We start from the raw sequence: 72089 nt of genomic DNA on the forward strand, positions 1-72089 counted from the left end.
AATAGTGGCCAATTCTAGTACCAATATTTAGGGGCGAATTAATATCACTCCATTGCAAGTTATACCACCGTACGTGACATCAATAATATGCTCCATCGACGTCATTGAACCAAGTACCTTCCGTACCAATAGGACAATCAGGATCATTTTCTAATCCTACATAGAACAAGTTTAGTAGGTATATACTGGTGGAGACACCCAATATGCCTGATGGGGGGTACAAGAAGACCACTTCATTGTTTCCGTTGCAAATAAATTGATCATTATGCTAGTTAATGTTCCAATCCTAGATCCAGTGATGATTGTACATGAATGTGTGGAAATTGCAAGCAGTCAGGGCATACTTATCAACAATGTAATACTCCATTCAATTTCAATAATCGGGATCAGCAGATCTAAAGCCAAGAAAAAAATTGAGGAGATAAATCAAGGTCCTCAAGATTCTCCAGTAAATTAGGTGGAATGTATCAAAGTCGTTCTTACCAAGAGTCGACAAAAGGGGAAAGGACCAATTCAACATTTGGGTGAACCTAATGAGAAGGACTAATTTGATCCAATTACGGAGACATCTAATCTAGGTCCTGTTATGGGCCTCTTACCTAGTATGAGACCTAACTCAGTTGGACAATCCAATGAGGTCTTGATTATGGAGGCTTTGGTTCTATTTCAAGCTGTTCTGTTCTCTATGCCATTTTGGAGAAATGTCTTTTCTATGGAAAGATCTTCTTAGAGGCGGGAATTCTATAGAAGCACAGTCTACTACTCCAATTTCAAGTCCAAGGGTGGAAGAATAGGGGACCTCACAGAGTTAAAATAAAATCAAATCAAATAAAATAAAATAAAATAAAGAGGGCTTTCAAAAAATCGGAATTTTTTGGAATTGGAGAGCTAGCTTCAAGCTCGTTTGAAAGAAATAAGACTGAGTTCATAGGATTTGGAAGGACTTGGCAATCATTGCTCAAAGTCAGTGTTTGTATTGTAATTTGGATTTTTCTTGCAATAAAATTAAGGCTAGTACTCTTGAGTGTTTTGTGAAATTGAAAAGACATCTGCAGTTGAAATTTTAGAGGTGTCTAGATGGATGAGTAGGCCCAATGCATGCAAAAATTTGTGTTAATCTAATAGTACGGTGTGGTGTTGTAACACGAGTATACCGTGAAAATATAAAGAAAGGGGACTTTTATTAATGTTCAGTTACCTCAAATATTAGGAGCAACGACCAACTCCAGTGCAAATACTGAGTGGCCAGGTTTAGTCACCGCGTTATAGTTAACCAGGGCATACTGAAATGCTCCATTCGATTCCAATAACGGGAGTCAGCAGGAAGAGAAAGGACCAATTCACATGACGGGTGAGCCTGGTTCGAAGAGCCAATTGGATCTAATTTCAAGAATCCAATCCGAGTCCTCTTACCCAATATGAGACCTGAATTGGTCGGGCGACTCAATGTGGTCCCGATTACGGAGTTTTGATTCTGTTTCAAGCTGTCCTATTCTCTATGCCGTTTCAAGGAATATTGTTTTCGATAAAAGGATCTCTTAAAGGTAAAAACACGGGAGAAAGCTCTTACAGTGGGAGCCAATTCCGGATCTAAGACGGAAGATTGAAGAAATTCAGAGAATAAGGTTAGGAGAGAAAATAAGTTTTCGGGGGGGGGGATTTTTTGAAGGATGGGGGAGTTTTTTTTGAAGAATAAGAGAGCTAGCTTCATGCTTCGGGCGATATAAAAGACAGAGAATTGGATTTTTTTTCTTCATAGGGTTTTGGGAAGACTGAGGCAATCGTTGCTGAAATCAGTGTTGTAATGGTAAACCAGGATTTTTAATGAAGTGGGTTTGATTACTCTTGACTGTTTTGTAAAATCGAGTTACGTCTGTGATTGAAGGATTAAAGGGGTGTCTATAGGATTGAGTATGCGGAGTGAATGAAATTTATTGGGTTAATCTAACAAGACAGTCAGTGGATACAAGATGGTGAGTATAAAGTCGTATCGAAGATTAGCAATTTAGGTTGTTCCAGGTTCTCTGTAATGTCTAAAGACCTACCGATTGGGGCAAGAAGGACTTCGACAAGCAGTCGAAGCGCACCCTGGTAGATTTATGGTGTAATCTTGCAGTTGTTTATATTCCAACAGTCAAAAACCGATAAACTGCTTGAATATTGGCGAATCTCCATACTACCTTCTACAGCCAGACGTCCGGCGCGTTCTCGAGCAGGAAAGCACGTAATATGAAAAAAGTGGTGAACCCGACGTGAAAGCTTGAGGTGGAAGGTATTGGATTTCACTTGATTTTATCTTTATTTTATGGAAAACAAAAATAAAAACTTTGAAGGATTTTTGGGAGGAGTTTCTGGTGGGGATTCTTCTAAAGGACAAGGTATGCACATGGATCCGTCTATTGCTAGTATGTTTAAAGCATTCTCATTATCAATGTAGCAACAGTAAAGCAATGATCAAAAGGAAGATTTGGCAACAAAAGCATTGCAAGCAGTGGTCAATAAAATTGATCAATTTGATGGAAGGAATATTTCAAGGTATTTAAGATGTTATGTTCATGAAATGGAATTAAATCGGATTTCTGAGAAGAAAATGGTTGAATTATTTGGACTTGCCACGATACCGGAGATAAGAGACCACATTACATCGATTACGGATCGTTATGGAAATTCATGGAAGGTTTTTTCACATGCATTGAAAGACAAATATTTCTTAGAAGATGTTGATTGCGTTACTAAGAAGCTGTTTTTGGAATGGATTGAACGGCCCAATAAGAATTTACAAGCAACAAAGCTACAAAGAGAACTTGAGAGGCAGTACTCTCAATTATCGAAGGTAGAAAATTTGACATTGGAGTCGAACAAAGTTGATCTATTTCTTCAAGCTGCTGATGGAGAATTGCAAGGGAAATTAGAACTCTTTCTTGAAGACAAAGAAGAAGATGAAGGATTGACAACAAAGTGGAAGAACGTTGAAGATGCGGTGGGGTTGCTTACAAAAAAAGAAAGGAGGAAGGATAGGAGCAATATTTCGAAAACAGTACAAGCATCCAAAGCTCCAGTACGTACAACACCACCGACAATGCCTACAGTTCAACCTTCGACATCCTTATCAAAGAAAGCAGATATGGGAATGGAAGAAATTATACGAGGAATGCGAGATCTTCAAATCAAATTAATAAGACTTGAAGAAAATACTTCTACAAACAATTTGAAAATGTTTCAAAACAAGGATATGTACAAAGATGCATTTGGTGTGATGATGCTTCACACACTAGAAAAGATTGCAATGAATTTAATAATATGATACGGCAAGGAATTATTTGCTAGAAAGATGGGAAGATAGAATTGAAAAATAGAGAGGATCTTCTTCAAACCAATTTTGGCAAGGGAGGAATGAGAGCATTGGTTCAAGATTACCTAAAAGAGCATGAAACAGCAGCACGAGAAAGTGCAAGTTATGGTGCTAAAGTAGATGATGAAATTGGTGGAAGTACGAAAACTAGTGAGTTTTGGGCTTCTTCTGTTTCTACAATGCAAGAAGGGAAATTACCTCGAGAAGCGTTATTGAGAACTGCAGCTACAATACGAGGTAGAACAGGTTGGGAGGATCCTGTTGACTCTCTTTCGATCATGAATATATTGCTAAGAGCCAACATGATGCTTTGATGGAAGAAAAGAGACGAAGAAATTTTGATGATACTAGAGAAGGAAATTCTTCTAAGAGGCAAACTCGAGGAGACAAGGCTCGAGAGGCAGCTTCACAAGAATTGCCTGTAAAAGATACCTCAGCATCATTGGGAGAAAAAACAACGGAGACAAAAGATAAGGGCAAATCAATTGCTTATAAGCTACTTTCTGACATTGAAGCGGCAACAAATTTGAAAGGGGTGTTGGAAGAACGTATATTAAACGCTAAGGTGGAATTCACATTGAAAGAAGTCTTAAGAATTGCAAAGAAGGAGTTCCATGATGTTATCATTGACAGCATAAAGCAAAAGAGGCAATTAATGGACAAAACTGGAATGAGTCATGCTATTGATGCAAGAATATATAAAGATGAAGAAGAGATTGATATTGGTTATAAGCAACCAACAAATGAAAAGAATGGGTATAATCAACAAGTACGTTTCAAAGATTATAGTGACAAGAAAATGGAAACTTTGAGCCATTATACTCGAAAGCATTAGGCTAGGGCAACTACTGAGGTATTGGTAAAAGTAGGAGATATAGAAGAACCAATTGTTGTTTTAGTCGACAATGGTATTGAAATAAATCTCATATCTAAAGATCTTTATAAGAAGCAAAAATAGCCAATTGATATGGAACATGGATGGACAATACGAGCAGCTAATAACACATGGGATGAATTATATGGAACTTATCCAGATGTCAAAATTCGGATTGGGGATGTTGCGATAGAGCAACATTTCTTTGTTCAAAATACAACGTCCTATTCGTTGATTTTAGGACAACCTTACAACACGGCAACACGGATGGAAACAAAAGTACTTGACGATGGTTCAGCTTATGCAAGGATACGGAGCGAAGATGGGAGGAAAGCTGTACAATTTCTAACAGTACCTCCTAACCATGAACGGAATCGAGATAGGTTGAGGGAGAAACCATTGCCAAAGATTGTTGAAGGATTTAAGGATTTTGGGGAGGTACCACTGTAAAGCAAGATTATGGAGGTACAAAAGAGGAGGTACTCTCGCGAGATGAAGGTGCCTTTGATGCGAGTTTTATTGGTATATTGGAGAATGGAAATATTATGTATAAGAAAGTTGATGATTTTAAAAGAAAAGAAAGAAAAAGATTATATGATATTGAAGGATAATTACGCAAGTTAGGTACATTGCAAGATGATGAGAGGATTTTGGGTGTTTATGAAGAAAATGGACTGGAAGATTCATTGGAATTGATGACATCTATTGGATTAGGGGATAATGATAAGATTGTTGAGATTCATTCAAGAGAAGTTTATATCATACTTGAATCTTTTCAATTACCAGAAGTCACTGTAGAGACGAGATATAAAACAGCAGATAAGAAGGTAAAGCCTGTTGCCGGACCATTACCAAAGGATTCTAAAGAACAAATGGGAGAAGCATCAAAAGAAGCAAGTTTAAGAGATCCAATGAGTATTGGACATCAGTTTACTAAAGAGACTTTTAAAGAATTGAAGATTGGTTCTGATAGTACTTTATTGCCGGAAGAAATTACTTGCTTTAAAAAGATGTTAGCTAAACAAAAAAGATCGTTTGCTTTCGAATCTCATGAAATTGGATATGTGGATCCAAATATTGAAACACCTATGGCTATCTTCACTGTATCGCATGCACCTTAGAATCTAAGACCGATTCCAATATCGAGGGTATATTTACCTAAATTGGTGGAACTATTAAAAGAAAAGATAAAGATGAAAATATTGAAATCCTCGTTTGTGCCGTATTCTAGTCGATGGTTAATAGTACATAAGAAGAATGGGTCACTACGGTTTATTCAAGATATGCAACTGGTGAATGCAGTAACTGTCAGGAATGCAGGAATTGGACCTATTGTGGATGAATTTGCTGCGGCGTTTGCTGGAAGGGCGGTCTATTCAATGGGTGACTTGTATTCAGGTTATCATCAATTTCAACTTGCCGAAGAAAGTAGAGATATGACAACAATGACGACACCGCTTGGATTGGTTAGAATGTGCACTCTTCCTCAAGGCGCGACCAACTCAGTTGCGCATATGATAAATGGGATGAATAAGGTATTGAGAGATTTTATTCCGGAGAAAAATATGCCTTTTCTGGATGATGTTCCTATAAAAGGATGCAGAGAAGGAGACAAGGATGAAACTTTAGATACGAGGGGGTGTTGCAAATATGTTGTTGATCATATACAAAATTGTGAAAAGATTTTAACTCGGCTTGGAGAAGTTCATCTTACATTATCGGGTATGAAGTCCGTATTTGGAGTACCAAAGGTTGTAATTGTTGGACATTTATGTGGATCTTACGGAAGAAAACCAGATCCGACTAAAGTTGATACAATTGGAAGGATGAAAGAGGATTGTGGTTCTTTAACAGAGGTTCGCAAGTTTTTGGGTGCATGTGTATTTTTTCGAATCTGGATCCCTCATTTTGCTCACATAGCGAATCCATTATATGAACTGTTACGCAAGGGTTACCGATTTGAATAGAAAGAAAGGCATATTCAGGCAATGCAAAGATTGAAGAAATTATTGATGTCACCTCCAATATTGAGGAAGGTTGATTATAAGTGCAATACACCAGTGATTCTTACTGTAGACGCTAGTCCAATTGCCGTTGGATGGGCGGTGGGTCAAGATGATTCGAATGGGAGTATATTTGCAGTTCGATTTGGGGCTAAAGTTTTAAGTATTCGTCAGCGTGCATATTCGCAAGTCAAAAGAGAACTTTGGGGAGTCGTTTCGGCTATGAAAGCTGAAAAGGACTATTTGATTGGGGTAGTAGTAGTAATTGAAACAGATTGCTTGCCATTGCTTGGAATGATTATTAACTGTTCAACGCTAGATATTGCAATGTTGAGATGGATTGCTTATATTAAGTCACTAAATCCAGAATTTAAGCATATCACTGGAAAGGACAATTTAGTAGCAGACATGCTATCTCGAGCAAGATACGAGAGGGAGGACGAAATGGTTGAAGACATTGATGATGTCGAATTGAAATTCTATTCAATATCAAATCTCAACAAGGAAGACAAGCTATTTCTTGAAGAATCTTATGAAGGAGAATTATTGAATATTGGTCATTATTTGAATACCTTGTCTAAGCAGGGGAATTGGTCTACAGAAAAATTCAAACAAATAAGAAAAAAAGCATATGGATTTTTACTTCGAGATGGATTCTTATGGAAGAGACCGAAGAAAGGAATTGGGATGCCACGACAAGTGATTGGCAAAATGGAAGAAAAACCAAAATTATTAAAGGAGTTTCATGATAGTTTATCGGCAGGGCATAGAAGAATCTGGGCTACTTTTGCTAAACTCAAGGAACGATATTGGTGGAAAAATATGTATCGAGATTTGCTCTCATTTGGCTATTCATTTTAAATGGGTTGTTGATTTGGTTATTATGCTGGTTGGGTTATGGCAGATGAGATATTTGGTTTTGGCTCGTGAAGATTTATCAAATCAAGTAGAAGGAAGAGCATTGAGGACAAAATCTATAGAGGGGATTTGTAGGTTTTTGCTTGAAGATGTTATTTGCCACTACGGATGCGTAGGAAAAATCACTGTAGATCATGGAGAATTAAATGCACAAGAAGCTCGTAAGTTCTTTGAAAGATGTGGAGTTAAACTATCAGTGACTACTGCTTATAATCCAGAAGGGAATGGAGAAAGCAAACGCGGTCACCCAGCGATTGTGAAAGCATTGATTAAAGCTTGTAATGGGAAAGTTAAAGAGTGGCCACGGCTTTTGTCATTTGTATTATGGGCTGATCGAACAACAAATAGTTCGGTGACATGATATATGCCAGAAGAACTTATGACAAGTCGAAGACCAATTATGCCGATTGAAGAAAAGGTACTTACTTGGAGTATGCTACCATGGGAAGATGGATTGACAAGAGAAGAACTTCTGGCTATTAGGATTCGACAATTGGAGCAAAGATTGGAAGATGTGTAGATAGCATTGGAAAGGTTAAAAAGAGCAAGGTTGCAAAATAAGGTGCGATTCGATAAGCAACATCGATTGAGACCTAAAGCAATCGAAGAAGGTGACTGGATACATGTTTATGACAATAGTCTGGATAATCAACATAGTACTTTGCGGAAATTTTCAAAACGTTGGTTTGGACCATATGTAGTAACAACTGTTCATGATAATACAACTTACTCATTACGGGAGTTAGATGGTACAAAATTAAAAATACCAATTGCAGGGAAGCGAGTAAAAATATTTAAACAAAGACATGCGGAGATGAATATGGAAGACCTTAATGAAGGTATAGAAGTTCTGCAGCAAGAAGATGAAAGTGATTTGGATAATGAAGGTGACGAAGATAAACAGTACAAAGACGTAGAGAATATATTCTGAATCAAACAGCAATTGGGTAAATTGGTGCATACCGGAGGATGCATTGGTTCAGAGGGGGTGGATGTCGTGTTGTAACACGAGTATACTGTGAAAATATAAAGAAAGGGGACTTTTATTAATATTCAGTTACCTCGAATATTGGGAGCAACGACCAACTTCAGTGTAAATACTGAGTGGCCAGGTTCAGTCACCCCATTACAGTCAGCCGGGGCATACTGAAATGCTCCATTCGATTCCAATAATGGGAGTCAACAGGAAGAGAAAGGACCAATTCACACGACGGGTGAGCCTGGTTCGAAGATCCAATTGGATCCAATTTCAAGAATCCAATCCGGGTCCTCTTACCCAATATGAGACCTGAATTGATCGGGCAACCCAATACAGTCTAATTACGAGAAAATCCATGTCTTACTACGAGCCTCAGCCAATCTGACGTAAAGGACCAATTTGATCCAATTTCGGGATCATCCGGGTCTTACTATTGGACTCTTAGCCAATATGAGACCTGAATTAGTCGGGCGACTCAATGTGGTCTGGATTACGGGGTTTCGATTCTGTTTCAGGCTGTCCTGTTCTCTATGTCGTTTCAGGGAATGTTGTTTTCGGTAAAAGAATCTCTTAAAGATAAAAACGAGGGAGAAAGCTCTGACGGTGGGAGCCAATTCGGGATCCAAGATGGAAGATTGAAGAAATTCAGAGGATAAGGTTAGGGGAGAGAATAAGTTTTGGGGGGGGGGTTTTTTTGAAGAATCAGAGAGTTAGCTTCATGCTTCGGGCGGGGATAAAAGACAGAGAATTGGGTTTTTTTTCTTCATAGGATTTTGGGAAGACTGAGGCAATCGTTGCTGAAATCAGTGTTGTAATGGTAAATCGAGATTTTTAATGAAGTGGGTTTGATTACTCTTGACTGTTTTGTGAAATCGAGTTACGTCTGTGATGAAGAGTTAAAAGGGTGTCTATAAGATTGAGTATGCAGAGTGAATGAAATTTATTGGGTTAATCTAACAAGACAGTCAGTGGATACAAGATCGTGAGTATAAAGTGGTATCGAAGATTAGCAGTTTGGGTTGTTATGGGTTCTCTGTAACGTCTAGAGATCTATCGGCTGGGGCAAAAAGGACTTTGACAAGCAGTCGAAGGACATCCGTATAGATTTACGGTGTATTCTTGCAGTTATTTATATTCCAATAGTCAAAAACCGATAAACTGCTTGAATATTGACAAATCTCCATACTACCTTCTACAGCCAGACGCTCGGCGTGTTCTCGAGCAGGAAAGCACGTAATACGACAACGGATAGAAGATATTTGATCATTAGTGTAAAGAGGTATCAGAAGTTGGCATATTGGAGTTGTTTAGGATTTCTGTAATATCTGGAGATCTATTAGCTAGAATAAGGTGAATTTTAATGTAGTAAGTCGAGGACTTGAAGACGGAGTTACTTACAAGGATTGAATGAGAATTAACAATTAGAAAAAGAGAATTGCAAGTCAAAGTTCATCATCAACTTTCTACGGAGCGATCAAGGGACATCAGTGTGGATTTATGGCATTTTCTTGTAATTTGTAATTTGGATTGGATTGAAACTTTGTGAGCATTTAAAAGACTTCCGAAGATACTAGTGATAGAAGTTTTATAACAATCGGATGTTCAGATTGAGAATTAAAGCTTGCCAAAGCTCTTTGTCTAGGATTAGGGTTTAAAAATTAAAAAAATAAATAAATAATAAAATAATAAAATAATAAAATAATAAAAATAATATAAAAATAATAAATAAATAAATAAAAATAACAAATAAAATAAGAATTTGTGCTTATAATATCTAGAAGTTATTAAAAATAGTGTTTCTAAGCACTTTGTATTGGGATTAAGCTTTTCCATTGCAATCCGAAATAGTTTGTATTCAAATGGTTGAAACCGACTAGACTACTTAGATAGTTGCAAAACATCATTTTATCTTCTATAGCGAGACACTTGGTACGTTTTTAAGCTAGATAGCACGTTATACAATATTATTGGTGAATCTGATGTGAAACGCTTGAAGTGGGAGGTATTAGAATTTGTTTATTTTTATTTTTATTTTATGGAGAACGAGAATATAAATTTTGAAGGAGCTTTGAGAGGAGCTTTAAGTGGAGCTTCTGGTGGAGTTTCTTCTAAAGGACAAGGTCTATACATGGATCCATCTATTGCTAGTATGTTTCAAGCCTTATCATTATCTATGCAGTAATAGTAAAGCAATGATCGCAAAGAAGCTTTAGCAACTAAAAGATTGCAAGCAGTGGTAAATAAAATTGATCAATTTGATGGAAGGAATATTTCAAAGTATTTAAGATGTTATGTTCAAGAAATAGAATTAAATAAGATTTCTGAGGAGAAGATGGTTGAATTATTTGGACTTGCCATGATACCAAAAATAAGAGAGCATATTACATCAATTATGGAGCATTATGGAAATTTGTGGGAGATTTTTTTACATGCATTAAAAGACAAATATTTTTTGGAGGACACAGATCATGTTACTAAGAAACTATTTTTAGAATGGATTGAGTGGCCTAATAAGAATTTACAAGCAATAGAGCTACTAAAAGAATTTAAAAGACAGTATTTTTAATTATCAAAGGTAGAAAAATTAACATTAGAACTAAACAAGGTTGAATTATTTCTTCAAGCTACTGATAGAGAATTACAAGGAAAATTGGAGTTGCTTCTTGAAGACAAAGAAGAAGATGAAGGATTGACAACAAAGTGAAAAAATATTGAAAATGCGGTGGATTTGCTTGCAAAAAGAGAAAAGAGGAAGGATAGGAGTAATATTCTTAAAGCAGTACAAGCACCTAAAATTCCAGTACATACAATACGACAAACAATGCCTATTGTTCAACCTTCAACATCTCTATTGAAGAAAAGAGATATGGAGATTGAAGAAATTATATGTGGAATGCAAGATCTTCAAATCAAATTGGCAAGACTTGAAAAAAATACTTCTACAAATAATTTGAAGAATGTTTCATAATAAGGGTATGTACAAAGATGTATCTGGTCTGATGATGCTTCACATACTAGGAAGGATTGCAATGAATTTTATAATATGATACAACAAGGAGTTATTTACTGGAAAGATGAAAGATTGCATTAAAGGATACAAAGGGTCTCCTTCAAACCAGTTTTGGCAAAGGAGGTATATTAGCATTGATTCAAGATTATTTAATAGAACATGGAATAGCAACATGAGAGAGTGCAAGTTATGGTGCTAGAGTAGATGATGACTTTGGTGGAAGTATAGAAACTAGTGAATTTTGGGCTTCTACCATTTTTACAATGTAAAAAGAAAAATGCCTAGGAAAGCGTTATTGAAGATTGTAACTACAATACGAGGTACAACAGGTTGGAAAGATCCTATTGAGTCTCTTTTAATTCATGCATATATTGCTAAGAGCCAACATGAAGCTTTGATGGAAGAAAAGAGATGAGGAAATTTTGATGATACAAGAGAAGGAAATTCTTCTAAGAGGCAAACTCGAAGAAAGAAGGCTCGTGAGGCCGTTTCACAAGAATTGCCTATAAAGGATACTTCAGCATCATTGGAAGAAAAAAAAAAAGAGACAAAAGATAAAGATAAATCAATTGCTTATAAGCTACTTTCTAATATTGAAGCGGCAATAAATTTAAAAGGGGTGTTGGAAGAACGTATATTAAATGCTAAGGTGGAATTCACATTGAAAGAAATTTTAGAAATTGCAAAGAAGGAGTTTCATGATGTTATCATTGACAACATTAAGCGAAAGAAGCAATTAATGGATGAAGCTGGAATGAGTCATACTATTGATGTAAAATTATATAAAGATGAAGAAGAGGATGATAATGGTTACAATTAATTAACAAATAAAAAAATGGATATAATCAACGAGTACATTTTAAAGATTATAGTGATAAGGAAATGGAAGCTTTAAGCCATTATACTTGAAAGCATTGGGCAAGGGCAACTACTGAAGTATTGGTAAAAGTAGGAGATATAGAAGAACCAATTGTTGCTTTAGTCGACCATGATTCTCAAATAAATCTTATGTCTAAGAATCTTTATAAGAAGCAAAAATGGCCAATTGATATGGAACATAGATGGGCAAGATGAGTAGCTAATAACACACAAGGTGAATTATATAGAACTTGTCCAAATATCAAAATTTGAATTGGAGATGTTGTGACAAAATAACATTTCTTTATTTAAGATACAACGTCTTATCCATTGATTTTAGGGCAACCTTATATTACCGCAATACGGATGGAAACAAAAGTACTTGACGATGGTTCTACTTATGCAAGGGTATGTAATGAAGATAGAAGGAAAGCTATATAATTTCTAACAGTACCTCCTAATCATGAACGAAATTGAGATAGATTGACATAGAAACCATTCCTAAGGATTGTTGAAGAATTTAAGGATTTTGAAGAAGTACCACTATAAAGCAGGATTATGGAAGTATAAAAGAAGAGGTACTCTCACGAGATGTAGGTATCTTTGATGCAAGTTTTATTGGTATTTTTGAGAATAGAAATATTATGTATAAGAAAATTGATGATTTTAAAAGAAAAGAAAGAAAAAGTTTATATAGTATTAAAAGGAAATTACGTAAGTTAGGGACATTAGAAGATGATGAGAGGATTTTAGGTATTTATGAAGAAAATGGATTGGAGGATTCTTTGGAATTAATTGCATCTATTGGATTAAGGAATAATGATAAGATTGTGGAAATTCATTCGAAGGAGGTTTATATTATACTTGAATCTTTTCAAGCACCAGAAGTTATTGTAGAGACAAAATATAAAACAGTAGATAAAAAGATAAAACCTATTACCAGACCTTTACCAGAAGATTTTAAGGAGCAAATGGAAGAAGTATCAAAAGAAGAGAGGTTAAGAGATTCAAAGAAGATCAGACATCAATTTACAAAGGAGACTTTTGAAGAATTGAAGATTAAATGTGATGGTTCTTTATTTCCAACAGAAATTGAATATTTTAAAAAAATACTTATAAAACGAGGAAAATCATTTATCTTTGGGTCTCATGAAATAGGATGTATAGATCTTAATATTATTGCTCCTATGGTTATCTTTACAGTACCTCATGTGCCTTGGAACTTAAGGTCAATTCTTAAGTCAAGGGTACATTTACCTAAATTGGTAGAATTATTCAAAGAAAAGATATGAATGAAAATTTTGGAGCCTTTTTTTGCTCTATATTCTAGTCCTTGGTTTATGGTGCCTAAGAAAAATGGATCGTTATATTTTATTTGAGATATGCAGCCAATAAATGCAGTAACTAAAAGAAATACAGGTATAGGACCTTTAGTGGATGAGTTTATAGAAGCGTTTGCAGGAAGGGCAATTTATTCAATGGGTGATTTATATTCGGATTATGATCATTTTCAACTTGCACATGGGAGTAGAGATCTAACAACTATGAGAACGCTACTTGGATTACTTAAAATATGTACTCTCTCACAAGGTGCTACTAACTCAGTTACACATATGATAAATGGGATGAACAAGGTATTAAGAGACTTCATTCCTGAAAAAACTATGCCTTTTTTAGATGATGTTCCTATCAAAGGATGTAAAGAAGGAAAAAAAGATGAAACTTTAGATGAAAGAGGGTGTCACAAATATGTTGTTGATCATATACAAGATTGTGAAAAGATTTTAACTCGACTTGAAGAAATACATCTTATACTTTCAGGAGCAAAATCTACATTTGGAGTGGAGGAAGTTCTTATTGTTGGGTATTTGTATGGGTTTTATGGGAGGAAGCCAAATCCAAGCAAAGTTGATGCAAATGGAAGGATGAAAGATTCATGTGACTCTTTAACAGAAGTACGCAGGTTTTTAGGAGCTTGTGAATTTTATCGTATATAGATTCTTTATTATGCTCATGTAGCGAATCCATTGTATGAATGATTACGTAAGGATTATGGATTTAAATGGAAAAAAAAGCATATTAAAGTAATGCAGAAGCTTAAGGTGCTATTGGTGACACCTCCAATTTTTAAAAAAATTGATTATGATTGTAATAGACAAATAATTCTTATAGTGGATATTAGTCTTATTGCTATTGGATGGGTTGGAGATCAACATGATTCAAGTAGAAATAGATTTGCAATTTAATTTGGAGCTAAAGTTTTAAGTACTCGTCAACATGCATATTCGCAAGTCAAAAGAAAACTTTGGGGAGTTGTTTCAACTATAAAAGCTGAAAGGGATTATTTGATTGATGCAGCAGTAGTAATTGAAATAGATTGCTTGCCATTACTTGGAATGATTACTAATTTTTCAATGATGGATATTGCAATGTTAAGATGGATTGCTTATATTAAGTCATTAAATCCAAAATTTAAGCATTTTTTTAGAAAAGACAATTTAATAGCAGACATGCTATCTCGAGCAAGATATAAAAGAAAAGATGAAATGGTTGAAGATATTGATGATGTTGGATCAAAATTCTATTCAGTAACAAATCTTAAAAAAGAAGATAAGCTATTTTTTGAAGAATTTTATGAAAGAGAATTATTGAATATTGGTCATTACTTGAATATCTTGACTAAACAAGAAAATTGGTCTATAAAAAAATTTAAATAAATAAATAAAAAAAAAAAAACATATAAATTTTTGCTTCAAGAAGGATTCTTATGGAAGAGACCAAAGAAAGGAATTGCAATGCCACAAAGAATGATAGGCAATAAAGAAGAGAAACAAAAATTATTAAAGGGATTTCATGATAGTTTATGGGTAGGACATAGAGGAATTTGGACTACTTTTGCTAAGCTTAAGAAACGATATTGGTGGAAAAATATGTATCGAAATGTACTCTTATTTGTAGGGTCATGTAAAATTTGTCAAGCATATTCTAATATACGACATCGAGATGGTCTTCATCCTACTTATCCTCTAGTTATTCATTTTAAATGGGTTGTTGATTTTATTATTATACCAATCGGATTATGACAAATGAGATATTTGATCTTAACTCATGAAGATTTATCAAATCAAGTAGAAAGAAGAGCATTGAAAATAAAATCTACGGAAGGAATTTGTAGATTTTTGCTTGAAGATATTATTTGCTGCTATAGATGTGTAGAAAAAATCACTACAGATCATGGAGAATTAAATGCATAAACAGCTCGTGAATTCTATGACAGATGTGGAATTAAACTATCACTGACTACTACTTATAGTCCTGAAGGAAATGCAAAAAGTGAACGTGGTCACCCACCGATTGTGAAAGCATTAGTGAAAGCTTGTAATGGGAAGGTTAGAGAATGGCCACGACTTTTGTAATTTATATTATGGATTGATCAAACAATTCATAGCTCACTAACGGGATATATGCCTATTGAGCTTATGATAGGTCAAAAACCAATTGAGTCAATTGAAGAAAAAGTACCTACTTAGAGTATGTTACCATGGGAAGATGGATTGACAAGAGAAGAACTTCTAGCTATTAGAATTCAATAATAAGAGCAAAGATCCGAAGATGTGCAAATAGCATTAGGAAGATTAAAAAGAGCGAGGTTATAAAACATGGCACGATTTGATAAGCAGCATCAATTGAGGCCTAAAGCAATTGAAGAAGGTGATTAGATTTTGGTCTATGATAGTAGCTTGGACAATCAACATATTACTTTAAGGAAGTTTTCTAAAAGATAGTTTGGACCATATGTGGTAACAACTGTTCATGATAATGCAACTTACTCATTGCGAGAGTTAGATGGAATAAGATTAAAAATGCCAATTATATGAAAGCGAATAAAAATATTTAAACAAAGATATACAGAAATAAATATAGAAGACCTTGGTAAGGACATAGATATTCCTCAACATGAAGATGAATTTGACTTAGATAACAAAAGTGATGAAGAAGATTTGGACGAAGACTTGGAGACCATATTATGAATCAAATAAGAACTAGATTATTTGGTGAATACCAGAGGATGCACAGGTTCAGAGGGAGCGGATGTCATATTGTAATACGGCTATATAGTGAAAATATAAATGAAAAAGATTTTATTAATATTTAATCATTTTGGATGTTAGAAACAGTGGCCAATTCCAGTGCCAATATTCAAGGACCAGTTAATGTCACCCCATTGCAAGCTATATCACTGTACATGACATCAGTAATATACTCAACCGGCGTCATCAAACCAAGTACCTTTCGTACCAACGGGACAACCAGGATTATTTTCTAAGCCTACATGGAACAAGCCTAGTAGGTATATATTGATGGAGACACCCAATATGCCTAATCGGGGTACAAGAAGACCACTTTGTTGTTTTCGTTGCAAATAGATTGGTCATTATACTAGTTAATGTCCCAATCTTAGAGCCAGTGATGATTCTATGTGAATGTGTGGGAATTACAAGCAGTCGGGGCATACTTATCAACAATATAATACTCCATTCAATTTCAATAATCGGAATCAGCAAATCCAAAGCCAAGAAAAAAATTGAGGAGATAAATCAAGATCCTCAAGATTTTCCAGTAAATCAGGTGGAATGTATCAAAGTCGTTCTTACGAAGGGTCGACAAAAGGGGAAAGGACCAATTCAACATTTGGGTGAGCCTAATGCAAAAGACTAATTTGACCCAATTATAGAGACATCTAATCCAGGTCCTGTTATGGGCCTTTTACCCAACATGAGACTGGACTCGGTTGGGCAACCTAATGAGGTCTCGATTATGGGGGCTTTGGTTCCATTTCAAGCTGTTTCGTTCTCTATGTCATTTTGGAGAAACGTCTTTTTTGTAGAAAGATCCTCTTAGAGGCTGGAATTCTATGGAAGCACAGTCTACTATTCCAATTCTGAGTCCAAGGGTGGAAGGATAGGGGACCTCACGGAGTTAAAATAAAATAAAATAAAATAAAGAGGGCATTCAAAAAATTGGGATTTTTTGGGATCGGAGAGCTAGCTTCAAGCTTGTTCGAAAGAAATAAGACTGAGTTCATAGGATTTGGAAGGACTTGGCAATCGTTGCTCAAAGTTAGTGTTTGTATTGTGATTTAGATTTTTTTTGCAATAAAGTTAAGGCTAGTACTCTTGAGTGTTTTGTGAAATTGAAAAGAAATCTGTAGTTGAAATTTTAGAAATGTCTAGATGGTTGAGTATGCCAAGTGTATGCAAAAATTTGTGTTAATCTAATAGTATGAATAGAGGATATTTGGTCATTAGTATAAAGAAGTATGAGAAGTTGGCATATTGGAGTTGTTTAGGATTTCTGTAATATCTGGAGATCTATTAGCTAGAATAAGGTGAATTTTAATGTAGTAAGTCGAGGACTTAAAGACAGAGTTACACACAAGGTTTGAATGAGAATTAAAAATTAGAAAAGGAGAATTGCAAGTCAAAGTTCATCATCAACTTTCTAGAGAGCAGTCAAGGGACATCAGTGTGGATTTATGGCGTTTTCTTGTAATTTGTAATTTGGATTAGATTGAAACTTTGTGAGCATTTAAAAGACTTCCGAAGACACTAGTGGTAGAAGTTTTATAACAATCGGATGTTCAGATTGAGAATTACAGCTTGCCAAAGCTCTTTGTCTAGGATTAGGGTTTAAAAATTTTAAAAATAATAAAATAATAAAATAATAAAATAATAAAATAATAAAAATAATAAAAATAATATAATAATAATAATAAATAAATAAATAAATAATAAATAACAAATAACAAAAGAATTCGTGATTATAATATCTAGAAGTTATTAAAAATAGTTTTTCTAAGTACTTTGTATTGGAATTAAGCTTTTACATTGAAATCCGAAATAATTTGTATTTAGATGGTTGAAACCCACTAGACTACATGGATACTTGCAAAACATTGTTTTATCTTCTACAGCCAAATACCTGGTGCATTCTCAAGCTAGATAGCATGTAATACTACTGCAACACAATCATAAACTGAGGAGTACGGCTATCAAAGAAGATAGTATGTCAAAAAACGAATTTCTCCAACTATAATAGAGACCGTGCGGCTGGAACCTTGTACAATACCTAGTGAAGGTCCTATTCTCTCCTTAGAAACCTCTCCTTCTTTTACAATAAATGTTATTTTAGGACCTAAACATCACAAAGCCTCTGACTTGTTATATTCAAGAGCCTCAGCATGTTACTTACATGAAGAATTTGCTAAAAGACATAGCATATTTTACAATACAACAACGTATGGCACATGATTTGTTTGTTAATCAAATTAATAACCTAGTAAACATCTACAAATACATATAAAGTCAAAGCAATATCTATGAAGCTTCTAAAAAGCTTCTCTAGAAGATATTATGAAATAATTTTATATTTACCTACTTCTATTTAATCATATAAATAAATAGTAGAATAAATATGTATATTGAAGATACAATATTAGTTTAGACATAGATAATCTACAACTTCTAATATACTTGTCTTATCAAAAAAAAAAGAATAATCAACTTTTAAGAAAGTAAAGACGAAGCTTTTTATTATAAAAATATTATTATCAATTTGTCAAGGATAAGGAATTCAAGAATGTAATTAAATATGTGACATGTATCTTAAAGAAAGATGAAAAAAATAAAAAAATATATAATTTTTAAGAAAAAAATAGAAAAGCTATTTATAGAGATAAAAAAAATTATAGATTCTTCAAACTAGACCAAAAACAAGAAATGAATTGATAAAAATAAGAAAGACCTTATTTTTTCTACTATCTGGACTATCTAATTAAAAAACTATATAGTGATGTTTTTATAGATCATCTTATACATATCAAACTTCTAAAAAAAGTTTCTAACATGAACTCTATATAGCCAACTTATACAACAAGTGAGCAATTTGTAAAGCAATTAGCTAACATGAGCAATATGTAGCCAACTTGTTACCCAAGTTTTTAATTCTTTAATTATCTAAAAAGACTTAAGAAGTCACATTTGTATCAATGAATCTTGCAATAAGATTTTTCATTAAATATTATCAAATTTACTTACTTCTACATAATTCCTTCTATCTAAATAAATACTAGTGTATCTATGTATGCTTCTGATATTGTAATACTATACAAGATAAAATCAATTCTGATCATGCAAATGATTTATAAATCATAATCATACTACTACTAGATTTTCTTTAAATAAAACAAGAATATATATTCAAATTCAACGTAAACTATATTCTTCTCAAATAAATAAAGGAAACTAGCTACTTAAAAATTTTAAAATACAAAGATATAGACCACACAAAAAAGAATTTATTAATGGTCATAATTAGAAATATCATAATTTGAACAACAATAATAGCTTAATATGATAAAAAACTATCTAAAATTGGTATTGAAGCTATTTTTTTTAATAAGCATAAAAATATCTATGTAGAAAATGTTAGAATGTCCTAAAAATTGGTTCTAGAAATATTATAATTATATTTAAAAAAATACTCTATAATTTCTACTAGGCTTTAAAAGCTCTATTTGACAAGACCTATTCATTTTTGTATGTAAATTTATTTATTTAAAATAAGGACAACTATAGCATATATATATATATATATATATATAAACTAATTTAAATACTACATTGTTGTCTAAATTAAAAGTCATTTGGTTAAAAACAATGCCCTAATAAATCAAATAAATTAACATCAACTAATTACTTTAAATTCAGAAATAATTTTATTCATATAAAAATATTGACTCAAATAACATGCAAGTGGATAGTATTAAAATCATAATGGGGTCTCTTTGACTCAATGTATCCATACATTACAAATACTATATCCTTCACTAACGATCGAATGCACATCCATCAACACTTCAATGTATCCATACATTACAAATACTATATCCTTCACTAACGATCGAATGCACATCCATCAACACTTCAGTAAAAGACTTATTCCTCACACTAAAATTAAAAATAAAATATAAAAGTAGAAAAATTTAAACACAATAAAAACTGAATATAAACTTCAAGCCAAACACAACAATAATACCGAAAAGAGCACATCAACAACAACCTCCAACTTGGATCTAACCAACAAAGATTCACCTCCCTAATAACCTAGCAACACACATGTAAACCGTAAATAAAACAAAGCAAGCATCCTGTTAAGGCAACTACTTGACTATTACCAGAATGCTACCTTCAACGGTATCACTAAAGCTCCATCACAACGATACAACAACAAAGATGTGCCACACATGTAAAACAGCTGAAGAAACCTGTAATAGTCATGCGACAGCAGACAGAATCGTGGGTGGCTGCTGCCTGAGAGATTGTGACCACATCGAAAGCGTTGATGGGTTGGACAGTGGCGCCTGAAAAATAAACGATCGGTGGCATCCGGATGCTGCGGGACCTGGGCGCCTCATGAGCAGCATAACAACTTCCATGAACATCATTCACACTGCCGCACTTACTATTTCGAATACACTTACATCTGACCAGCAAAGTAGAAGCAGATAAAAAAAAAATAAATCGTGGCTTCCACCTCTAATATAATGAAACAATTAAAAAGACTAAAACAGCTGACGATGCACTACAGTGTAAAGACTAAATGCAACATACATAGTTAAATTACCGTACAGCAAAACTGTACACATTCACTGGGCTCTAAATGACGTTAGGGTCGTAAATGTGTGTTACGTAAATTGCACAAGTCAAAACCAAAACAAAGCGACTAAGCGAGAGCGAACGCTGGTGGGAAAAAACCCATATGATTTTGGTTGGTCCATAATGCGGCGAGGCTACAATAAGCGGGGTCCTAAAATTTGGTTATAATTTATTTAATATTTTTTAGAACTATCAAGGTTTATTAATACATTATTTAAGACTTAATTAAGATTTGATTAATATATTTTTAGTATTTACTAATAATTTTTTAATATTAATTTATAAATTTTTAAAGATTTTTCTTAAAAAAATTCAAAAATTTTTATTTAAATTTCTTTTAGAATTTATTTTAAAATATTTTGAAGATTTCTTTATAATTGCTTAACAAAATCATTGGGATTTCTTTAAGTATTATTTACGATTTTTTAAGGATTTTTGTAAGATTTTTTAAGATTTAAATAAGACGTGTCAATAATTTTTTAGATTTAATTATGTTTTATTTTAAATTTTATCAAAATTTTAAAATTCTTTGTTTATTACAAATACAATTTATCTTTTACATCTATATTCCTTATACATTTCTATGTTAGTTTTTACAAAACATAACAACGTTGTAACAAAAATTAAGATATTGAAGAATAACTTGTTCTTTTTTAAATAGATGGAGAGATACAATGCATTTGGTATCATGATCTTAGACGTGTCTTTCAATGATTAGTGATATTATTGGAAGTAGAAACCACTCTTAATAGTGTTTTAATTGTTTTCTTTATAAAAAGTTATGAAGGCTTCAACATTAATCAAATAACATAGTCTTTTGACCTTGGCATGAAATACAAGTAATAATTGAGAAGACCTATAAATTACCTTTGAATGAAACAAAGATTAAAACATGTGACAAATACAATTTGCTCCATTATAAACTTCTTTAACATGTAATCACTACTTCTAGTAGAACTTATTTTTAGAATAGGAGATAATCTCATGGACATATATATTATACTAGTATTTACTTAGATAAGAGGAGTTAAGTAGAAGTATGAAAATTTAATAATATCTTGCAAGATGGCTTCTAAGTAGCTTCACAAATGCAAATTTTAATTCTTAAGTATTTGTAGGTGATTTTTATGTTGAAAAGTTAACTATCAAGTTGGTCACTTATACAAATTAGCCATGTGGCAAAGATATTAAAAACGTATGTTATAAGTTACACATATGTCCCGCAAGTTGGATACCTGTTGATTGACATATACAATGTTGCCACATAGATTATTAGTTAGATGGTATATAAAAAGACAAAAGTGAGATCATCCTCACTATTGTTGATTCTTTTCTTCATTCTAATCTAATATCAAGAACTTGTAGCTTTTTTTAATCCTAAAAAATGGCCACTTTTTCTTTACTTTTTCTTTTCATTTTTTATTTTTCTTTTCTTTTTTTAGAAATTACATAATTTCTTATTTTGATTATGTAACTTACTTTGACACACATCTAATGTCATTAATTACATTCTTCAAGTTGTTATTCTTAATAATTCTATCAAATATCTATATTATTTTTTCTAAGTTTTGTCAATTTGCTAATAGTGTCATCAAGTTGTAATTCTTTATAGTTCTAAAATAAAATTAGTTGGCTTGCATATTAAAATAACTAAAATTGGTTTAAAAAAAAACTAGAATAAATTATAAAAACCATTATATGCACACATTGTAAAAAAGAATTAAGGCATTGCCATTTTGGTATACAAAACACATAGATTATATAAATGCAATCCTAGATAACAAACGACTACAATTTATTGCATGAGAACATGTAAATTACTAAATTACTAGTTTATATTCTTCTAAAATTGAACACAATAAATATTAGAAAGGCAAGTTATTCTCAAATCATAATCAGAAACCTAGCAAAAACAAATTTTAGATTTCATTGATAGTACCTGTATAATATGGTGTTAAAGAGAACAATAAACTTATCCAAGCAGAAGCGCCATTTGTAAAAGTCATGCGACAGCAGACAGAATCGTGGGTGGCTGCTGCCTGAGAGATTGTGACCACATCGAAAGCGTTGATGGGTTGGACAGTGGCGCCTGAAAAATAAACGATCGGTGGCATCCGGATGCTGCGGGACCTGGGCGCCTCATGAGCAGCGGCACGGCGGCTGAGAGAGCGAACGCTGGTGGGAAGAAACCCATATGGTTTTGGTCGGTCCGTGGCGCGGCGAGGCTAGAATAAGCGGGGGGGGACGCAACGACGGTAGATCCTTCTGGTTTTACAAAATGATGAGAGGAGGAGTCGCGCGTCTGCGCGAGAGGTGCCCGCCCCAAATACCTTGTTACAAAGGGCAACCCCCCCCTGTCTGACCCCCCCATCCCCCGACCCTCGGTGACCGAGGGCGTGTGATGAATCAGGAGTGGAATCGTAGTGTAGGATCTCGCATCTCGAGAGCAAAAACAGCGGAGGCAAGGCCCAGCACGCGCCCACTGCGGAGAGTGTGTTGAGGATCCCTCCGGGCGCGCCAACCGTCACCGTTGGGGCCATGCGTGAGGGTGAGCATTTGGTGGGCTTGGCAGGCGGGTGTGATCATGGAGCTGAAATTCGGCAGGGATCCGCCCAAAGGCGTGCGGAGCGATGGTGCGATGTTCGCCCATGACGGTGGGCGGTTGGCGAGCGGAGTGGATGGATGTTTGTCCGCAGCCCCCTCCGGGGACTCGGGGACTGCGAGTCACGGAGGATGGGCTCGGTTTGGGTGTGGCAGGCACAGGCAATGTGACGGTGAGAGAGGGGGTGACGAGGGAGGTGTTTGGGAGAAGCAAGCAGAAGGAGCAGAAAAAAAGCGTGGGGGATGAGTGAGTGGAGACGCCGGGTATCGATCCCGGTACCTCTCGCATGCAAAGCGAGCGCTCTTCCATTTGAGCTACACCCCCAGATGGCCCGTGGGGCGAGAGAGGCTCGAACTCTCGACCTCAGGATTTCTCGTAGCTATGAGACCTACGCGCTAGCCAACTGCGCCACCGCCCCGATGTTGACACCGCCGCACGCATACCCACACTCATACCCTGCACCCGCTCCCCACCAAACACACCCACCCCCGCTCTTCGCCCCCCTGCCCTCCTCTGCACTTGCTCTTGCACTGCCGCCCTCCACTCTCAGCAACCCTGCGCCACGCGCCGCATCCAGGCCCCCTGGGGGCTCCAAAGCTTTGGAGATTCCTGCCACCGTCATGTCTGGCCTTTGCACCCTCCTACCACCTTTCCCTCCCTCCCCCACGCGTTTCGCCCCTCAGTGCCCTCGACCCTCCCCCACAGCTCTCCGGTCCATCCTGTCCGCCCACCTCGCCCCCACTTCTCTCTTCTCACGTAACCATCGGCTCCGGAATCTCAGCTTGAGCTGGGCCTAACAGTTGACCATGCTCACAAACATCATGGATTCTGCATCCGCTGAAGCCCAGACATGTTTGCCAAGACTGCAAGATGTGTTCCAACACATTTTGGCTTGAATAAAACGGCCTTTTTTCCCAAAGTCAAAACAAAGAGAAAGCGGAGATCTTTGAAGAATCCGTCGAAGTTTACATTTATCCAACGAAAATGTTCCTCTATACAACCTCAGGCATTGCCTTCCAACCACAACGCTGATGTGGCAAAAAATTACCAATTCCAATATATTATTTTACTCCTAAACAAATCCATTACTGCTATCAATCATGGGTATATTTATTACAATGTTATTTGTTTTTTTGGATTCAAGTTCAACATTATTTTTACTTTTCTGGTGTAGTTGGCACTCTTTGGAAAAAGATGAACAACAATACAAATTTATTGTGAATTTATTCCACAAGACACTTCCTACACCAACAACTTACACATGAAAGCGCAACACCACCAAATCTATAGGGATTTTCCAACCATTGATTCCATTGTAATTCAAAGTTCAACAATCTAAAATCATGAAAGAATCAAAAGTTGGTCAATCTTAATTATCCCTTTTGATCTCCAAATCTCTTGTATGAGTTACATAGGGCCTTGAGAAAGTATAACTTTGAGTAACTAAAGAATATGGAAATTGAAAACAATAAGACTATGGACCATAATATATATATATATATATATATAAGATTACAAATGAAGAAACACATTACATTATAAGGAAATAATACACACCAACATCTTCTAAAAACAAGAGACAAATAATATCCTTTTCAACTTGAGAAGATAGAAAGAGATGCATATCAAGATTAAGACTAATCTTTTTAAGAAGAACATGTATGATAACAAACTTTGTATTGCATACCTTCAATTTATAATAATGAAGGTAAAACAATCCTACAAAATATAAGAGGTTCAAAAGACTACAATAAGTAAATAAGTAAATAAAAACTAAGAATGTAATTATACAATTTGTTACCAAAATATGATATTATATTGCTTTAAAATACAAATTAATTGGCAACAAGGCTACAAGAATAAAACGGCCTTTTTTCCCAAAGTCAAAACAAAGAGAAAGCGGAGATCTTTGAAGAATCCGTCGAAGTTTACATTTATCCAATGAAAATGTTCCTCTTTATGCTTTTATTTATTTATTAATTTAGAACACTACTCATGATGTTGTAAAGAGTCACCATATGCTTTAAACAGGTGCTTAAATCAACAACAGAATGCTCCTAATATGTTTCAATTAAAGATGTGGTTGAAGAGACACCACTTCTTACTTTAAGTTACAATCACTCCAATACAAAAGAATCAACTATAGTAAGAGAAATTAAAATGAAGTGAAGATATTATGAAGGTAGAAATGGATTTTCTTTTCAAACATGCCATCCTTAAATGCTATATAAGAAAAAATCCTTGCTAGAACAAATTTGAATAATAATTAGCTTTTTTCAACCATAGAATAAGAGAATTGAGAGTATATGACAATCACCTAAAAAAAATGATACTTCCAAATAAAGACAAACTTGAAGAAAATTTTAAGACAATTACTCATTATATTATTCTTTTGCATCACAATAGGTATGTCCATCTTCAAAAAATAGATTCTCAATTTTAATGCAAATGGAATTTATACCTTCTTATCTACTTATCATAGATGAAAAACTTAAATTTTTTTTTGTGTATGGTTGGTTTTTGAAAATATATATCAATAATTAAGTTGTGTGTTTAATATTTCTATTTTTGGAGGACATAATTTAGATGGCTTGATTAGGTATTGGAACATAGGATTTTAAATTCATGTAGATGGAATTCAAAACATTTACTCAATACAATCATAATACATGATGTCTTTATTTATTTTTCTAAAAACAAATTTGTGATCTTTTATATTTTCATACAATAAAAATAAGAATATTTTTTATTTTTTATTTTGTCTTATTAAAAGGCTGTTAAAACTTAAGAAATTTTTGTTCTTAAACCAAGATATATCTAAAACAAGCCATTATTCATCTGTTTCAAATAATAACCTAGAATCATTTATTGCGGAGCTATCTTATTTATTCTCTACTATGTCTCAAGTATGAAAGAAGAAAGAATGATTTGATTAGGATTTAATTAATAGCTATAATCCCTAAAAATTCAAAAATTTAATTTATTAATTGTGAAATAGAAAAAACTTCTAACTAGTAGAGTTTATTTTAGCTCATATTGACTTAGTTGGTATATATAATTAATACATTGCAAGAATGAAAACTCTAACTTTTTTAGAGAATGTATCCTATGACATCCTTCACTTTTATTAAAAATAATAATGATAAAAACTTTGTAGTATCTAATTATTATTAATAGTACCTATATTCAAGACTTAATATTTTTTTACATAGAAAAATAAAGATACCTATTTTTCTTGTTCTTATACTATAAATTTTTTGATAAGTTTCTAATTAGCTTTAAGAATATAAAATCCAAACTTTAGCTACAAAAATTGTCTTAAAGTTTTAGCATTGTTGCCAATTAATGTATAATTTAAAATAATAAAATACCATATTTTAGTTATAAATTACATAATTAAATTCTTATCATTAATTAATTAATTTATTTATTTATTATAGTCTTTTGAATCTCTTATATCTTGTAAGATTATTTTATCTTTGTTATTAAAAATTGAAGGTGTATAATACAAAGTTTTATCTTATATATTTTTCTTGAATCCTAATCAAATCATTATATATATATATATATATATATATATATATAAGATTACAAATGAAGTAACAAATTACATTGCAAGGGACAATACATATCAACATCTTCTAAAAATAAGAAACAAATAATATCTTTTCAAATTTAAAAAGATAAAAAGAGATGCATATGAAGATTAAGACTAATATTGAGTAAATATATGTATATATATATATATATATATTATGGTCCATAGTCTTATTGTTCTCAATTTCCATATTCTTTGGTTACTCAAAGTTATACTTTCTCAAGGCCCTATGTAACTCATACAAGAGATTTGGAGATCAAAAGGGATAATTAAGATTGACCAACTTTTGATTCTTTCATGATTTTAGATTGTTGAACTTTGAATTACAATGGAATCAATGGTTGGAAAATCCCTATAGATTTGGTGGTGTTGCGCTTTCATGTGTAAGTTGTTGGTGTAGGAAGTGTCTTGTGGAATAAATTCACAATAAATTTGTATTGTTGTTCATCTTTTTCCAAAGAGTGCCAACTACACCAGAAAAGTAAAAATAATGTTGAACTTGAATCCAAAAAAACAAATAACATTGTAATAAATATACCCATGATTGATAGCAGTAATGGATTTGTTTAGGAGTAAAATAATATATTGGAATTGGTAATTTTTTGCCACATCAGCGTTGTGGTTGGAAGGCAATGCCTGAGGTTGTATAGAGGAACATTTTCGTTGGATAAATGTAAACTTCGACGGATTCTTCAAAGATCTCCGCTTTCTCTTTGTTTTGACTTTGGGAAAAAAGGCCGTTTTATTCAAGCCAAAATGTGTTGGAACACATCTTGCAGTCTTGGCAAACATGTCTGGGCTTCAGCGGATGCAGAATCCATGATGTTTGTGAGCATGGTCAACTGTTAGGCCCAGCTCAAGCTGAGATTCCGGAGCCGATGGTTACGTGAGAAGAGAGAAGTGGGGGCGAGGTGGGCGGACAGGATGGACCGGAGAGCTGTGGGGGAGGGTCGAGGGCACTGAGGGGCGAAACGCGTGGGGGAGGGAGGGAAAGGTGGTAGGAGGGTGCAAAGGCCAGACATGACGGTGGCAGGAATCTCCAAAGCTTTGGAGCCCCCAGGGGGCCTGGATGCGGCGCGTGGCGCAGGGTTGCTGAGAGTGGAGGGCGGCAGTGCAAGAGCAAGTGCAGAGGAGGGCAGGGGGGCGAAGAGCGGGGGTGGGTGTGTTTGGTGGGGAGCGGGTGCAGGGTATGACTGTGGGTATGCGTGCGGCGGTGTCAACATCGGGGCGGTGGCGCAGTTGGCTAGCGCGTAGGTCTCATAGCTACGAGAAATCCTGAGGTCGAGAGTTCGAGCCTCTCTCGCCCCACGGGCCATCTGGGGGTGTAGCTCAAATGGAAGAGCGCTCGCTTTGCATGCGAGAGGTACCGGGATCGATACCCGGCGTCTCCACTCACTCATCCCCCACGCTTTTTTTCTGCTCCTTCTGCTTGCTTCTCCCAAACACCTCCCTCGTCACCCCCTCTCTCACCGTCACATTGCCTGTGCCTGCCACACCCAAACCGAGCCCATCCTCCGTGACTCGCAGTCCCCGAGTCCCCGGAGGGGGCTGCGGACAAACATCCATCCACTCCGCTCGCCAACCGCCCACCGTCATGGGCGAACATCGCACCATCGCTCCGCACGCCTTTGGGCGGATCCCTGCCGAATTTCAGCTCCATGATCACACCCGCCTGCCAAGCCCACCAAATGCTCACCCTCACGCATGGCCCCAACGGTGACGGTTGGCGCGCCCGGAGGGATCCTCAACACACTCTCCGCAGTGGGCGCGTGCTGGGCCTTGCCTCCGCTGTTTTTGCTCTCGAGATGCGAGATCCTACACTACGATTCCACTCCTGATTCATCACACGCCCTCGGTCACCGAGGGTCGGGGGATGGGGGGGTCAGACAGGGGGGGGTTGCCCTTTGTAACAAGGTATTTGGGGCGGGCACCTCTCGCGCAGACGCGCGACTCCTCCTCTCATCATTTTGTAAAACCAGAAGGATCTACCGTCGTTGCGTCCCCCCCCGCTTATTCTAGCCTCGCCGCGCCACGGACCGACCAAAACCATATGGGTTTCTTCCCACCAGCGTTCGCTCTCTCAGCCGCCGTGCCGCTGCTCATGAGGCGCCCAGGTCCCGCAGCATCCGGATGCCACCGATCGTTTATTTTTCAGGCGCCACTGTCCAACCCATCAACGCTTTCGATGTGGTCACAATCTCTCAGGCAGCAGCCACCCACGATTCTGTCTGCTGTCGCATGACTTTTACAAATGGCGCTTCTGCTTGGATAAGTTTATTGTTCTCTTTAACACCATATTATACAGGTACTATCAATGAAATCTAAAATTTGTTTTTGCTAGGTTTCTGATTATGATTTGAGAATAACTTGCCTTTCTAATATTTATTGTGTTCAATTTTAGAAGAATATAAACTAGTAATTTAGTAATTTACATGTTCTCATGCAATAAATTGTAGTCGTTTGTTATCTAGGATTGCATTTATATAATCTATGTGTTTTGTATACCAAAATGGCAATGCCTTAATTCTTTTTTACAATGTGTGCATATAATGGTTTTTATAATTTATTCTAGTTTTTTTTTAAACCAATTTTAGTTATTTTAATATGCAAGCCAACTAATTTTATTTTAGAACTATAAAGAATTACAACTTGATGACACTATTAGCAAATTGACAAAACTTAGAAAAAATAATATAGATATTTGATAGAATTATTAAGAATAACAACTTGAAGAATGTAATTAATGACATTAGATGTGTGTCAAAGTAAGTTACATAATCAAAATAAGAAATTATGTAATTTCTAAAAAAAGAAAAGAAAAATAAAAAATGAAAAGAAAAAGTAAAGAAAAAGTGGCCATTTTTTAGGATTAAAAAAAGCTACAAGTTCTTGATATTAGATTAGAATGAAGAAAAGAATCAACAATAGTGAGGATGATCTCACTTTTGTCTTTTTATATACCATCTAACTAATAATCTATGTGGCAACATTGTATATGTCAATCAACAGGTATCCAACTTGCGGGACATATGTGTAACTTATAACATACGTTTTTAATATCTTTGCCACATGGCTAATTTGTATAAGTGACCAACTTGATAGTTAACTTTTCAACATAAAAATCACCTACAAATACTTAAGAATTAAAATTTGCATTTGTGAAGCTACTTAGAAGCCATCTTGCAAGATATTATTAAATTTTCATACTTCTACTTAACTCCTCTTATCTAAGTAAATACTAGTATAATATATATGTCCATGAGATTATCTCCTATTCTAAAAATAAGTTCTACTAGAAGTAGTGATTACATGTTAAAGAAGTTTATAATGGAGCAAATTGTATTTGTCACATGTTTTAATCTTTGTTTCATTCAAAGGTAATTTATAGGTCTTCTCAATTATTACTTGTATTTCATGCCAAGGTCAAAAGACTATGTTATTTGATTAATGTTGAAGCCTTCATAACTTTTTATAAAGAAAACAATTAAAACACTATTAAGAGTGGTTTCTACTTCCAATAATATCACTAATCATTGAAAGACACGTCTAAGATCATGATACCAAATGCATTGTATCTCTCCATCTATTTAAAAAAGAACAAGTTATTCTTCAATATCTTAATTTTTGTTACAACGTTGTTATGTTTTGTAAAAACTAACATAGAAATGTATAAGGAATATAGATGTAAAAGATAAATTGTATTTGTAATAAACAAAGAATTTTAAAATTTTGATAAAATTTAAAATAAAACATAATTAAATCTAAAAAATTATTGACACGTCTTATTTAAATCTTAAAAAATCTTACAAAAATCCTTAAAAAATCGTAAATAATACTTAAAGAAATCCCAATGATTTTGTTAAGCAATTATAAAGAAATCTTCAAAATATTTTAAAATAAATTCTAAAAGAAATTTAAATAAAAATTTTTGAATTTTTTTAAGAAAAATCTTTAAAAATTTATAAATTAATATTAAAAAATTATTAGTAAATACTAAAAATATATTAATCAAATCTTAATTAAGTCTTAAATAATGTATTAATAAACCTTGATAGTTCTAAAAAATATTAAATAAATTATAACCAAATTTTAGGACCCCGCTTATTGTAGCCTCGCCGCATTATGGACCAACCAAAATCATATGGGTTTTTTCCCACCAGCGTTCGCTCTCGCTTAGTCGCTTTGTTTTGGTTTTGACTTGTGCAATTTACGTAACACACATTTACGACCCTAACGTCATTTAGAGCCCAGTGAATGTGTACAGTTTTGCTGTACGGTAATTTAACTATGTATGTTGCATTTAGTCTTTACACTGTAGTGCATCGTCAGCTGTTTTAGTCTTTTTAATTGTTTCATTATATTAGAGGTGGAAGCCACGATTTATTTTTTTTTTATCTGCTTCTACTTTGCTGGTCAGATGTAAGTGTATTCGAAATAGTAAGTGCGGCAGTGTGAATGATGTTCATGGAAGTTGTTATGCTGTATGTGTTTTTGGTGCTTGAAAAACTTCTGATTTTTTTGTATATGGTGACATAATCGTTTTATATTTTTGTCCAAATTACTTCCTGTTGACTACTTAATTGGTTATTCCTTGAGGCAACGTAAGATATGGCCATTACTAGTGCAAGGTGGTGATGTCTAAATGCTTGTGGATAGAGGATGATGTTAATTGGCCTTGACAACTGCAAGTGTGCGTACTTTTTAGGTTTAACAGTTGGAAGTATGTAACTCTAAAGAATATATTTAGAGAACTAACACGTTTTACTTTATTTATTAAAATGAATATTGAAGAGCTTTGATAGAAATAAGCAGGGAGAAGGTTTGTGATTGGAATTTGGTGCAGAGATGTCATAGTTTGCTTATTGGATTGTATTTGATGTCATAAGACTGAAACACTTTGCTATACTTAACAAAGATTCTATTAGTTTTAAGTAGATTTCTTGTCCAATTTTAGTAATTGTTATTTATATAGTGATAATGTGTTTATATTTGTTTGGTTTTCATATTAATATTAAGAGTTTTTGCCTTTCAAACAGATCCTTAGTAGTCATTGTAGATTGTAATTGCTTTGAGAATTTTGATTGCAAATTCTTTTGTGAGCTTTTAAATTCAAGTTGTTTCATTTCCTTATATAGAGAGCTCCATAGACTTAGCTTTTGTTGAAAAGTTGGCTATAATGGCGTGTTTTTACAAAGCTCATGTAATGTAGAAACTTCCCATTCTAAATACAAATTTTATTATTATTTAACCATTGAGAAAATCTCTTTTCTTTATAGTGCCTAAAATACTAGTTAACTTAATATTTAAAGAGCTTTTATATAGAGTCTAATTATAATATTTTTAATTTAAATATTAAATAAATAAATTTATTATTGATAGATGTAGTTTATATAGCTTTGAAAGAAATCATAGATGATATTAATTGCCAAAAAAAATATTGAATATAAGTAAGATGATTTAGTCTTTCTACCATGTTATAATATTTAATGGCATCTATTAGTAGAGATTCTATGTCAAGTGCAAGCTTTAGTTTGTTTTTCTACTATAAAATTACCTGCAAGATTATAATCCAACATGTTAAGAAAGGCAAGCATTTATAATAAATACATAGATTGAACTAAGAATATCTTGAAAAGTACTTTTACACTTATTACTTAAAGATATAATATAATTTTTTTTTGAGATTTTGGACATTACAAAATAAAAAATTAATTTGGTTGTGAGTTGCTAAACTTTTGTGTATTAGTTGCTTATAAAAAAATTAAAAAAAAAAAAAAAAAAAAAAAAAAAAAAATGAAAAATGAAAAATTAATACACATGACCATCAAAAGAATTTTTGGTGGCATTTTTATCAAACATAAATCAAAATTTTCTTTTTAAAAGATAAAATAAAGAAAATAAAAGTAATTTTTTATTATATAAAGCTTTTAAGACTTTATTAAGACTTTCTATTTTATTTTAGAATTTATACACAAAGATATTCAAAACTATATTTTTTAAAGTCTTGAAGCTTTTTAATATAGATATACTATTGTTTAGCTCTTCATAGAAAGATGTTTTGACATCCATAGAATATAACCTTCACTTTCTTTGAGCAATCAATACTATTAACATATAAATAATTTTCTACTTGGCTACTAAAATAAAACTTTTAATATGATCAGTCTAAAGTGTTTTTTAATTATAAATAACTAATATGTTATTTTCTTTTTTCTTTTAAAGAATGTAATCAACTTACAACTTTAGATTGTATATTTATTTTATTAAAATTAGAAAATTATTCAAATCTAATATAGTTATTGTTCAAGTACTGTTAGAATAAACTCACTTAGTCTCACCTTTATGATATCATATTCCCTCTTGTTTATATCTAATTTTTTTTAATTTTTAAATTTAGAAGTAGAAATATTCAATAACTTCTATTCATAATCTATAAATTTGACTAGCCATCTTAAATTTTAAGAAAATGAATGCAATTTAATTTGAGAATTTGGAAGAGAGTCTCAAATTTTAACATTATAAATTTGATCTATATAAATCCTATGAAAAAAAATAGAAGTATTAGTAGCCTATTAATTAAAAATAATAATCTAGAGGTAGTACATTATGAGCCATCGTGCAATTTGATGTATTATGTAAAGATGTGTTATATAAGATTGTTATTTGAAGCAATATATTGTGTAAAGTCTCTTGACTTGTTGATTATATTATACTAAAGACATTCAAGTCTAATAATAAATCTAATAAAGATTAATTATTAAGCTTTAAAAATATTATAAATTATAAAAAAAATAATAATACATAATCTTAAAAGTAAATGGTTCTTTCACCTTTTAAAAGAATTAAAAGAATTAAAAGATGATGACATAAGTTAAATTAATCATTAAAAAACTATAATAGATTGTAATTTTAAATAAAAGAAATAATTTTCTAATTTATGTACCATAGAAAGTTTTTTTTTATTATATTTTAATAAGTTATATACTAAATTTGTGATTGATTTATTATTTAACAATTCTAAATCATTTAACTTATAAAGATATAAGCTTTAGGTATATATTTTATTTTTTAATTAAGTATTTATTTATCTTCATTATAAATTTGAATGTAATTCTTTACAAGTTGTTAGTGAGTTTTTTAGTGTCAATGTTATAGGTACTTAAGAAGTTTTGATAATATTTTTTTTTAATATATTTATAGAAAAAAAATATTTCTACTAACTTATACATTTTTTTATTTCAATAATGAATACTTGATACACTTTTGATCTTTTATCTATTCCAACATAATTTTCTAAGTTTAATTAAGAATAAAAATTCTATTAATTTATACTATCTATTTGTATATAATAGAAGCAATCAAAGATTTTAACATTACTCAAACCAAGTTTCTTACTTCAAAAAAAATACAAAATTGCAAGTTTTTTATTATCTTAAAAAAAGTAAGGTTGATCAATTGTATAATTGCATTTATTGCCTCAGCTATAAAAATAAGAATATCATACTTTTTAAAAATATATACCTTATTTTTTAATACTTATTTTTAGTTATTTTTAATACTACATCACATTATAAGGTTTAAAATTTGAAGTTATTTGAAAATTCTATATATTTACAAATAAGTAGTAAATTCTTTAAAAAAAAATTATCTACTTCTATCTATTCAAAAGACATGGATGTAGTGGTATGTCTAACTTTCAACCATTGCAAAGAATCTATTGAATCACATAAAAATTAGCAATAGATTATCACAAATCATAAATTGTCCAATATAATAGTTTAAGCATAATATATTTTAATAATATATATATATATATATATATATATATATATTAATATGTACAAAAAAATTATATTTAACAAAGAATATGTTTTTTAATTCACTTACGTATCTTCTATCATAAAATAACTTAATCCTTTGTGTATTTGCCTTTATTAACTAAAATAGCTTGGATTTGCTTTTGCATGCTCTCATACAACCTTCTGCACTCCTCTAATGTAATAGAAGCCCAACATTCCTCAATATGCTCTCACAACTCTAATAATCTTATTGGAGCACTTTGATATTAAATGAAATGGCATTTTAGTTCAATCCATAGATGCTCAATTGAAATTAGATCAAGAAACTACATAAGCCACTAAAAAATATTAAACTTTTGTAATGTCAACTACTAGCAAATAATTTTTGTTGTATGTTTGGAATTGCTATCATGCTAAAAAATCAAAGGGAAGGATCGAGATTATAAGCCACCATAGGGTATAATAAATCTCTTTGTAATTTTTTTTTGTATTGATGTTGAATCATTATTCTTTCAATTCTATAAATGATGTTAAGACCTTGGAATACTATGCAACTCCACACCATCACCAAATCACCAACAAACTTTACTATTTCTTGAAACTATCTTGAATTACAAGATTGTCTATCATAAATCTAATACTAATTGCAACCAACTAAACAAAATCAATTTATTTATATTTGTCACACACATACTCATAATTACATATATAAATATATAGAAGTAAGTAAAAGTAGGTAAAAGTAAGTTAATTCTATAATATTTGATATGAAAGCTTCTTAGAAGCTTCATAGATGTTGCTTTGACTTCATAGGTGTCTTTAATTGACTTTTTGGATTAAAAACGTGGTCAATAAGTTGGCCATGTGCCACACATGTTGTTAACTTGAAGACCAAGCTAACTATGTGGCCCACACGTAGAAAAACTTGCCTTGTAAGTCAAGGCATGTGTCCTACAAAGTCAACACATATTGGAGGTCCTATAGAACGTCGCCACGTAGCTCCTAATTAGATAGTATATATAGAGATAAGAGTGAAGCCTTCTTCACTCTTGTCAACTCCTTTCTTGCTTCCAATCTAGTTTCAAGGGTCTGTAGTTTTCTTGTCTTTTGGCAATAGCCATTCGAGTTTCTCTTTCAATATACATACTTGTTTATTTATATTTTGTTACCTTTCTTTGAGTGAAGGCTCACTTGTTTGAATTGCTTTTTCATCGAGTTCTTGTCCTTGACAATATCTCATCAAAGAAGATAACACGTTTCTAGTCTCAAATAATTCAATGTTCATAGCATTTAGCAAATTCAAGCGGCTCCTTGATGTGTTTTTGGTTCAATATTGGCTTCTTCCACTTCACTTTTTATATGAGCCCTGTAACACATAAAGCCCTTCACATTTTATCAATACTACAATAACTTGGTATTTCCTATGCTCATGTTGGAAAACATGTGTTACAATATCAATACCTCCTAACATAGTAGTTTTGACACATATGCTCTTTTGTGCATCAATGAGCACTTATGGTCTACCACCACTACAAGTTCAAATTGTGCTACATGACTATGAATCACTTGCAACTCATTTACTACATCTCTTGTAGAACTACTAACTTGCAACTTCAAAAAAATAGAATAATCAAGATCTATTCTAACATTAGTAGAAAAGCTTATTTAGGCACACCATGATTATTGCACAAGATCCACAAAGAACATATAGAAAGTTTTGAGTTGAAGTATAGACCAAATGTATATGAGAATCTCAGTTTTACAATATTGAATTTCTCTTCTTCAACCTCATTGTGTTTGATGCGGAGAGACATGCAAAACTAAGTCATGACATGTTCTAGAGCTGAAATTGCAAATTTCTACAACTTGTGTATTTGTCAACATTGATTGAATGCTAAGTGGGACACTCAAAATAATATCTTTTGACAATGAAAATATAAAAATTCATTCATTGAGTTTTCAAAGTGAGACTTGAATTTCCATTTCTGGATGGCCGACTCAATTTTGATGTAGGCTGTGCTGGTGATTGGTGTGCCAAGCTAATTGCAATGATTTTGGCATAGTATTGATTGTTTGATTCTCAATCAAAAAAGAAAATAAAACATCCAGCTAATGACAGAGTCAAAAATGGTCATGTAGACAAGGAAAAACACTCTTTGTGAATAACAAGAAGAAAATGACAAAGAGCAACCTGACTCTAACACCATAAATCATAAAATGTAATATCAAAATTATAAATCTATTAAATAGGTAAATAAGCATTCCTGCTTTCCTCAAATGGTTACTCGGTAGAGAAATAAATGCGCATTACCTATATAGTTATAGGATCTAGACTGCTGTGCACAATGATACCCATTGATTCATTGATAAGCGGGTGGTGATGGATGACTTGCTCATACACCCTTCTGCTATTACACCCTGCTCATTTGTTGTCCAGGTCCCGCAGCAACCTAGTACCACTGAACTTCTAGTTCACAGGCGCCACATTCCAACCCAACAACACTCTCGATGTGTTGAAAATCACCCAGGAAGCAGCCGGCTAGGAGACTGACTGCAGCTACATGATTTATACAAATTCCACTTTGTGAATAATATACAACTGAGATACTCAAAAATCACCAGGAGCGCAACTCCCACTTCCTACTACTCTGGTCTGATGCCTATAAATGACGGAGATGTCTCGAGGACAGTGTGAGAGGGTCTGTGACCTGGTTCCACTAATTAGCGGTTGGTTTCGTATTCTAAATGTCACATAAAAGTACATGTTCAATTATCTCAATACACTATACGCTCATTCTTCATGGCGTTGGAAAGAATTCCAGGTAGGGGAAATTGTACAAGAGGCGGCCAGCTCATGCTGTGTCCAGGCTATGTGATTGAGTTTCTGAATGGTCTGCTCCACCGAGGGTGTGTCGTTGAATTGCTCTCTGTGCTATCCTTGGAATGAAACAATCGTTTCATCCAGGAGCCTTTCTGCTTTGTTAACTTCTCCACCTATTCACAGATTTGCAAGAGTTAGATGATTATGGGGAATGTGATTTTTACAACTAGTAGAATAGTTTCAAACCTAGAATGTCTGCATTCTGACTACACCTACGTCATGAAATCTGCTGAACTGCCCCAAGTCAGTAGGTTGGGGTACCTGTTGTATTACTTGTGCGTAATCCTTCTGAAGCTCTGCAAATCTGGTCTTCATAAACATGACGTCTTGTTGTAGAGCTCTGATATCCATCTGGGAGTTGACGCTGTCTTGTATTGGAACAGTCGGCCTCAGCGTTGTGGCGGTAGAGCTACATGATGGAGCTTGTAGCAAGGGGGATTCTGAAGAATGTTCCGTTCTTGCAAGTGTGGTACCAGAGATTGCATTCCGGAGCTTCAATTGCTCGCTGAAAAGCACCTGAGCCATGAGACAGAAAAACGGGATACCATTTAATAGAAAGCTAGGATTTTTGAATAGGCATAGTACTAGTTTCAGTGCCCGCTCCTCCAGGTGCTCATTTTACGAGATATGGGCATGAGGAGTGACCTGTGTGCTTATCAGCGTTAACAAGAAGAAGGTGAAGAAATTCGATGAGAAATTTCATTAGTAAGGAATACAAAAAGTATCACGTACTTGAACAACTATTCTGAGCGGGAGTCGTTCATTTTGAGCCGCATGCATGCACGCCTCCAGCGAAAGCCTTTGGCAGTCCATCATACGACATAGCTTTTTCCGCTCATGTTCGCTTAATCCAGGATGCGCCTGCAGGAAGCATTTAAATCAGCTGCCGTTGAAATGCATTTCAGTCATTGATGAACCAGATAAAGATGGGTACTCTGTGACCTCTTTATGTCAATTGTAATAGTACCTTAAGAAATGTGTCGATTGCTCGGTAGAGTCCATCATCAGTAATTCGAGAAAATTCTGGAAGTGCTTCTGCAAGAGCTTGAAACTTGGAAAATGATAAATTGCCATCTTTCGCAATTTCTGCCAGGAAACTGTCCATGAGTTTTGCCACTTTCATCTTCGCAGTATGAGGACCAACAGGCGGCCGTAAATGTGAAGTGTCGTACACATCGCCATTTTTGTCTCTACCAGAGCTCGGAAGCACTTCCCGTTGAGAGACTGTTTGGATATGGTCCTGAGATACATACAGAAGGTCCATTAAAATCCAGAAATTGGATTATAAGAAATAGATTTCCATTGCGCACTTCCTCTCACATCCCAGATTTCAGCTCTCAAAAGTCTCGACAGCATATGAAAAATCAGCAGATTCAAAGCCATAGTTCCCCACAAACTGCATCCCCAATGCACTGAATCAAGAAACTATTCTGAACTTAAGAAACCATGCTGCAAGTGTACCTGAACCAAGAAGTGATCCAAGCACCGGTGAATAGTTCTGACGTCATATACTGTTTCACCTCTGAAAGGACATGATGGAATCAATAGGTCACTTAAGGTAGCTTGATCCAGCTGCATACCCGACCTCTTTTCGAGCTCTTCCTTGCAGTCAGCGCTAGCATCCAGAATGACAGCAACTCGTAGCAAGCGCAGCAATCCACTTACTGAGACAGAGTCTTTCTGCGGAGGCAGCAATTGAACTATTCCTTCAAGAATATTTTTCTCTTGAAGGTGGGGAAGTACGTCTTCATTAGCGTCGCCCAGAAGACCAGGCCCTGAAGCACCGATGTGACCAGCTTCTCTCTTGTAAGCAGATGACATCTTGTTTTTCTTCTTATCCTTTGAAGGTGAGTTTTCTCTGAAAGCAGGCGACTCAGGGTTTTCTAAAGAGCAAGAAGAGAGACTTGGTAACCATCTGTGAGCATAGTAAAGAACAGCAGATCCCATCATATCGTGTCGCATTCCCTTTGCAGCAATTGCGTCCATGACAATTTTGAAGCTGGTAAGATTGAGTTCGGCCATTTCCGCAAACCACCAGTCTTGAGGTAATCCTCTTGATGAGGTGCTACTCTTAGCTGATTCATTGTACTTCGAAGGTGGGCTTGAAGCTTCTGAACTCGCGCTGGAATAGGACCAACGAATTCCTCGTCGATCGGTACATGCTTTCCACGCAATAGACTCACTACACCTTTTCACAATCTGTAAATTTTCCGCCCAAGGTGATAGCAACTCACACGTTCTCAACACTGTAATTGAGTCAGACCATGACGTCAGAACTTCGGTGCTCAGAAAGTCCTCGGTCTTCAATACGAGATTTCCTTCCTCCAAATCCTCAGTCATTTCAAGATACTCAGCAGAGCAGCGGAGAGCAGCCACATTGGAACTGGTGATCGTAATGGGAATGCCATAGCAAAACTTCACTGCAAGCTCAAACGCCGCAGGCCCTCCTGGCAAGTTGTCCAACTTGATGTGATCTTTCTCAGTGTCGCGTGATTCGAACACAAGTCGGTTCAGTCGTCCGCTCCTCGACAACAATGGAAACTGTAAAGAAAATTATTCAAATGAAATTTCATGCATTGAGAACTTAAAAATATTTCAAAAAACTAAAATGAATTCAAAAACCAGAGGGAAAAAAAAGAGGATATAAAGGATAGATGTTAAGTCGAGTTGTCCGCTCTAAGATTACAGTAAGACAGAATACGAAATTATAATGAACTTCCTGTACGAAACTAGCAGACTTATTGTGGAACAAACTGTCTGCAATTAAAAACAAAACGACCATACAATCCACTGACATTACAGCTTCAATTGTCAGTGACGCCTATCCTGACATAAAGCTAATATAGCGGCTAGTATTCAGGATTACTGTCTATCATGTGATGAGGGCAACACGAGAATGTGAAGAGGTTAATGAAAGTACCTTGTGCAAGTGGAAGCTCATGTCAGCAACCTCGACTAAGAGGTCGCTCTGCAACATTGTAGCTGCGACCCTGCATGAAACATAGACTTCGCGTTAAATATCTGAAAAGGAACGCAGTCATCACTTGCCGGCAGGCTGTGGACGCGAAGCCGTGCCAGACTTCTAGCCGCTAGAATTCAGAGAATGATAACACCTCGACTGGGCTACGTCAAACATGAAAAAATATTACCCGAAGAAATATATACATACTAGAGCGCAGCACTCAATAATGAGCACTCCAAACCTACAAGAACTACAGGACGGGGGCTGCACCAGCCAGTCTGAACGAAAATTATCAACCAACTGTATGCGAAACGAAAATGCTGTGTAATCAACACAGGAGAACCTAGAGAAGTAAGCGGCAGTAACATTTCCAGGATGAAGAAATGTTCGTAGATGCTTTGAAAAAGCGAAGAGAAAGGCAAGGGAAGACACCTTCGCAAACCGAGCCAGTGCTTCCAATATACTATTCATAATTCTTTTGCAAGACAGGAAGCGTATTGAGTTTCAGGCAAATCACTTACCATGTCGGGCCTTTCTTTTCAAACGAACTGGCACGGACTGAGGGTTTCTTCCGTGTAGTAGGGCTTGAGCCATGGCTTTGTGCTCGAAATCTGGGGCTCCCAACGTCAACAACTGACCGATTAGTTTTCAGAAGCGGACAGTATGCTCCCACGCATTGTCCGTCGACGGATGGAAGAGCTTCGACTATGTGTCGCGTCATTATAGCCATTTCAGAAGTAAATTCGCCTTACTTTCTGTTGAAGGAGCCAATTTAATTTTCAGTATTCATGAAAAAACCCTGTACACAGTTCAATTGAGCATTTATGTAGTACACATTACACCCAAACAGTTTCTCAGACAAGAATTAGTCCTCTACGTTCTCTAACGTGTGAAATACTCACTAAGCGTTAAGGGATATTAGCACATTTTAGCTGCCAGAATCTCAACAAACCTCCCGAGTTGATCCTTGATTAGAGTCTACGCTTGTGAACAGGCTAACGAGAATTCCGTTACCTAGAAATCATACTATTCACTCAACAGCTTGATACCGTACAAAATAAACTAGAAACTGAAATTTGTGTGCAGTTCATCACGTTTCCAAGGAAATGACTGCCCACCACGCGGGGCGGAGATACGAAGTCGAAACAGAAAGTAAGAAGGTGCACTCCTACCAGCTAAGCTAGTAAATATGTTTTCATCAACATATTCAAACCGCCAGTAGCAGCTTCAATGCCTATTTTTTCTCGGTTGTTCGCACCTAACGTCTCCACGGGTTTATTTCTTGTTCACGCCAAGTTCGTTACATAAGGCTAACGCTACTGCTTCCCACTCACAGTTCTTACTCGCAAACTTATTAATAGACGAAAACACGGATTTTCCAGCAGAAGCAAGCACCAAATCTGAGGAGATCTTCCACTTGTCCGCTCCCGACTATCGAAATTTCACAAGTCGAAGTAGCCGCGCTTCCAAACCCGCAACCCAGGACTCACACAACGCAGCGTGCCCAGGGCACAGCACCTGTCCACTCTAAACCCTCGACGACTCGACTTTCAAGTGTCAGCCACTGATGCAGGTACAATGCCACAGGCTCTTAACGATTTCTTCATCACTCAATACTTCGGCGAAATACCAATACCTCCAACCGCTACAACCAGGCGAAACAATCATGAGAACAGTACCTACACCATCATATCCCTCATCGAACAACAAAGACCGTCAACCCCCTCGACCGCAAGGCTTGTCACGAGTTCACTCTCTCAATCCGCTGTGAAAGTTCCGCTAGAATCTACCATAGCCACTCCCACAGCCAGCTCCAAGCGGCTCCTCCGAACGATGTTGGAACGTTACCGTAGTGGCTTCGTCGCCGTCCACGCAATGACATCTCTGACACACACTGCGATCTCTCTCGATTGAAGCAGACGCAGGAAAAAGATTACCATGAGCGACGATTATCCAAACTTAGTCTGCGGCCCTAGAAAATCTTTCCAGATGCTCCCCGCTCATCAAACCGCATGGCGTGCGCCTGTGGTCGAGTTCCCGAATTGTATGCATTTCAGTACGTATGTACATGTATATGTTACGTGTGTGTATATTTGACGCACTAGTAACTTTACCAAAAGCTGAAAAAGCAAAAGGAAAAAAGTAGTGGATAGATGAAGCAAAGGAGACGATCCAATGGGCAGTTTCATGCCTTTCGGCAGCAGATTAACTTTTTTTTTTTTTCGCCCTCTGTAACACGTGGCCACCATCCCCCTTCCCTCTTCAAAATCTTCGGGTAGACAAGCTGTTCTTCACGCTGCCACAAAAAAAATGGGAATAATTATCAAAATGAGTAAACTGAAACAATATAAAAGTGACTAACCATGTATAAGTGTATGTATGACAAAGGGCCTACTCGTTTTAATGCAATTGTAAGCTATTATTTGTTTCAGAAAATGGGTTGCAGAGTGATTGTTTGTAAAATCAACTGAATTGATTTGCATGCACTCTTTGCATTGTTTTTCAAAACCACAACTATTAGTGCAACTATTAGTATTATTTGTTAATAAACTTTCAAAATCATAATTTTCATTAATACCATAGTCATTTGTGTATACATATTCAATGTTATATATATATATATATATATATATATATATATATATTATATTTTTTATTTATCTAACATGTTTTTTTATGAAAATTATGTATACTATAATCTCTCTACAACTTGGTATTTGTTAATTTGATTACTTATGTTGCTTGGTATTATTTGCTCCTACCAAGTCCATTCTATGATGGTAACTCAATATTTCTATTATATGTTATTTGATACAATTTTATGAATTTATTAAGTTATAGAAGTTCATTGTAGCCAATCAGCCAACATCATTTGCAAAAAATGAGAGACATGCACAATAATCCCTCTGCAACTCAATAAGGTTGATTGCTTGATATTATTTGCCACCACCAAGTCCATTCTATTGTGGTAACTCAATATTTCTACCATAACCCTATTTCAATAACTTTATACCCTTTGTTACGTGAAATTTTGTTTGTCCACTGAGCATATCAAGTTATACATGCATATAAATGTATATACACACACACACATATATACTTTTATAAATATTTTTTATTACATATCTGATCTAATATTATAAAATTACTCATAAAGCTGATTGCAGGAATTAGTATTGTTTAATTATGTTTTAAAATTTTAAAAATAAATTCTTTATGCATGTATGTAGGTATATATGTATTATTGATTCTAAAATTAATCGGTTGCTTATGATCATATTTTAAGTGGTCAAGATTCATTCATATTTCAGAAAGATATATAATTTGTATTGGAGAAATTGATTTGCAATTCGAAAATGTTAACTGATTTGAGTAGATCTTGATTTCTTTGATTGTTGTTAAGTTTTAGTAAAATAATAAAGAACACTCAGGTTTAGTCAAATAGAGCATATGATAATCAGGTAAAATCCAAATGAATAACAAGTAGAAAATGAAATAAAATGTTTAAAGAAAAAGAGTGTAAATAAGTTTTCCTTTTTTATAATGGTCTTTGTACAGGGGAAAAAATAAATATATAAAAGTGAGATTCTAACAGTCTCCTGTGTGAAGGTGACAGGAACTTCTAGTACAGGGATTGAATCCCTCCGCCGCCACGCCTACCTTCGCAGGAAGGAAACCGCCAACGCCGTTCAGAAGCAGATTTCTCTCTCACACGTCTACAAATGCAATGGTTTTGTTTCCCCTTGCTTTGTTTTTTTTCTCCCCACCTTAGGATAATATTCCCACTTTCGTGGTGTTGTACAGAAGGCTGCGAGCTACAGTGGCCGCCGCAGCAGCACTATCACCAACAGAAGAAGAACGTGTGACCAGCAACATTCTCTCAATCTTCCAACGATCTGAGATTTAGTCAAACCTGCACGTCACTCAGAACTGTTCCTCGTTGCCTGCCAATTAAGCGTACCATCCCTCCCATCGCTTTGGTAGGTAATTGCAATGGAATCAATCACCCAACTCTGACACACAGAATTGGAGACATCGCAGGCTTGCCGCTCAACATTCTCCGTATCCAACGAACACGAAAGCCACAAGAGTGATTTTCAAATTAGGGTTTAAGAAAGGAATTGTATTAATTTAGCGTCATGATGTGGTAAACTGAAATCGGGTAAAACCACAACATTTCAGCACAGAACCCTAAACTGGGTAACCACCAAATGTCTTGATTGCTATCCACTACACTAGCAAGGTCAATACATAGGAACCCACTGATCACTTACTGTGGAGCTGAAGATGGAATGTAAGCGGTGAACTTTGAGTCGGTCTAGTATTCAAGCCTAGCTTAAACGACAACCCACAACCTGAACTTTCCATCCAGTCTTCCTCTTGCTTGAGAAGAAGACGACAGAAATAACTTCAAATAGTGTGGGTAGAGTTAGTGTATGCTCACAGTGCATGAATTGGGAGAATATGTAGATTGTGTGATCCAGATGCATGCTGTGGCTTTCACTTGCTACTTTCCCACTGAAACTTACCACGAACTTGGTTAGAATAACATGGGAACAATGACATTACTTCCTTGTGGGATAATAATTCTTGAGTTACTTGTCACTGATAACTAAAAAACAGAAATCAAAATATCAATGATACATGTAAAATCATTTCACCATGGTACAAAACATTTGTATGCATTGCATGCACTGTCTGGGGATCCTGTGAACCAAGGCAAACTCAAACACATGCACTTGAAAAGCATTTATTGGGTCACAGCTTTGACTGTTGGATTGGTAGTCAGCAATACTAAACAGAGCACCTTCAGGGGAGGAACCTTCCTACCTCTTTCCTGATACCATCCTTCTCATTCATACATACATCTACTACATCCATCTACTACATCCATCTACTACATCCATCCATCCATTATGTCATTGGGGGGGTGGGGTGGAGTTTGAGTTGTGGGAGTCCAAGTGTTCTTTTCTGTGGTGTGGGATAGAGGGTAGATTGGGTCATTGTGAGACTTGGAATCCTTTTTGATGGTTCTATCAGGAGCACAGCACAGCATAGCATAACATAAGCTTTTATAATGGAACCAGCCCTGTGAAGCCTGTTTTGTGAAAGAAAAAGAGAAGAAGAGCAAATGAAACTGAGGATGATCTTCCACAACACACCACCACAATCTACACACAGAGAGAGAAACCACATATTTTCTTTTGTTTACTTTTTTTTATCATTAAAAAAAAATTGAGGTCTGTCACTTCCTCTAGATTCTGTTCCTTCACACACCTCTCTAGGGAAATCATTAAATAAAAAATCATTAAAAAATCATTAAATAAGAAGATAGAAGTAAAAAGATGGTCATTCCCCACCATGACAACAATGCCTAAGAACAAGGGATGTGGTGTGCAAGGGCTTTCATTTTTTTGTCAATCTTCTTTATAGTTTTTGGGTTACATTTTGTACATGCAATAAATTGAATGGTGATGGGCAAGACAACATGGCATTGACCCAGTTTCCAAATCATTGTTGCCTTGATAGTCTCTTCTTTCATTCTTCAAAACTGTCTTCTCTACTTTTTCTTTTATTCTTCTATTTAATACTGTATCTATCATACCTCTATATCTCATCCTCTGTCTCTATGTGTTTTCAATACGTGGATGCGTCAATCAAAATCTTCCAATCCTTCCTCCATGATTGATGACGTTGCAATCCCACCAGTCTCTATCACTTGTTTTTCACCTCATGGTGTGCAGCAGCAACAATCAGACCAATCAACAAAACAAGAAAGGCAGCAATCAAGCACACAACATCAAGACAATCTGTTTGGCTGGGTGTCTATCTCTTCACAGATACAAACAGATGATATCTCTTTGGGCCATTCTTTACCCTTTCTCTTCCTACTTTTATTTGTTTTTGTTTTTTTCTTTCCTTTCCATGTAAATGTGGATGCAGATAGATAGACTGCCAGACAGATAGATAGATATTGTCACCACAATTTCTGCTATTATCACCATAATCTACCATCCACCACACTTTATCATAGTTTTTGTTGTTGTCACCACAACTTTTTTTATGAATTAAATTTTTTGTTAAAATTAGAATGGTTGTTTATATACATGTATTTTAAATAAAAATAAAATTTCAATTTCAATTTATAAAACTAAAGAAACATGTCAAGTGAGTGACAAGTTATGGTGGTAGTAGGAAAAATTGTGGTAACATGTGATGGACGGCAAATTGTGGTGATATTAGCAACACCTTATACTTTTACGTATACAATTGCTATTTTTTATTTCTGTTTTTTATCCTTAATCTGTACTGATAAGAAAACTAATTAGCAATATTTTAAACGGTGTACAAACAAATAAGATTTGGGTGTGTGATCATTCATTCATCTGAGTAGGTGACATGGTGTTGCACACAGTAGGGGCAGAAAATATAGCCCACTACTCTCCCTGCACAACCATCATGCATGCCAGAATGTGTGTGTATGTACTCATTGTGTATAGGTTTATAGCTGAGGCAATGGCCTGTACACTATTCTGTAACAGCTGCATTCTTGCATTCTTCCACTAGCACATAGGAGGGCCAGTTGATGCTGCACCTCCAATCCTGACTTGAATCCACATACAATTAATAAAAACAAGTTCATCTTACAGGTGCACTCATTCCACATGAAGTTTCTTAGTACTATCAATGCACTAAACAATTATTATTGGTTTAGAATTGTCTGATGTGCACAAGTAGGCCCTGGGCACCCCTGTTTTCAGTGAAAAAAACAAAGAGAAAATTGGATTGATCCTGTAAGTACATCAACATGGGAAGAAGAAGCTGTTGTCCATATCAGATGGCTGGCCCTGACATGCTGCTGCTGCTGCTGCTAAGTATTATTATAATTCTTCAAGATGGGTTGGGATGATGGGCAGCAGCCATGAGCTTGGTATGACAGACAATGCCCATCTCAATCCCTCCTCACTTGCTTGTCCTCACTTATTAATTTATGTTATTTGATTTGAGGAGGGTATTTATGCAGAGGGGAGAAAGGAAGAAGTCACAACTTTTAACATTTGTAATCAGTTACAGTTTAGAAATATCCCTTGGTTGGCTTTGCATTCTAAAAAAATGAGTCACAAGGAATATGACAGGAAAACACTAGATGAGATGATTTTCTCTTCTACATGACATTAGACCCTCTTCAAGCTATAGTTATTTTGTAGAAACATTAGAAGTTTTGTTTAAAAGTTCAAATATATTTAGTCAAATCTGTTACATAAAAAATTGAACTCCTTGTTTAAAATTATAGTATTAAAAAAATGATCTCAAACATTTCATAATCAATCCTGCTTCATATATCTTCAAAGAATGAGATGTTTAAAATATATATATATATATATATATATTTCACAAATTATAAGACCATTGCACAGTGATTACAGCCTTCTAAAGTTAGCTTCTATGATTTTGTTATATCTCTCTATCTAGCAGAACACATGTACTGGCTTGTGCATTGTCAACATTTCATTACAAACCACCCAACATGTGTTTGAGTGTGTAAATAAACAAGGCCTTTTGATGTAGTGACTTCAAATAGCATACACCCTACTGTAAAATACTAATTGTTGAAAAACTGATGATGGTTGAGAAACAAACAACTTACCAAAAAGAAGCTTGTTCAAACAACCAGAAATGATCCATTTGATACACCCTCATCCTCCTCAACTTGATGTTTCAGCACTTTCAATAATTGTCTTCCACTTCTTTCTCAGCAGCTTGCTTGTGTGTTCCCTGATAACCCTTGAATTGTTGGCAAAGATTATGAACTGCATCCCTCTACTTGTGAGCTTTCTTACAAACATGCAAATTCCAAGTACATACAAGTGTGGGGTAAGGTCAATCCTAAGTCTCAAGAAGCCTCATTAATTAGATTTTTTCAAAGATATGATGTGATTACTGACTTCAATCCAGGAAGTTTTGGATATTTTAAAATAATAATAATTTATTTTATTTTATTTTATCCTCTAACCTGTGGGTATAAGATTTCAAAAGTTGACCATCCATTTTATTTTATTGATGCATATATCCACAGGGGTGCTCAATCCTTTCTCAATTGCAGCCACCAAGTGTTATGCAAAAATTACATGAAAAGAAAAATATTATAAATTGGAAAAAAGAAGAAGAAGGAGAACCAAAAATGAATTCTAAATACGTGCTCAAATGTTCATGAATTTTACTGTCACTTTTTAGATGATTGTTTGTACAATTCTATCAGTAACAGTGAGTGAAAGTTCTTAGATTTGCCTGTGCTTTGATGAGCTGGAGAGGCTGGACACCAGTTGAAGTGTGGCTAAGTGACTTTGGAGCTTTGTGATGTCCTTCAGCTTCCTATTTCTTGTTGTCGTCTTCTAATTCTTTGTCATGTTCTCCTTATGAAACATAAAATTTGTTCATAAGAGGTGAAAAAACATCAGTATGTGCATGAACTCATGTGGTAGACAATCTGGAGTCAGAGTGGGATGAGATTGCCAAATGACATCCCCTGCATGACCCTTCTTGATCAGATTGACAGATTATCTGATCCCTACTTATGCGCTTGCTTATTATAATTGGTTCTTTTTATTAGTATATATACAAAAATGTATATAAAAATCCATACACAAACAATCTAGCCTGCCAGTGGTTTTAGAATCCACCACAGCTAAAATTTACCACAAACCTCTACTACCCAGCAATGTTGACAGTTTTCAACAAAACTACCCAATGCCTTCTTGTGCCATAGCACAATTCTTATCCTTGTTGGTTCATGATTTAGTGAAATCCACAAGAACATAGTAAAAAATATGAAGAAAAACGAAAAGAAATTCTTTCAAAATGGGTGTTTGTAAGTTCTTGGGAAAATTGGAATACACACACATGACTTGGACCACCAGTGGCCTTTAGATATTTTGAGGCAAGCAAGGAAGCAAATTAGGGTTTGGACATATTGAAACTGACTTTCTGCTTGCCTCACAAAAGCAGCCCCATCTCTTCCAACTTTGAGGCATCCAGCTCACAAAAAGATCATGCCTATTAATTAAATGACATAAAAACCTTGAGTATATATAACTCCAGAGATTCTTAACAAATCAACACAAGAAACTATGATTCACCTGTATTTTCAGAAGTTGTGATTTGAATGAATAAGATCCTTCATCCGTCAGAATTGAATTGGGAATCTCATACCAGCTAGAGAACACTTTTGGTGGGTGGCTCTTTCTAATAATTGATTAAAAACCCTCTTTTGGTGTGCAAGTATCAGCTTAAGTCATGTCATTTATTTTTTGATTCATAGTATTTGAGTTATATTTGTGTTTAAAAAATAATTGAATTAGCCTTAATTTTACTTTTAAGTGCATTGGTTTGATGAAATATTTATACACTTGCAATTTACACACATGTATTTTGGAATTTGAAAACAGACAGGTGCTTGAAAAAGTGCATCTCAAGAATTGAGATTACTCTTTTAAACACTATTTACTTCAAATGCACTTTAAATGAAGTATTTTTGGATTATTAGAGAAATTACAAAACATGACACTTAACTAATCTTAGTTCATATTATGTAAACAAACAACTACCTCTTTAGATTATCCTTGTTTTGAATAGAAATATAGCTCGTTAGATAAATATATAGCTTTACATGTACAAGAAATTGACAATAACTGTATTTGTGCTCTATTATCAGTTGGAAACTAGTTAGTCTTTTAAACATGCACTTTGAAGTTTATTTTGCATAATATATATACAAATGTACATATGTATTTTTAGCAATTTATTCCTTGTATTCCATTTACAATTAAATTAATTTATTTTCATTTCAAGAATTAGAGAATATACATAAATTTAGTATTACATACATACAAACAGAAGAAATTTCATGTATTGTTCTTGTGGATTTTAAAATAATTTATGCATAATTAGTTTTTTAAAATAATAAATTAATATGTAAATTAATTCAAAATCAAGATTAAAAACTACAATACAACAGAGACTTCACATATATTGTTTGTTTTAATTTTTTTGAGAGGAAAAAGTCTTAAAGATCTAAAAATTAAAGAACAAATTATGTCAGATGATGTGGAAGATAGGTGTACAGCTGGTGCGTGTTATTATTGATGAAAAAAATTATATTCAATATGCATTTCTTGTAATAATTGCATGAAAATTCATGCACTAAATAACATCACAATCGTTTCAACCAATCAAACATTCAACTATGTTTTCATGATTCTTTATACTTGGACTTATTTTTAAAATGTTTAACTTAGAACCCAGCCTTGGTGGGACATGATGAGGCTCTGGGAAGGCTTTACACGCTGGTGTACAGAGCAACTGTGAGTGCAGAAATCTTGCATTGTGTCCACAAGAAATGTTTTGTGTTCAATCACAGCAAGTAGAAGGTGACTTTCATCTTCACACTCTCACCTTCAATTCAACTGAGGTCAATAGATTTTTTAGTGGTGGAACTGTTTCATTAAGAGTTGCTATCTTTAGGGTTAACAAACATGCAGAAAAGTGTGCCAGAAGACCTACAATCAATGGAGAGGCATGATGGTCAAGCACATACAATATTGTAACATAGAGTGAGAATGATGGTATCCTACATCAATGTACTCAAGACACAATTGATCTATGCACTAGTCACCTTGATGGAGTCAAAAGAAGGATGTTAGATAGAGCATGGTCAATGCAAAGACAATGTTGAAATTGAGTTTGTGGCTACAACAACCAATCTAGGCAAGAACACCAATATACACCCTATTAGAGCATCTTTATACAAACAGTTCTTGACAGGCATGTACCACAACTGCATGAGATTCCTATTGAACAAGAAAGTGATAGAGGTTGAGGTTGATTTTGAAAGAGTGAAGTGGGAAAGGAAGAATCTCACAAACTGTGGTTATTTTGTATTTTGTCTAGGGGTTGACATACTATGAGATACATACAAGACTAGCTATGAGCTTTGAAATCAAAAATTCAAGTGGACTTGTCACTTCATAAAACCTTAGAATATAGATTCTTTCAAATAATTTACAAAGATGAATCAACCTTACAAAAAATGCTTATGTGCAGACCTCATCTCTCCAAATATATACATGCATTAATGTAGATAGAAGCCTAGTTGAAGAATCAAATGGAGTCCTGGCCAAGCAACCAAGCTTAGATCGTTCCTCCTACAATGACAACATTATAAAGTAGAAATTCTACAACAGTTACAGGATTGCCATAACTTCTATCTAGATTGTCTTTACTAGAGGCTCTTTGTAAGTTTTGGAAAACCAAAACTAGCATGCAAGATAAAAAAATAACCTGAGGCCTGAATACCAATAAGATAAGATCAATTCAAAAGACCTCTACTAGTGTGGAATAAGCTTGATAAGATAACTTTCACAAGAATAACAAAGGAATTGGAAGTCCCTACCTAACACTATCAAATTCACCAATATTAATGAATTTGTTGAAATTCATTATAAGTGAATAAGTAAGATACAAAATGAAAGGCATTTACTCATTCTAATCCTAGAAGGAACAATAAGTCAATTGAAATTAAGTTGTAATCCATAAATAAAGGCTTTACTTGCTTTGACAATTTATTCATAAAGTACAATGTGGAAGACTACTAAAAGTGGTTAAATTCTAGTAATACAACAAAAATAATAATTGCTCTCACTTTGTGTTCCAATAATAAAAGAACCCAATTGATTAATGCATGATTCTCTTGCCCTTGCACAAGCCCCTTCATCTAGTACAATGAGACATATGATAGTAGATGAGGAAAAATAGGCCAATTCTATATGATGCTATGTAACAAGGATGCAGTGGATAATTGATAATATACTAAGCACAAAAGACAAAGAGAAGGTAGTAGAAGTCAATGCCATACAATGTAACAAGATCTCTCAAGGAAGCTAAACACCCATTCATGGAATCAATGGCTATTATCTTGATATTGACTTAAATAAAGAAAATAATTCTAAAACTTATTCCAATATCATATCAAGTACAACCACATTAGAGACATATGTGATATAAAACCTAATTTAATTTGTAGCCAAAATTTATTTGGAAGGAACCTTTTACTTCTTAAGAGTATGAGTTAGAACCTTGAAAAGAACAACAAGGCCAATATCAATCCTCCTTAAATCTATTTTTCATAAGTAGTTTAATGACTAAGGCATACAAAATGATCTATTAAACTTGCCACTCTCTTCTTTAATCATCCAATTAAGCTATAAATCACTTGAACCAATAATCAAAGGTCACTGCTTACCAATAATCATAGAAGTTGTATTAATACCAAGCGATGCTACTATAAGTAGTCTGAAATTAGATAAGTAATGTCATAGATATATATATTTATCTAGATAAGAAGTTCCACGTAGAATGTAAATACATATAGATGTGATATTATTATGTAGCAAAATGTTTTAGAAGCTTCATAGACATATATTTGACTTTATACATGTTTATAGTTGATTGATAGGTAAGAAACTTGGCTAACAACTTAGCCATGTACCACACATATGAGTAGCTTGTTATATAAGCTAATAATATAGAACGCATATAAGAAACTTGCTTTGCAAGTTAAGACATATGTCTTACAAATTGGACATGTATTGGAGGTCCTATAAAATGTTCTTATATAAATTTTATTTAGATAGTATATATAGAGGCAAGAATGAAGCCTTCTTCACTCTTGTCAATGCTTAGTCCTTAGTCTTGTTTCAAGACAATTTAATCTTCTCATCTTTGACAATAGCTATTCTAGTTTAATATTACACTATCTTTGAATAATTCTCTAGTCTTTTTGAGTGATACAAGACTATATTTATCTTTAGTTTTCTAAGATTCATGTCTTTAATAAGTAAGCAATATGACATCTCTTTCACTCTTGCCTTTGCATAAAGATTTCTATAATTTTGTAAAATATATAAGGCCTTAATAATTTGGCTAAAATAAATATAATATGGAATTCTTTTAATTCATATATTATTAGATTAGAATTTTATGTTTCTAAAAACATAAATTATGGGAGTCAAACTTGGTAGCTATTCAAAATAAAATTTAGCCAAGTATCAATTTTTATAGATAAGAGGCCATGATAACTTATAATTATAATCAACATGAGAATGGTGTTAGCATTAATAAAATATACATGTAGATTTCATCCAAAATCCACCATTTAGTCTTGTTTGTCCACTTGTTTTGCTCCAAGAGAGCACAATGGCTAAGAATATACAAAATTTTGTGAGGAGATATGGATTTGCTTAATATATATGCTCTGCAAATTGATCCAAAATAATATAAATTGTGACGGGAGCTGTTTGTGGATCTATCGAGGGATTACAAATAGATGTTAGTAGGCAATTGAAACTATATTGAACAAAGTATCAAAAAGTCAAATAGCAAAAGATCAATCATATTAAAGCAAAAATATCAACTATTCCATTTACTTACAATTGCTCTACAAGTTGATAATTCATTTCTTTCCTCCAATGCAATTTAGCTTTATATAGATAGTTGACAATGGATAGGAAGGCACCCAATGATACTACTAGATTAAATTTACTTATTCACATCTTTCAAACAACCTATTACAAGAGCATAATACAAGATTTGTAAAGACAATACTTATTCCAATCATCACCATATATGGTAGCAACTAATGTTACAACATGAAGAACAATGATTGTCCACTTATGTGATGAATGGCTACTACCTACATGATATAAAAGTTTAGTTGCAGATTTGTCAAGTATGAACTGCTTACTCCACTCTCCTATTTTTTGGCAAAGTGATGCAATGCATAAAGTATTACAAAATACTTCTTTGATATGAATATTTTTAATAAAAAATCACTTAAATTAAAAAAAGAACTTAATGTATTACTAAATGGAAATAAACAAAAAACTAGATTCAATATATTTGGCATCTATCTACATTGAATGATATAGGTAGAATAATTAAATACTAATAATATAATCTTTTAATACAAAAACTTTTGATTTTCTTTGGAATTGTGGAGAAATTGGTTGTTGATTCAAAAAACTTCTCATTGGGAGAAAATGATCTTCAATTAAATATAATACTATATATATATATATATATATATATATATTAAAACATATTTTAACAAAATGCAATCTTTAATCTCTAATATAAATTACTAAGTCAAGAAGATCCCATGATCTTGACTTTTATATAAACTAATCAGTAATATTGGATTAAACTCACGCAAGAAAAGAGGTTATACTTTTATATACAATTTGGTATTTAAGAATGGTTTAAAATGCTTTGAGATAGATAATATGAAATAGATAGGAGAATTGTTGCTCCTTGTTTTCTTTGAATGCATTAGAGGTAGTTTTTCTCAGATTTTGGACCTGTCATAGAACTCAAGAAAGATGAATATGAAAAACAACTATTATGTACTACATTAATACAAAAATGCTATAAAATACTCCATTGCCTATTTTAAAGCTTCAACAGATTATATTTGATGAAACCCTTGGAAACATTATCAAAATCAAAGTAATTGGGTCCTTGATAGTTGAATCTTGTTTTTGGACAAATAGGAAAGAATGAAATAACTTCATCTTTGTGTAAAAAGTTTGATTCAATAAAAAAAATTGATAAGGTAATTTGATTCAGGTTTCTTATTTATGGCAGGATATATCAAAGGAAAACATAAAATCTTGATTGGCAGAAGACCTTAAAATAAACTAAAATACCTGAAAAAAGTTTATAAAAGACTCCTATTAGATAAAACAAAATAGGTTTAAGAAGAGAGGAAAAAAATATGAGGTGAGATTATATTCTACTACCTAAGGTAAGTATATCCCACCTCAATGATAGTATTAATTATCTTCTTTTTTGGAATCCATTTATTGGCAATAGGATTAACCACCTTATGTTTCAAAAAGTTAAAAGATATTTTATTTTAAATATATAAATATATAATAATTGTTGTTTAAAGTACACACACAAATGCAGGTTCAAGTTTACTTTATTTTGAGGTTGCTGCTGAAAGCCGCTCAATGTATTTCTTAAAAGGAATGTAAACTTTCTAAAGCCGCCTGAATCATAAGTTTTCTTAAAATGTTCACCATTATTCTACTCAATTGCAGGTTTCATTCAAATCTCATCAGATGCCTTATTTTCTCTGTTTCTATTAGCAACTAAGGAATGATGATTATGAGACCTTTTGAATATTTCAAACAGTAACAATACCTTCAACATTCAACAATAGTAGTGACCCTGCAGGGTTCATAACTTCATCCTTATAGTTAGAAATATTAGAATGTTCAATATCCTAGTACTTAGTCAACGAATTTTACCTCATGCCCTTTGTGTGTGAACTTTAATTGAAAAACAGAAAGCCGTCCGAAATTTTCTCATTATAAACCCATTATCAGAACTGCTCAAATTAGTTTGACAAAAGAAAGGGTTACAATGCTTGACTGTTGAGGTTACATTCTGCACAACAAATTAATATTCTTAGCACATATGTTGACAAAATCAACTTTTTGATTTGCATACTACAGATGCTGTGATGACATTGTCATGCATCTTCCCTGCAACAACCAAGTCGCAAGAAGAAACCTAAAAAAACGCCTGAAACATGAGCTGCTTTGGTGGGATTACAGGCAAAATTGAGAGGTTTTGTTTTTAAAAATGAAGACGAGTTGCATGTACCCAGAAAGCCCTGAATCTAAGTTGAAATTGGGGCAGCATCTTTAAAGCCCGCAGACCATCGTCGCCATTGTGGCCATCGCATCCATTTAAGAAATCACAATCATTGGAGAAAAGAGAGCCCCCCCCCCCAAATCCAATGCTTATAGTCCCCACCCTCATTGGTCCTCACACCAAATTGACGTTACTGGTTCCATCGGCGGTCATAGGGGAGGGGGCAGAACCAGGCCATGTTACCCCGCTAGGGCGACCTTAATACGGGAATAGGTCTAAATGGGGCAGAATCTAGGGATAAGTGTGTGGCCACGTTTGGATCCATTAAAGCCCATTGGGGCGCCTTCTACTTCGTCACCCTCTTTGGAATGCCTGATTCCTCATCGTGTCCAGCTAAATTAGCCAGCAATCCCACCCGCCATTTCTTCTTCTCACAGTGGCCACTATTATGGGTACGGGCCGACAACTCAAGATCTCCCACATGGCGGAGTTTCATTCACAGCATATGTGTTGTATCTTATCTGGGGCTATAATGTCACATTGAACCGTTTCCCTGGTTAACCCTAACAGTCACTGCAGCCCTGATTTTGCTGTGAGACCCTCAGCAGATCTTGTGGATAGTTCATCCCCAGTTTGTGTGTGCCACACGTTCCACAATCTGCGGGAGTTTTGAAGAGCCCCGGTTCTTGTTGTAGCGATCAAACACCATTTTTAGTAAACTCAAATGAATGCTCAGCCTTTAAGGACTTTTTACGTATTGTAAAGTGGTGTTGTTTTGGAAGTATGTCAGTTTTTTTTTTCCCAATGATATTTTATCATTGACTGACCAACAAAACCTTGTGTTTGTTTGCCAGTATCGACTTTATATACCGCAAATTTAGAAACGGAACAATCCTTGACATCTAGCAGACATTCTTAGCAATTGGTTTTATTTTAGGTTTTATTTTTCTTTTTTACTGTGTATTATTTTTGTAAGGGATGTTGTTGAAGAGTCGCACACCAAATTTACGTCAATCCCATTCTATGGCTTCGTGCCGTGATTTCAAGGGTACATGCATTATTGAGTATTATATGTAGTCAATAAGCACGATCTCATCATGTAGAAACAATGGTTAAGTTTCAACTCCATGCCGCATCACTTTTTACTCTACTTTCTACTCTTTCAAAAGCTTTTCCAGTCGTCCAAAGAAGCATTCATTTTTTCCTTCAACTCTAGAGGATTCCAAGTCCCGCAGTTTGCTATGAGAACTTTTTGCGTAGTTTTGCCAGCGATGGATCCGGCCTCAGTCGCCATGGCTTTCAGAACGTCGAAGCCTTCTAGCACTTGGCCGAACACAACGTATCGGCCATCCAACCACGGGCAGGCGCCGAGGGCGAAGAAGAATTGGGAAACATTGGTGTGAGGGCCTTTGTTGGCATAGGAGATGGTGCCACATCCTATGTGCTTCCGCTCGAAGTTCTCGTCGGCAAATCGGCTGCCCCATATGCACTCCCCCTCGGTGCCATTGTCGTGGACGATGTCTCCCCCTTGCGCCATGTACCCGGGCACGATGCGGAAGAACCTCGTTCCTCTCAAGTGGAGGGGCTTCTTGTGCACTTTTCCCATGCCGCATTCCCCCGTGCACAATGCCTTGAAATTAGTTGCGCAGTTGGGCGTCACGTCGTGAAATAACTCCATCACGATCCTACCCACGCTCTTTCCCCCGATCGTGATGTCGAAGAACACTTGTGGGTTAACTGGGTTCCTGCCATGCGGTGCTCTCCATGAGGTGACGCCTCACCCTTGAAATATTAACCAATATTATCTTGAGCACCCATTGTATTCAATCAAGAGAAGTCGATTGTCATGTGTGGGAAAGATGGACACAAAAGAGATGAGAAAGAATTAATAAAACTAAATGACTGAAGGAAGTGAGGTTCGGTGATGTTAGTGGAAGGTTGTTAACTAAGCATATCATTCGGAGGTGAGTTTCTTCCATGCATCTACTTTCACCATTGTCGTCGAATCCGAGGAGTCACCATTCAAGAGATATTCAAGTGTAGGTAATCTCTTCAACAGAACATTTTTCAGAGGCTCCCCTGACGTACCTTGGAACAAACCCTAACCACTTGCGTCCGATTCAATCAGCAAATTTTTCATGTCATTGAGAATCTTTGAAGAAGGGTTTGAAATAGCAAGGAGGTGTGATAGATCCAATTTGCAATGTCTTGGACTTCTAAGCAAAAGAACGCTAAGAAAATATTTTTTTACCAAGTTCCAAGAGGTGCGAAGCTGACATTCAAATGTGTCAACACATTCCAACCAAGTTGCCCAGAGGAGGCAGTGTGGATACAACATGGAGTGAAATGTAGCTGAGGAAGAAGCACACGGAATTCCCGACTACGGAGGTCAACATAGCTGATAAACCTAAGTAATTATTCTGTTCCCAGATTAGCAATTTACAATGTAGAACATTGGAAGGTGAGCTGAATGGTTTAGGTGTGAGTATCTTACGTTGGGTATAAGGAACCTGGTTCTCGTTCGTCAAGCTCAGAATAGCAAACGTGCCGACTTGCAGCCATGAGAATCTGATCTGCGTGACCGAATGCTTCGATTGCAATCTAAGTTAGCAGGCTACAATGTGCATGCACCCGAATCATTCGTTTGCATGGTGCCAACAGGATTCATCTTCAGACTTGAATTTCCTAATCCCATCTGTTCATCGAGTCACAACTCTGTATCACAATTGAACGAGGTTAACGTTCAGAATCTACCTGTAACGTGTTACCGCAACTTCGTGCTCATCAATGCCATTGAGAATGGTGATACCTCTTTGACAGGTGCATTGAAGTCGAAATCTAAACAGGTCAGGAATCTATTTCTAAAACATTTCTGTCGCACATCTTTGCATCCTCCGAAAATCTGCAAGGAAGACTATACGAAGTTTGTACCGTTAATTACGTATTGTAACTCAAATTTCAAGTGGTTGTGCAACAAATTTTAATTTAACATCAAGCGGCTACGGAAGTTACCGGATTCCTGATGTATAAGTCTAGACATTATTACCGCACAATTAAACAATGCATAATCTCCGTTTCTATCTAGGAACTCAGTCCACTCCAAACTTATAATAAAGTTAGCACTCAATGAAACGGAAAATCAATTGTATATTGACAAATCACAATAGAAGAGCATGCTTCAAAGAAGTAAATTCCAGATGTTAGATGCCATAATAGATGCGATACAACCTGTAAAATAAAAATTGAAGATTCTCATCGGCAGGAGTGCCAATCATACAGGAAGCATACAAAGAATAAACAAGCAGGAGGAAGATGAAGTTTGGCGATAAGAAAGGAAGGAATCATTAACAGCGAGAAAAGAAGCCTATGATTTAAAAGTCCAGGTAAACATAGCAAGACTGAAGCCTATACACGCACAAATGCATGAAAGTACACATTGGTCTCAGTATTCTAACATTCTCTCAGTGACGACCATTCATCGTCTAACATTCTTGGTTGCTTGTGACCTCTCATGGATCCCTATTTGAATGCATTTGTAAGGTGAAGATCTGCTGAAAAGAGATGTGGCTTTCCTTGATTTCACCCGAAAAATTCGTCTCAACTTGTATATTAACCGGATCGTTCTGTTTCTTAGTCCAGCAGTTCCACTTTACACACAAGCTTCCTATCAAATCAAAACATGAGAGGTCCTACAAAGAAAAAAAAAATATAATGACTGTTACATTTGAAGAATATAAACTGGTAAGCAAGGATTTGTATGTACATCGAAAATGTGGATGTGGGCAATCCATGACATCGGAGGACTTCATAGGTCAGAGACGATGGGCAGTAATATTGAGAATAGGAAGGCACGAGTCAGGTGGCAAGAGGATCCCGAGCGGCTTGGGACTCATAAACGGTTGCTACAATTACAGGACAATGTATGTACTCACATATATTACAAAAATTCAGGGAAAAATCGAACGAGAAACCAAGGTAGATGTACTCGAGATCTGAAGGGTATTACATCATTCTCCTGTCGCAAAATATTTCAAATATATGTACCATATTCTGAAGATTATTACCTGATGGGCACATCACTACTCTCTTCGTGTTGATTGATGCCTCTGCACCTTCTGACGGTGTTGAATTACAGAGCTGGTTGAGTATTGCCACGTGCCGAAACCTTCTCAATCGTAATCGTATCCGTGCTTACTGTTCAAAACAATTCACAATTTACTGATTAACATCAACATGTTACTGATCCAGAAGCACTTCACTTCATTATGAAGCAAGAAGCAAAATTTCCAGCCAGTAATAAATGTCAAAAGACAGCTATCCGTACAAGCACGAAGTCAAAAGGATAACCATTTAGCGGTTAGCACTGGATATACAAGAGACAACGACAGAATACCTGACTGTCCAGTACGTCTGACTGGTTGACGTAAACAATCTATTCACTTATATACGAACACCTCTGCATACCAATCTTCACTGCTTTCTGTGTGAATCTCATCCACATTTGTCGACGTCCAATATGCTGATACACGAATCAGGGTTCGGCTGCCTCTTCTCCTTCTTCTGCTTCTTCTTCATAATCCTCTTCCGTGTCCGTTGAAGAAAGTTCGGCAGTATTATCATCTCTGTAGTAATTAGCCAAGTAGCGCGCAAACTGCCTTTCCTGGAAAATCATGGCCGCCAAGTCCTCTCGCCCAGAGTTCTTATAAATCCATATCAACTGTTTGTAGGTGACTTCATCAGGTTCACATTGGGCTCTTTTCATCCTTTTATAAACTCTTGATACTCCTTCCATGAGTCCCATCTTAGCGTAAACAGTTATCACTGTGGTATGAGTAATAACGTCGGCCTTTACTGCTTTGTTTTGCATCTCCATCGATATTCGTACAGCTTCGTCCACTCTGCCAGCATTCCCAAAAGCGTAAATCATGGCATTATAAGCTGGTCCGTCAAGGGTGGATCCACACTTTCGCAGAGCCCTACAAGCTTCCAAGGCTTCTTCGTGCATTTCAAAATGTGAATACAAACTTGCGGCTGTTGTCAGAATATGTAAGTTGAGAGGCAGACCAGCTGAGTCGGCATCCTCAATTTCTAGTAAAGCTTCGTGATATAGCCCTACTCTTTTAAATACACCTGCCATACGGTTGTATGTGGAAATATCTGGTATGATTTGCTTCTCTTGCATACTGTCAAAGACTTCTCTAGCTTCTGACAGAGACTGCGACATTTCAAGCACGCTGTTGAAGGAAACTAAGTTTGTCCAAAGACCAGCTTCCCGTATTCTTTTAGCCGCTGCTACCGCCAACTCCTTCATCCCTGGTGTCATACAACGGAACTGACTGTTAAGAAGGAATGCACAATTCAATTAGATGGGAGTCAGGCTATCACTACCTAGGGATCAACTTGTCCCTACTATAGAAACACTATTTGAACATGAGACAACCGAAATGTAACCCAACGGAGTCTTTTACTGTCAGCTGCACATAATAACACTTTCAACGCTTTAAAATCAAGTTTCCTTAGTCCATGAACGAAGATAGGTGCAAAAGAATGAGCTGAAGAAAGTGAGTCGTGGACCTGCTTTCTTGTATAAATTAAGCATGATTGTTTGCGCGAGTTCACTCTCTTGCATAACTTCCCCGATTCCTGAGGAAAGTTCTTCCATCACAGAGGTAATATGCTTGCTAAGTTCCAAATTTGAACCAATGCCTTCTGCTGTAAGCATTGAATGCTTGAGAAGAATGCGGAAGGTGACTGTATCGGGAGTTACACCAGCTGTTTTCATTTTCTGATAATACTGAAGAGCCTTCTGCTTTTCCCCTCTCTTAATGAACATGGAGATTAGTGTATTATAAGAAGCTACATCAGGAACCAAACCCTTCTCACTGATCTTCTTAAACAAAGATTTTGCTTCCCGAACACGACCTGCTCGGCTACATATATGAATCATTGTGTTATAAGTCACTATATCCGGGTCGACACCTGCATTTACCATGTCTCTAAACGTCATGGATGCTTTTTCCAAGTCTCCAGCTTTACCATGTAGGTCCATCATTATATTGTAAGTGTCAACCTTCATTGGATGAGGGGGTGCCTTCAAAGCCTCTGCTTCTAAATGTTCAGAATCATCGGAACACTGCTCAGAGCTTCCTGAAGCCTTCTCTCTAGGCGATGAACTTGCAGTATTCTCCAAACGTTCAAAAGCTGAATCACAAGTTCCTACATCTCCTTCACTGCCAATACTACTCCCATTCGATCCAGAAATCTGCTCACAAGCGTCCTTGCCTTCATAACCAGGATGCATCCCTAGAGCGTCAGACAGTTTTTAAAAACCATAAGAAAAATCTCACAAATATAATGCCTGCATTTAGCAAAACAGGAAAGCTCGAAATGGTACCCATAGTCCAGCCGCTGCGTCAAGACAAAATGTTCGACAGTGCTTTTGCATCTCAATACCTGATGTGCTAGTCAGCTGAGCAAGAGTATTGGGCAGAGACTCAAAGAGCTTATTCCCTTCCTGGAAATCTCCAAACTCCTTGAGCACATTAATCTGGCTGCCAATCGCCACTTCGTCGAGAAACCCTTGTTGCTTGGAACACTCGAACCAAAACGTTGCTTCTGCTTTGCGTCCCGCCTTTTCATTAACGTCAATCAACGTGTTGTACGTGTAACTATCCGCCATGACATTCCTTTCCTGCATTTCGGACCACAGGTTCCGAACCAAGTCCCATTTCTGTGCTCTCCCACACTTCTTGAGAATTATGTTGTAGTGGCAAGTATTGGGCCTATAGCCTTCCAGTTCATTAAACCATGTAAACAATTGGAATGCACGATCACATCTCCATTGCTCATCGAGTAGCGTCCCCTGTTCGTCCTCCCTCAACAGTCCTTTCCATGGAGCTAGAGCCTCGTCTATACTTGGATTCTCCTCAAGAGCCTTTAGCATTTTCAACATTTTCTCTCCATATTTCCTCTTCTTCTTCCGCCCAAATATCTTATTGTGGGGTTTGGCTGGCTTCTCTCCCTGCCAACCCTCATATCCCTGCAAAAAATTTCTCAATTCCGATGAATTTCGTGACGACTGCTGATAGGAAGTGGAACCTACATTTTCATCTTTCGCTTTCCATGCCCTTGCTCCATCACGCCATGCTATGAGCTCAGACCTAACCTCCTCTCGATCGTTCACATCTTTCCCAAGAAAAACTCCCAAACTACGCGAATGAATCAATTTGGTTGTCTTCGCAACCCCATTCGACTCCTGAGAACAATTTGGTCTACCAAAAATCCGCCCACCAAGACGCACGGAGCTTGAGCCCAAAAAACCTCCATTCGAACTCAAATTCGGCGAAGACCTAGAATCACTGGGGCAATCAAGCCTTGCACCCCGTAAAATCCCACTCGCCTCATTCACCCCGACGACAAGCTTCTCCATCGCAAACATACCCTCCCAAACTCTACCAAGGGTTCAGTGGCTGCAACAGGCGCTTTGCTTAACCCCAAACGATTGCTATTTGCACCATTGAATGATACTTGACGAGAACAATGAGAAGGTACTGCCCAGAGAAATTAATAAAATTTGAAAAGTAGAAAGAAATACAAATCAGCGAAGATGAACGCTCGCACCAACAGCTGGACTGCCGTATTCGGGACATCGGCGTCCGAAAATCATACAAGGTAGCGATGCAAAGATTCCAAGACGAAGAAAATTAATTGCTAAGCAAATTGGAACGTATCTTCGGAATTTGCTAACCACCAATTCAAGGAGTTTGAATAAGACTAAGAATGAGAATTCCCCACGCCATCATGTCAACATTGTGCACTGCCTCAATGACTCGTAGTGCTAATATCTCAGACTTGACTCTCCACTGAAACTCTAACTACTGCACCCCATGTACTCGGATAAGATCACAATCGCAGTTTTTGAGCCACCAGACAGTATGATACCCAATACGTCAAGTAACCAAATCTGCACACCTAACTTTCAACTTAGTCCACAATTGCGAATGCTCACAAACCCTAAAACCCTAAACCCTGACATAGGGCTGTTGACTTCCGACGCTCCCAACGTTCTCCAGTGCTACATCCGACCTGCTATGTGCGAATTTTTGAACAATTGGAACTTTGACTGATTCACTCTTGCTACCTAGAGAGATAATTGTAAAGCAAGCAACCATTCTTCAGTAAAATCAGTCAACACACGAACCCACACAGAACCTAGTCCTGCCATGGTGAGCAATGAAAGGATATACTGTGGCGCAAACCGGTGTCCTGAACAATTCCCTCTAACCGAATACATACATATGTAGAGATACTGAGAGTATAACAACACTGTTTATTGATGAGCACGGGAACTATACATATACTAGGTCAAGTGAATGGATGGATGTTGTTCGTCTATGAACTTCTCTGATAGAATTCTGTGAATCTCGAAGTGGATATCTCCAACACCCCCCCCCCTCCCCCGCACTTAGAGTCTTTGATAAGTTGTACTTCGATGAGACAACGAAATCAGAGTATTCCTAGTTTTCAGAACCAAGTTACAGGAGGATGCATGGTTAGGTAGGTTTTAGTCGTCGTGATATCCAATTTTTTTTGATGGTGAGTCTATCTTCGTGGTTTGGAGATGGGATGTGTAAGGTATTGCGAGTGTTTACACTTAATGTAATGAACTTGTAAACACCAGATTCAAATGCTTCTGTTGAGCTTTTGGTTCCTCTTGGCGGCACTTCATCAAGTTTGTGGTTGGTATCTGGATGCTCTCTTCTTGTTGTTGCGAATTCGTGTAGGCAGTGGAAGTTTTGATGGGGTTCGATCGGAGGAGTTGGTTTCTTTGGGAGATGAGTTTGGTTGTGTTGGCTGTCAGTCGAGGTTCTACGCGGTTTGACATGGACTTTGCCCTGGGATTTACTACAGGTGGACGGATTGCAAGAGACAGGTGACTAAGTTTAGGGGCGCTATCCACAAAAGTTTTAAAACTATGGAGGAAGCTGAGCATTTTGTGCTAGGGAATTACGTTTTTCTAGGGTTTTGTAAGCTGGATCTTATTTAGGATTCTGATAACAAACTTAAGTATTGACTCCCATTTTACTTCTAAGCTTGACAAATTTGTTCTTTTTTTTGGCTTTGGTGAAGATATCTGCAATCTGATCATGTGTTGATATGTAGAACAAATCTACTATTCTTGTAAGTACATTTTCCCGCATGTAGTGTAATTACATCTCCATGTATTTAAATCCATCGTGTTACACCGGATTGTGAGCAGATTTTAGTGTGCTCTAATTGTCGCATAAGAAAGAAATGGGTTCTTGATCAGTTCCATGAATTCTAGATGTTAGTGTCTGAAGTTAGATGGCTTCTCAAATTTCTTCTGCTAGTGCCCTTGCCTTTGCATCTGTTGAAGATATTGCGACATTGTGTTGTTTTTTGGATGCTTATGAAATTGGTCTTCATGCTAATTTGAACATCCAACCAGTGACGGATTTTCTTTTGATCTTACAATTTGCCCAATCAGAGTCTGTGAAGCCAAAGATGGTTGAGCTATGGGGTCATTTGTAAAGAATTCCAAATTCTAGGGTGCCTCTTATGTATCGGAGGACTTGATTTGCGGCTTATAGATGTGACTGTTATAATCCTTGAATTGTAATATTTGTTGAAATTGATCTTGTCAAGAATTGATATTTCAAAGAGGTTTATGAGTTGGTTCTTGATTCATATTATTTTACTAGAGTTTGAATCCATAAACACAAAGTTGTCAATGTTGTTGTATGAAATTTGCTTAAAAATGTATTGAACACCTAGTAGTGGAAGGAAAAATAGAACTTGTAATAAGATGATTCTAACAACTAATAGAATCTTAAATAAACTTCAATTAAATTATAATAATGCTAATCAATCTTTAATTAAATCCAAAAGAAGTCTTAAGAACTTACAAAAGAAACATAAAGAAATTGTAAATTAATTTTAATGAAATATATATAATAAAAAAATCTTTAAAAATTACAAAAATAGAAATCTTAATTGAAATTTAATCATATCCTAATGTAACTTTCAATAAATCCTAATGAAATCCTAAACCAATTCCAACCAAATCTTAATGAAATATTAAATCTTAAACAAATCTTAATCAAATCTTAAATAAATCTTAATCAAATTTTAGAAAAATCCTAATCAAAACCTAAGGAAATTTCTAATTCCTAATTCTAGGCCAAATCCTAAGCAAATTTTAAATCCTAAATCCTAAAAAATTTTAAGAAAATTCTAAGTAACTTTCAATGAATTATTATAGCTATTTGAAACCTAAATAAATATTAATTGAACCATAGGACTTGATTAAAGTTTCATGCAAACTTCAATCAACAAGCAATTAATAAATATACAAAATTTGAGAAGAATTGGACTTACCAATTGCAAAAAAATCTTCCAAAATCTTAGTCATTGGCTGTCTTTCTTCTCTAATTTGAATGTTGATCTTTCAATATCAATTTTTCTTTGCTAAATCATTCAATTGCTCCAAAAATTGGATTGTATGTAAGTATTCAAGTCTTAATTGCTCTCATCAAATTTTGCTTCAATTCAATTAGCAAATATTGCTAGATCTCGAAATCATTCATTGATTCTAAATCTCAAATTTTTGAGACCATAACCCACAAAAGCTTCATATGCTTCAATCTAATTGATTAATTGATTTTAAATTTTTTACACATATTCATGATATTTACAACAAGCACAACAACAAACTATCCAAATTTCATCCATACACATGCTACAAAACTCATGAAATCATAAAATTTGCAAACTTATTTTTATTTCTCAAAATCCAAATCCACCAAAAATGTTATTTATTTTGAAAATCCATCAATTTAATCAAAATTACATAAATCAACATTAAAACATCTTTTCTTAATTTTGCTCTCAAATTCCACTCTTTGATTTGCAAAAGATCCCTAGAGTCACTATAGGTGTTTAATTTTGTGCCTTAAGATTTGATTTTGACCATGGTTGGCAACTTGTATTTCTTGGATATCAATTCTTATCTTCTTGAGGTAATTTTTGCTAAAATCAACTCTTAATTTCCTCTTACATATGTTTATATTCTTTATTTTTTTAATCTATCTTATTTTGTCTTATTTTTGGTTCTACAAAGTAAATAGAATCCATTTTTATAAAAGTCAATTCTAATACTAATAAATTTTACTATATGCCTATCATTTATTTATATTTTTTTATTATATATTTTTAATTAGGCTTTCTTATAATAAAATACTTTTCTTCTTCATTTATTTAATGGCAATGTTATTACACAACAATGTAGAATATGAAAATGGTTATGTAGTTATTGTTGTGGAGATAGTAAAGACTATAGTTGGCTTCTATTTTGAAGAAGTTGTATATATCAAGGAATACATTGTTCTTATTGAACTAGTCTATAAAGAGACTTATTTAGCCAGCATACTTTATTAGAATTTTTTATGTGGTTATATCTTAGAAATAAAATGGACTTAGTTTAAAATTGGACTTTGTTGTGTTTGTCTTTTTGAATTTAGATATAGACTTTTGATCCAAAAATCTAAAAGATTGACGGATCTAGATGTTTATTAGGTAACATTTGAAATTAGATTTTGTACAAAAGTACTTTTCTTGGTAATCAATTCAATAAAAAGATGGCAATGTTTATAGATTTTATCCATAGTATTATAGACATACATATTTATTCCCATAATTACTTAGATATTATAAATAGATAAAAGTAGATTAATTTGATAATATATAAGCTTATAGAAAAGCTTCTTAAAAGCTTTATAGACATAGTTTTATCTTTATATATGTCTTTAAGTGATTTATAGATTAAAAACTTGGCCAAGAAATTAGCCACATATCGCATGAGTTGATAGGTAGTGTTATAAGCTAATAATATGGTGCACATATAAAAAACTTACTTTTAAAGTTAAGACATGTACCTTACAAATTGAATATATATCAAAGATCTTATAAAACATTGCCATGTAGTTTTTAGTTAGATAGTATTTATAGAGGCAAGGATGAAGCCTTCTTCACTCTTGTCAATGTCTTTCTAGTCTTTAGTCTTATTTCAAGATATTTTAATCTTTCTATATTTAATAATAGTCATTCTAATTTTAATACTATATTAATTGTGAATAAATATCTATTCTTTTAAGTTATGTGAGCACAATTAATAGCTCCAATGGCTAGTTATAATCACTTTTGTGATTTTAACATATTTTTATTAATTTTAATGCTAATATGATTAATTTATAGATCTAAATTAGTTTTTTAGTTAATTATAATTTTATTTGTAATTTTAGATTGTTAATTAAGTAGATACTTATAATTATTAGATTTATTAATTATTAAAAACTCTATAAATAGTAAGTTTAGAAGATCTTTCATTTTCTTTTCTTAATTTGGTTTATTTTTTTAATACTAAAATTAGAATTTTAGTAGAATTTCTCTTCTAAGTCTTAAAAATTATATCTTGAATTACTCTATAATCTAAGTTTTCAACTCTAAGGCTAATTCTTAATTTTATTATGGTTAGAAAATCCCTTAAGACTAATTGCTCTATCTTCTCATTTAATTTTAAGATAATTTAAGCTTAAATTTCATATTGTGATTTAAATGGATTAAAAACATAAAGTCTAATTATTAAATTAATGATGATTTCTATAAGATAGAGGTGAGTTAATTGTTATGGTGTAATTTCCTCTCTTAGTGATTTTAATCACTATTCGGAGTTGAAAATTAGAAAAAAAGAAAAAAAATCACAAGTGTATTAATTCAAGGCGAAATTGCAATTGGATCTTGGATTTGCTAAGAGGTTGTATTTAAGGGAGTTTAAATTGAAGAATAGTTACCATGATGGCTATGATAGCAAGAATCCTTATTTATGTCCAAGTAGAATGATTAAAATTAGAATTATAATTAAAACTTATAACTAAATTAGTAAATTAATTAATTTTTATGATTTAGAACTCAGATTTGGGCTTGTGAATAGTCAACCGTGGAATAAAAATGTGTTTTAGAAACATTGGTGGTATTAGTTTTTATCAAAAAGGTGTTAGTTTTTGAGTTATAGGCATTTCCAATCTTAGAATCGGATTTAGAATTAAAGTGATTGTGGACCCTTGATCTTGATTAGGGGTTTTTTGATATGGATGGTGGAGATATGGCCGCCACCTTTGGGCCTCCTCCTACTTGGTTAAGAGGTCTTGGGTGGTCAAGCTCCATCTTTCTTTCCCCCTTTTGTAAGGCGAAGCCCTACCATGTTGTTTCTAGACTTTTAATTGAAGGAAATTTACTCCCACCTTATACCTACTTTGGTATTTTTCCTCTGAATCACTCAATTTTTCTTTTATTTAAGCAATATTTGGTATTCATCTTTTTCTAGTTACCAGATTTTCAACAACATAAGCCACGAGTAATTTGAAGCTTGGAAAAGTTTTTGGCAAATTTCCAAGTGGGAGGGGTCTATTGCTCTTGGCAACATAAAAGCATTAACTTCAAAAATTTGTAACTTAGTGACCTCTAATTCAACTTTAATAAGACTTACTATTATGAATGCAATTGAAAGTCTAGTTTATTAGAAAATTTGAGTTACTAACTTCCAAGTTATAAAAAATATTTAATGATTTTTTGAGTGAGGATGGATCTATAGTCTTAGTAGTTTAGAACAATTAACTTTGGAAAAACGTAGCTTAATACATACTTATGTTAAGTCATCAAATCTTATTGTAAAAAGAATCTTGCTAAGTATAGTTCTAAGAAAATATAGAGTTATTAACTTTGAATCACTAACCAATTTTTAGTAAATTTTTAAGTAGAAGGGTGTTGCAAAGGCAGTCCAAGCAACTCTATTTAGAAAAACCATATCTCAAGCATTTCGGATTGGATAGCCACAAGATTTAAGAAAGAAAAATCATGCTAGGATTAACCTTGATTATACCACTTTTCACATATATTGGAGTTCCAAGGAATTTTTGGTGAATTTTTGAGTGACAAGGGTAATTGCCTATAACTTAACATACTCATGGTGTGTTGTTGTTTCCTCTCTAATCATTCTCCAATCACATTCTTTTAGAACCTAATATACTCTATTAATTCTCACTTGTCTTATTATACTTAATTAATATTATTTAATAATTTTAAAAACTTTTTATTCATTCCAATAATTAATGATAAAGTTTCATCTTTTCATCCATCTTTATCTTTAAAAGATAAAAGATAAAAGAATTAATTTTATTATTTATTTTCACCTTCATCTTTAATTTATAACTTTTACTTTTTACCTTCAACTTTTATTGTGATTATTTTAAAATTTTTACTCAACTTTTAGTTATTAATTCTAATTTAATTTAATTTAATTTAATTTATTTTTTATTCATAATTTTTAGAGTTTAAGCAGGATCAAATAAACCTGGGAAGGAAATTAACTAATTAAAGTATAATTTTTAAGAAATCATAAAAATTGTATACTTAACTTGTTGTATTTAGTTGGATTAATTATATTCATTATATTATATTATTTTTATTTTAATTAGTTAATTATTATTTTTTATATTTATAGTTTAAGTACCCACATTAGTTAATGTTGAATTTTAACCTAAGCACAATAGAATCAAATTGAATCTAAATGATGGGAGAAAGAAATTGCTCACAAGTTAAATAAGAATGTATTGAATTTTTGGTTCTTTGAGATCTATGTCTTTAATAGTTTGACAAGAGTACTAATTCATTATTTTTGTCTTGTTTTTAAAAATAAATAGAATATTCTACTTCTATTATTGTATTTTGAAGATTGCAAACCATCTACCTTCAATCTAATATTTTAATTCTATAATAGTGTCTCTTTTTGTACAAAAGTTGACAACACTTCTTTATAGAATTTTTTGTTTGATATTAGAAGTTACAGATTATTTCCCTCTAATTTTATTTATAGATTTTTTGAATTATATATAGAAGAAAAAATTAATGGTTCTATTTTTAGTAGAAGTGAGAATAAATTTGCAATCATTTCAGATCTTTACATACTTATCAATACTCTTAAGATGGAAATTTCACATATTTCTAACATCAATCATGGAGGTAGTATTCCAATGTGTATTAAAGATATCAACAATGAAGTTTAAAGCCTACACTAAGTCGTTGTACAATTAAAAGAAGCAAGTAGATTAAATTCACAATTAAATTTGAAAAGCCTTGCTCCTACAAGTATAAAAGAGACAAGGATAAGCATGTTGGAGAAGTTTGATTAAAGAAGATGAAAGTTTCAAGGATTTTTATATCAAATAAAGAACTATTTAAAATTACATCTTTCTCAACACTCTATTGGATTTACTTAAGTTGGATTTATAGGTGCACTTCTCTTTAGGAATTTTTTTATTTTTTTATTTTTTATTTGTAACTTTAATAGAAAAAAATTTATAACTATTTTATGATTTAAATTCATAATTAGAAGTTTTAATGGCTAAATTTAAAAAAAGTGATTAAAAAAAGATATCAAAGATCAAATTTATATCTTTACAATAAAGATCATGTTTAACCATCATATATGCTATTGAATTCCAAAATCTTGCTATCACAAATATACATAAGTATTTTAATAATTACCTATATGATTAGATAGAAGTAGGCAAAAGTATATAAAATTTCATAATACCTTCTAGAAAAGCTTCCTAGAAGCTTTATAGATGCTGCTTTGACTTTACATATATTTGTAATTGATTAGTAGGTTAGAAACATGGTCAATAAATGAACCATGTGATAGTAGCTTCTGAAACAAGCTAAATATGTGGCAGACATATAAAAAAC

The 72089-nt window shown here is 34.5% G+C and overlaps 2 protein-coding genes, 2 long non-coding RNA genes and 4 other non-coding genes across 26 annotated transcripts; 3 read left to right on the plus strand and 5 right to left on the minus strand.

Annotated features, from left to right (window-relative positions):
- Positions 1–23564: 23564 nt before the first annotated feature.
- Positions 23565–23637, minus strand: TRNAA-UGC (transfer RNA alanine (anticodon UGC)). The gene has a single exon. It is a non-coding gene; the product is annotated as a tRNA-Ala (tRNA).
- A 10-nt stretch (positions 23638–23647) lies between these two features.
- TRNAM-CAU (transfer RNA methionine (anticodon CAU)) lies at positions 23648–23731 on the minus strand. Its single transcript is given in 2 exon segments — positions 23648–23683; positions 23694–23731. It is a non-coding gene; the product is annotated as a tRNA-Met (tRNA).
- A 4404-nt stretch (positions 23732–28135) lies between these two features.
- TRNAM-CAU (transfer RNA methionine (anticodon CAU)) lies at positions 28136–28219 on the plus strand. Its single transcript is given in 2 exon segments — positions 28136–28173; positions 28184–28219. It is a non-coding gene; the product is annotated as a tRNA-Met (tRNA).
- A 10-nt stretch (positions 28220–28229) lies between these two features.
- Positions 28230–28302, plus strand: TRNAA-UGC (transfer RNA alanine (anticodon UGC)). The gene has a single exon. It is a non-coding gene; the product is annotated as a tRNA-Ala (tRNA).
- An 8628-nt stretch (positions 28303–36930) lies between these two features.
- On the minus strand, positions 36931–42595 carry LOC112283816 (root phototropism protein 3). 10 transcript variants are annotated; one of them, XM_024523033.3, is made up of 8 exons: positions 42491–42595; positions 41075–41308; positions 40512–40581; positions 39053–40132; positions 38559–38831; positions 38324–38452; positions 37853–38107; positions 36931–37704 (listed from the first exon to the last, which is right to left on the minus strand). In XM_024523033.3, exons 2-8 carry the CDS (start codon positions 41281–41283, stop codon positions 37579–37581), a joined length of 2142 nt encoding a protein of 713 aa, XP_024378801.1. In that variant the 5' UTR covers positions 41284–41308; positions 42491–42595; the 3' UTR covers positions 36931–37578. The 10 variants fall into 10 exon arrangements, with proteins under 10 accessions (XP_024378801.1, XP_024378800.1, XP_090107558.1 ...); XM_024523032.3 differs by having other exon boundaries at positions 42402–42538; XM_090251432.1 differs by having other exon boundaries at positions 37865–38107; positions 42402–42515.
- Positions 42596–45838: 3243 nt separating this feature from the next.
- Positions 45839–50163, minus strand: LOC141045564 (uncharacterized). Its single transcript, XR_012217775.2, has 4 exons — positions 49691–50163; positions 48568–48967; positions 48202–48338; positions 45839–47160 (listed from the first exon to the last, which is right to left on the minus strand). It is a non-coding gene; the product is annotated as an uncharacterized LOC141045564 (long non-coding RNA).
- An 8666-nt stretch (positions 50164–58829) lies between these two features.
- On the minus strand, positions 58830–64544 carry LOC112283778 (uncharacterized). 9 transcript variants are annotated; one of them, XM_024522904.3, is made up of 6 exons: positions 62721–64544; positions 61842–62570; positions 60661–61580; positions 60332–60461; positions 59077–59169; positions 58830–58982 (listed from the first exon to the last, which is right to left on the minus strand). In XM_024522904.3, the coding sequence occupies exons 1-3, from the start codon at positions 63703–63705 to the stop codon at positions 60799–60801; spliced, it is 2496 nt and encodes an 831-aa protein (XP_024378672.1). In that variant the 5' UTR covers positions 63706–64544; the 3' UTR covers positions 58830–58982; positions 59077–59169; positions 60332–60461; positions 60661–60798. The 9 variants fall into 9 exon arrangements, with proteins under 9 accessions (XP_024378672.1, XP_024378671.1, XP_024378673.1 ...); XM_024522903.3 differs by having other exon boundaries at positions 59077–59181; XM_090251433.1 differs by lacking the exon at positions 58830–58982 and adding an exon at positions 59723–59956 and having other exon boundaries at positions 59073–59169.
- Positions 64545–64587: 43 nt separating this feature from the next.
- Positions 64588–65514, plus strand: LOC112283780 (uncharacterized). 2 transcript variants are annotated; one of them, XR_002970195.3, is made up of 2 exons: positions 64588–65005; positions 65178–65514. It is a non-coding gene; the product is annotated as an uncharacterized LOC112283780 (long non-coding RNA). The 2 variants fall into 2 exon arrangements; XR_016503459.1 differs by having other exon boundaries at positions 64588–64862.
- Positions 65515–72089: the final 6575 nt, after the last annotated feature.

The sequence above is a fragment of the Physcomitrium patens genome, chromosome 6 (genome assembly GCF_059467195.1).
Source record: "Physcomitrium patens ecotype Gransden chromosome 6, ASM5946719v1, whole genome shotgun sequence".
NCBI classification, from domain to species: Eukaryota; Viridiplantae; Streptophyta; class Bryopsida; order Funariales; family Funariaceae; genus Physcomitrium; species Physcomitrium patens.

What these genes read in the sequence shown, in the direction of transcription:
- LOC112283816 (XM_024523033.3), bottom strand. Translation starts at nt 41,283, where the DNA reads ATGGCTATAATGACGCGACACATAGTCGAAGCTCTTCCATCCGTCGAC. An exon ending in TGAGCTTCCACTTGCACAAG is followed by an intron (nt 40,133 to 40,511) that starts GTACTTTCATTA and finishes TTTTCTTTACAG; the next exon opens with TTTCCATTGTTGTCGAGGAG. An exon ending in CAATCGACACATTTCTTAAG is followed by an intron (nt 38,453 to 38,558) that starts GTACTATTACAA and finishes TGCTTCCTGCAG; the next exon opens with GCGCATCCTGGATTAAGCGA.
- LOC112283778 (XM_024522905.3), bottom strand. Translation starts at nt 63,705, where the DNA reads ATGTTTGCGATGGAGAAGCTTGTCGTCGGGGTGAATGAGGCGAGTGGG. An exon ending in TCAGCTGACTAGCACATCAG is followed by an intron (nt 62,571 to 62,720) that starts GTATTGAGATGC and finishes CTGACGCTCTAG; the next exon opens with GGATGCATCCTGGTTATGAA. An exon ending in TAATTTATACAAGAAAGCAG is followed by an intron (nt 61,581 to 61,841) that starts GTCCACGACTCA and finishes GTATGACACCAG; the next exon opens with GGATGAAGGAGTTGGCGGTA.